The following is a 62,062-nucleotide window of genomic DNA, read 5'->3' as shown; positions in this document are numbered from 1 at the left end:
CAACTTAAAAACTGATTGAAATTCAATAACAAAAATATGACAATAAAATGAGTTCAACTTACGCCTAACACCTTTAACGAATCGTGCCCCAGTATCATAACAGTATACCTTGATACGAAATCTTCCATGTATTTTTATTATTGCAGCTATTAAGATATGGAATACAATTCGACGAAAAGACTTGGTCACTACCATAAATCCATATTCACACAGTGTATCATGTCATTAATTAATCATATCTGAACCCGCACTGGTAATATATAGCAAAATTACAAAACTATTACACTTAAAGGTTTTCAACTTACACCTAATATATTTATTGAAACGTGCCCAGTACCATAAGAACCCACCTCTATACGAAATCTTCCATGTATTTTTATTATTGCAGCTATTTTGGACACCCATGTACAATTCTGCCTTACTGGAGCAATGGCTGGTGCTGGTCAGAAAGAATGAATACCACGACGAAGATCATCAAAACCCCACTGAAAAGGCAAAGCGGTCAAAGATTTTTATTTGTACAACAATGTACAGAGAGGTAATGACATGAAAGTAGTTAATAAATCGCATTTAAATTGACCTTCATTTCGAAAAATGAGAGCGAAAAGGGTTTTATTGACGTCAATTAACGAAGTAAATATCACCTTCCACTCTTCGATTGGCTCTCATTTAAAATGTTGAAATTCTTAAATATTGTAACTCAATTAACCATTATTGTTTTTGTTCTTCTGTTGGACAAAGTTTATCAGCCATTCCTCTAATGCTTGAATACATTTCCGGAGAGAGATCTATTGCTAGCAAAGAAAACAACAACATCATAAGTGTAAAAACAGCTATTCCGGTTTGGTTGAGATGGCTCATTCAATTTACAAAATCATACTAATAAACATTTAAAACTGCAATGACTAACCCAGTAGCCTACAAAGATTATTGCATGTATGGCATGTTCTTGATATTTAAGATATGTAAGTAACACCGAATTATATGAACAGATAAAGAAGTTTAAATCCGAATTATTACTTTTACACCTAAATAATCAGGTTGTTTTGTTACATCTTATTATGCAGGCTGTTATTTTACACTCAAATATTAAGGTTACTCTTTCACACCGTAGTTTGCACGCTGCTCTTTTACACCTGAATATCCAGGCTGCTTTTTTACACCTAAATATTCAGGATACTCTTTTACACATAAATATCCGGGCTGCTGTTTCACATCTACATATTCAGCCTGTTCATTCACACCTAACTATCCAGGTTACACTTTTACACATAAATATCCAGGCTGCCGTTTTACACCGAACTATCCAGGTTTCTCTTTTACACCTTATTATGCGGACTGCTTTATTCACCTAAGTATTCAAGCTGCTCTTTTACACCTAAATATGCAGGCTGATTATGAGATGAAACAGCTCCTGGAGTCTATACAAGGACTTAATCTCGCCCAAGCAAAGGGCAACCGGCACTTTGAGGCCCACGTGTTCTTTGACGGAGCTGTGAAGGACAGAAACCCAACGGAGTTTGTACTACAGCTGGTTTCACTTGCTGAAACAGTGCTAGGTTAGTGGTTCTTTTTAATATTAATACAATGCGAACTTCAGGAACAAACGCAGTAGCCATAAATGAAAATGTGGAGTGTAAATTGTCAGTGTATTGATCTACTAATATTGCAATAAGTTACCTTGATTCTTATAGCAGTATTAATATGTTTTGCACATTTGATAATCTGAATGTTTTTCCAAATGTATGCTTAATACATGGCCGAATAGCATAATGTAGTACTGTGATCAATATTGTATGATTTTTTCATGAAACGAATTAATACCGTGATTGCTACAAGTTTGTTGTTCAATTAATTGTATGTAGCCTCAACGTTTGTTAGCCGAATATAAGATGGAGAGCTGTGACTAAATAAGAATTAATGCAAGGTTTTGAAGCAGATAGTAATATTTTGGTAAACGGAACTCATTTAAATACAAAAAGATGGCCTTTGGCTAATATCGTTGTGTTATTAAGGTGACCTCCCGCTCCTCAGAGTCAATAACTGTGATGGGAATGGGATATTCCGAATTGAAATGGATAAATTAATTCCTCGTGGTCCCCGGGGTATAAAGTGCGCGAATCAGAAGAATTTTTCATTTCTGTTGCTGATTTCAACGTGTGAACATCAGAAGAGAAGTAACAACGTTGATTGAACATTGTACTGGAATGTAGATCTGGTACATGAGTAGCCTCGGTGAATAAGCAGTACACTATTGTAGAAGCCTAATATTAGCAGCAGTGGTTCAAGCAGTATCGTCTCCAGACAATAGGTAGTTGCATATATTGTACTAGACCGCATACCGGATACATGAGTAGCCAAACGTGTGCATAAACATTGTATTGCAAACATTTCAGTCCTTTGTAGGAACAGTCTGCCGATAAATTTCATAAAAATAAATAAATACAATAAATAGAGATGTTTTATAACAACTTCCTTCCAATGATTAGTTTTGTCAATTGTGTACTGTAAAACCATGAAAAAATTAAAATAATCCCCTGGGGAAATTATTTTTTGCGTTTGTATTATATGAACTACAAACGTGGTCAAAGTTACCCTACATCCAGACTTTTATTTTTTTTTAAATTTACACCCGTGGGTATTTGCGTTTAAATGCACATATTATCCCCCGATGGTAAATCTCGTCATTTAAACGGCGTAAAAGTTGTATGATAGTGTATAAACATTAGCAGTATATGATCTTCGACACCACCGTTATCTCTAGATTGTCGACGTAAATAGTGTAATATTCTCCAGACATACTACCTGAGTAGCATCTGTTAAAATGTCTTGTCTCTGACCTGTTCAATAGTGTACCAGCATCTTCTTCAAGACCAGATTCATATGGTGATTAGCATTATTAAATAAGCATTGGTTTCAAAACATCGGGCAGAATAGTCCCAATGGTATTATATAAAACTCAATGAATTAGTGAGTAAAAGATTGTGCTATAGACACTTTACACATCGTCACCTTAGTGCAATAACTCAATATCTGCTTCTATATCTATATGCAGTTATTGAGTTATTGCACTAAGGTGACGACATGTAACGTGCTTTGATTTAAACCTTGTCGATTGTAGGTGTAGAAGCAGAATTCAGTACCAAAAACGCCACCCCGTACGGAATCTCATTTTCATGGAAACTAAAAGCTGCAGACAGCGGGAAAGGAATGGCGTTCCGAATCCACCTTAAAGATAATCTAAAGGTTAATGTTTTGTTTGTTAAGCTCTGATTATAGAATGCAGTAATCTTTACTTAAATATATTATTTGTAGTATAATTATATTCAATATATTGTTACAAATATGCTGTAAGAGGAAAAGTGTTTGGTGCTAAATAATGTAGTGGTGTTTATAAATTGGTAGTGGCAAATTCATACATACCCTATTACTTTCCATTTGCTGATATCGTTGTTAATGTTGTGTATTGTCTTGAATGCTTCTTAGTCTAAAAGTTACACTCCACCATTAAACTTTCCTATACATTTCTGTGTAATAAAAGACATATTTGACTAATTTTTAGGCTATTTTTGAATAAATGGAGACTACGATGACCATCAATTCAAAACATAACCTACATTTTAAGCCAATTAAAAGAGTGATCATATGACTCATGGGGAAAATAGCCTACTTAAAAATACACATTGTTCGACTTAAAACTATATCCGAAATAGCCTTCACTTTGGAAGAAGTCAATGTTTTCATCTCTTAAATTTCAAAGGTACATGAGGCAAGGATATAATGTTTAGACATTTGAAAAACACAGTTAATCCTTCATGTTAACATATGTAAACATTTGACATTGAACAACATTCTTTTTCTATAGATATATTTGGCCAATAGGAAAGTAGCTATGACGGTTTTCTACTGTCATTCTAGAATGCATGTCCATATTGTCTCTATAGCAATACATATGTATCAATATAAGAACTTTTCGAAAAAATGATGACTGATACATTGTTTATCATATAGTTTAGTTACTTATTGTTTATCATATAGTTTAGTTACTTATTGTTTATCATATAGTTTAGTTACTTATTGTTTATCATACAGTTTAGTTACTTATTGTTTATCATATAGTTTAGTTACTCATTGTTTATCATATAGTTTAGTTACTCATTGTTTATCATATAGTTTAGTTACTTATTGTTTATCATATAGTTTAGTTACTTATTGTTTATCATATAGTTTAGTTACTTATTGTTTATCATATAGTTTAGTTACTCATTGTTTATCATATAGTTTAGTTACTTATTGTTTATCATATAGTTTAGTTACTTATTGTTTATCATATAGTTTAGTTACTCATTGTTTATCATATAGTTTAGTTACTTATTGTTTATCATATAGTTTAGTTACTCATTATTTATCATATAGTTTGGTTACTTATTGTTTATCATATAGTTTAGTTACTTATTATTTATCATATAGTTTAGTTACTCATTGTTTATCATATAGTTTAGTTACTCATTATTTATCATATAGTTTAGTTACTTATTGTTTATCATATAGTTTATTACTTATTGTTTATCATATAGTTTAGTTACTTATTGTTTATCATATAGTTTAGTTACTTATTGTTTATCATATAGTTTAGTTACTCATTGTTTATCATATTGTTTAGTTACTCATTGTTTATCATATAGTTTAGTTACTTATTATTTATCATATAGTTTAGTTACTCATTGTTTATCATATAGTTTAGTTACTCATTGTTTATCATATAGTTTATTACTTATTGTTTATCATATAGTTTATTACTTATTGTTTATCATATAGTTTAGTTACTTATTGTTTATCATATAGTTTAGTTACTCATTGTTTATCATATTGTTTAGTTACTCATTGTTTATCATATAGTTTAGTTACTTATTGTTTATCATATAGTTTAGTTACTTATTGTTTATCATATAGTTTAGTTACTTATTGTTTATCATATAGTTTAGTTACTTATTGTTTATCATATAGTTTAGTTACTTATTGTTTATCATACAGTTTAGTTACTTATTGTTTATCATATAGTTTAGTTACTCATTGTTTATCATATAGTTTAGTTACTCATTGTTTATCATATAGTTTAGTTACTTATTGTTTATCATATAGTTTAGTTACTTATTGTTTATCATATAGTTTAGTTACTTATTGTTTATCATATAGTTTAGTTACTCATTGTTTATCATATAGTTTAGTTACTTATTGTTTATCATATAGTTTAGTTACTTATTGTTTATCATATAGTTTAGTTACTCATTGTTTATCATATAGTTTAGTTACTTATTGTTTATCATATAGTTTAGTTACTCATTATTTATCATATAGTTTGGTTACTTATTGTTTATCATATAGTTTAGTTACTTATTATTTATCATATAGTTTAGTTACTCATTGTTTATCATATAGTTTAGTTACTCATTGTTTATCATATAGTTTAGTTACTTATTGTTTATCATATAGTTTATTACTTATTGTTTATCATATAGTTTAGTTACTTATTGTTTATCATATAGTTTAGTTACTTATTGTTTATCATATAGTTTAGTTACTCATTGTTTATCATATTGTTTAGTTACTCATTGTTTATCATATAGTTTAGTTACTTATTATTTATCATATAGTTTAGTTACTCATTGTTTATCATATAGTTTAGTTACTCATTGTTTATCATATAGTTTATTACTTATTGTTTATCATATAGTTTATTACTTATTGTTTATCATATAGTTTAGTTACTTATTGTTTATCATATAGTTTAGTTACTCATTGTTTATCATATTGTTTAGTTACTCATTGTTTATCATATAGTTTAGTTACTTATTGTTTATCATATAGTTTAGTTACTTATTGTTTATCATATAGTTTAGTTACTTATTGTTTATCATATAGTTTTGTTACTTATTGTTTATCATATAGTTTTGTTACTTATTGTTTATCATATAGTTTAGTTACTTATTGTTTATCATATAGTTTTGTTACTTATTGTTTATCATATAGTTTAGTTACTTATTGTTTATCATATAGTTTAGTTACTTATTGTTTATCATATATTTTAGTTACTCATTGTTTATCATATAGTTTAGTTACTCATTGTTTATCATATAGTTTAGTTACTCATTGTTTATCATATAGTTTAGTTACTTATTGTTTATCATATAGTTTAGTTACTTATTGTTTATCATATAGTTTAGTTACTTATTGTTTATCATATAGTTTAGTTACTTATTGTTTATTATATAGTTAAGTTGCTCATTGTTTATCATATAGTTTAGTTACTCATTGTTTATCATATAGTTTAGTTACTTATTGTTTATCATATAGTTTAGTTACTTATTGTTTATCATATAGTTTAGTTACTTATTGTTTATCATATAGTTTAGTTACTCATTGTTTATCATATAGTTTAGCTACTTATTGTTTATCATATAGTTTAGTTACTTATTGTTTATCATATAGTTTAGTTACTCATTGTTTATCATATCGTTTAGTTACTCATTGTTTATCATATAGTTTAGTTACTTATTGTTTATCATATAGTTTAGTTACCTATTATTTATCATATCGTTTAGTTACTTATTGTTTATCATATAGTTTAGTTACTGATTGTTTATCATATAGTTTAGTTACTTATTGTTTATCATATAGTTTAGTTACTTATTGTTTATCATATAGTTTAGTTACTTATTGTTTATCATATAGTTTAGTTACTCATTGTTTATCATATAGTTTAGTTACTAATTGTTTATCATATAGTTTAGTTACTTATTGTTTATCATATAGTTTAGTTACTCATTGTTTATCATATAGTTTAGTTACTTATTGTTTATCATATAGTTTAGTTACTTATTGTTTATCATAAAGTTTAGTTACTTATTGTTTATCATATAGTTTAGTTACTTATTGTTTATCATATAGTTTAGTTACTTATTGTTTATCATATAGTTTAGTTACTTATTGTTTATCATATAGTTTAGTTACTCATTGTTTATCATATAGTTTAGTTACTAATTGTTTATCATATAGTTTAGTTACTTATTGTTTATCATATAGTTTAGTTACTCATTGTTTATCATATAGTTTAGTTACTTATTGTTTATCATATAGTTTAGTTACTTATTGTTTATCATAAAGTTTAGTTACTTATTGTTTATCATATAGTTTAGTTACTTACCCCTGTAGTTACTATTTAGCCATTATGCTTATCTCGTATCGCTACATTTTAAGGGGTGAAAGCCGAAAGGTTCTATGTGACATTACATTCAGAAGCAGATAGAATATCTTTACTTTAATCTTCAATTTTTTTCAAGGTCAAGAACAAGAAAAGGTGGAGTCAGGTGATGTACATGTCATATGTGCTCGACTTTCTCCTTAAACAAGACGAAAATGGTAAGCGGAAGGGTGAAAGTGGTCAAATGGTTAAGGTGTCCGTCTTTCACCCAAGAGTGTATGGGTTTGAACCCCACTAGTGGAATGTTCCTTTGGCCTTTAAAAATGAAATAATTTCTGATTTCTACCCAGACAGAGGATTCGAGAGTGATTCAAACCAGCTTATAAAATAGAAATGGTGAAACACATATGATATGGGAATAGCTTATTCACCAATAATACAAAACACTATCATATTTAATTCATAATTTGTATATTCTTATTAGTATAATCACTGTTTTCTGTCAATTGTCATGGTAATGCTTTACTTTTGTAAAGCATCGGAAGAAGACTGTTTTGTCCTCACAACTGATGCAGACGTGCGGTTCACACCTGACTCTGTTGAAGCCCTTCTTGACCTCATGACCCGAGATAACACAGTCGGGGCGGTGTGTGCCAGAACCCATCCCCTTGGGAGCGGTCCACTAGTGTGGTACCAAGTTTTCGAGTACGCGATCGGTCACTGGTTTCAGAAGGTAATTATAATTCACGTGTAGGGCAAACAATACACCCTTGGGAACGGTTGTCATGTCTGGTATCAATTTTTTCTTAGTACCGCTAATTGCTGGGTTTAAAGGCTGAGAATCCTACATATGCCCGTACGCACACCGGTACGAAGGGATTGAACTCAAGCTAAATTATGTAGTGCCGAATGACCAATATGATTTAATGACATGTGACATAAAATATATGCAAAACCTGCATTGTTTTCAGCTTTAGACAGGTCACTCCTAACAACGGTCTATCATCAAATGATTATGAAATATAGTATTTTAAGAATGTCAAAGCATCTCGAAAGGCTTAATCGAAATCGAAATCTGAACACAATGCAGGTTTCACATGAGTTCGGGGTCGCATGTCACCAAACCTTATATATCATACAACACTAAACGGAATAGCACGAGTTCAATCCCCTTTTGCACCTGTGCGTACATACAAAGTCAAATAGTGCTTACAAGAGCTTATCATTTCTCCGTCGGAAACGCCAACTCATGTGGTTCCAATTGTTTTAAAACGCAATAAACAACTGATTTCTAAAGACACTCGTTATACTTTGGTGTGCTGTTTTTCATATGTAGCCTATTTCTAGCTAGTCGATTTCTCAAAAATCATTTTGCAAAATTTGCGTTTTCACTTTAATATTGTTTCATATGAAAATTCTGCCTACTATTTTGTGACATACTGTATTATCTTACCTACGCTGGCCGTGATGATAAGAAGTATTTTGTTTATTTTGACACGAACTTACAAAATTTCTTCATCATTCAACACTATTTTTCAGGCGGCGGAACATGTTATTGGGTCAGTTCTCTGTTCACCAGGATGTTTCAGTGTGTACAGATGCCGAGCTATCAGGGATATCCTTCCTCAGTATGCAACGAATGTGGAACACGCATTCGACTTCCTCACCAAAGATATGGGGGAAGACAGATGGTTCTGTACCCTTCTGGTGAGTTAAGACATAGTGAGGTATACAGTATATAAATATTGACTGCCTTGAGGGTGACAGTGCATATTGTCAATATGAGGTAAATACTGTCGACCGATGCATTTTTAATTTAAAGACGTCAGAGGGTAACAGTGCGGCAAAGGGTGATAGTGCGGGGTGATAGTCAAAAATATTGCCCTGGCGTTTTCAATATATGTTCTTTAGAAGTGAGGTATAATAATTGAAGTTAACGTATATACAGTGCAATATGTGAAATTCGTATATGACCATAGGTGAATATTTCTTTTTTTAATTCTGTTCACGGGCAATAAAATTAGAATCCAAAAAAATATTTGGATTGGCCCCAAACTGTAACCAATAATTACTGTCTTTACCCATAACGCTATTAGGAATATGTCCAATTCAGGTCCAAAGTGGCTGGCGGATTGAATATTGCGCCGCTTCAGAGAACAGTACGCATTGTCCGGAAGACTTCGACGAGTTCTTCAAACAGAGGCGTCGCTGGGTTGCGTCCACATTAGCAAACCTGATGCTTCTAATCAAGGAATGGAGCATCAGTGAGTCAGATCGAGCGATTAAAACATTATGGCCAAGCATATTTTTGTGTTATATTTTAGGTTGTCCGATTATGGCAATGGTTTTTGCACACGCTTCCCGATTCCCGGGCTTATGTAAGTTTGGTTTGTGGTCACAAGTGGGTGTCTTCCGGGTACTCCGTTTTCCCCCAAAACACAAGATCACACTCTCGCGTTTGATCATGCCAACGAAAGAGATTATTATAATGTTGTTTTTCACAATCGTTGCAATATAAATAAGTTTAAACTAATGTTTTTTGAAAAGATTTAAATGCAATATGTCACATGTGCATTTTATGATATGAAATAAAACAACGTATTGAGTTGTTGTTTTAAACTAAATTACTGACAAATTAGCTTTAAAATAATATTTCCAGGTTACACATTATGTGTACCATACGATTTCATTTCTGAGGATAATAATCATGCGTAATAAGTTGAGATATAGATATGAGAAATTATTAAAAAAAGCTGAAAGCTTAACCCATTTATGTTTTCAGTCTCAAAGTTGAACCCCCGTGTGTCAATCATTTTCCTAGTGTATCAGATGATCATATTGAGTGCCACTCTTATTGGACCAAGCTCAGTTATCCTGGTAGTAACCGGTACGTTATATATGTGTGTGTGTGTGTGTGGTGTGTGTGTGCGTGCGTGCGTGCGTGCGTGCGTGCGTGCGTGCGTGCGTATGTGTGTCAGTAAACAGCTTGTAACATTACTAATTATACATGTTTCATTCCAAGGTCGTTTTTCGTCATGTGTGCCGTACATACACATTTTTGAAAATAAATTCGAACCCCGTTGGATCGAACTCGCTTGGCTCGATTTCCTCGTTGGCTCTAACTGGATGGCTCGAATTATTTCCGCCGGTCCCTCGGAGTTCGAGCCAACAGGGTTCGACTATATATTAGAACACGTGTGACGTTGAGTGATCATAAATTAGTTTAAGCCCAATGCACATCTGTTTCGGTGACCATTTCATGGTGGTCAACCACACATGTACTACTTAAGATATGCTTATGTATATTGAAGTGACACTCTTATTCAAAATCAATATATACACATGTATAACAAACATCGATTTTTACTGATAAACCTTTAACTACTTACTAAATAATGCATTAATGGAAAATATTAATTAACGATAACAAGATTGTAACCGTGTATTTAATAACAGAAAGCGCAAAAAATATTAAATGATTGGTGAATGCTAAAAGATTTACTGTGGTCTGCTATAGTCTCCTTAGGTAGAAATACCATGATTCCTGCCCATTTCTTTCAAATTAAACTCGGTATCCTTCATAAGAACCATTGTGTCCGACATTTATTCATTCTTTTTGGAATATTAAAACAATGTTATTAATTCTGGTAAATCTTATTTAGGAGTAAAAGTGCATCTTTAAGTATTGTGCAGTCGTGTGTCTCTCGTTTAGTGTCTGAACGGCCTTAACCTTAACAAGGGTTTCGTTAGTTAAGCTACCGGGATGTCACCGTAATTTAATCTATATTGTTAACAAATTTTGTGATGATGAACATGGGTCGGTATATATGGCTATAATTGCGCGAGATAGTTCGAAAATAACACTCTTGAATAATGGACCAAACAATTCAGTACAATCTGCATCAAACTTGCAAATGTATACACGTCGTTTTTGCAGTAACTGCTGTAATACTCTTGCACAAAATGTTGACCATTACCACATGTAAGCTTATTTTACAAGCACAACTCTTTATTTGTATACAGGTGGCCTCAAATACTCTTGGAATATCGGCGTTACGACCAGCGTTGTGCTACAAGTACTTGTTACCGTGGGATACGCAGCTACGTGCCTGTTGACGTCATCAAAGACGCAGCTAAACGTTAGTTAGATCATTTATGTTTGTATACATGACTCATTTAAATTGATTAAATAACAATAAGTTTAGAACGTTAGCCAGTATTCAACCGCGCCTATTCTGGATCCGATACAATTTGCTGAACCACCTTTGAATAAGAACTAATTTTGAATGACTTGATCGTACCTTTTAAGAGCTAGCACTGTTGCTCCGGCTTGATTCATTCGTTTGCAGGTGGTGTTTGTATCCGGTCCTTGAGTACTTGAAAATACTTTATAAGTGTATATGTTATTTTTCCTTTATTCTTCATTGTTTTCAAGTCGATACTGGCTCTGATGAGGCTTATATTTTTTTTAATTTTGTAATTTTTGATAAAAGTTGGGACAAGTGTGAGGTTATGGCCATACATACTAGTTTAAGCTCCAAGTATAATCGTGTTCCATTGATCTTGTGTGTCCCTGGGCGTTCCAAGGCGGTAATTCTATCATTTTTGGGTAAAGCTATTTTGATGCGTGGTTGGTTTGTTTGTATTTGTGCATGTGGTGTTTATACGTTTTTATCTGTATTTCATTGTCGTTTGGGCCAATGCTTTTTGTCTCTAAACAGGGTTTATTTAAGGAATGAATTGCGGGGTTGATGTCATTATCGGGGTATGAACGCAATTGGGCTGGTCAAAGTGTGTGGATTCCACGCGTACTTTGACCAGCCCAATTGCGTTCATATCCCGATAATGACATCACACCCGCAATTCATTCCATATATTTACACTAATAGTTCATTATTTCATTAAATAATTGTTAAACAAATACTTAATTTCATTTAAAAAAAACTTTCAGTAACCCTTTCCTACCCATTCTGTAAATAGAACGACCCGACTGTAACCGAAAGCATTTTTTCAAATGACGTCACAATATCGCGGGAAAAGATCAACCACTTGAAATCACTTTTAAACGTAAAATTCAAACAGTTATGGCAACTATACATTTAAAATTTAAAAAATTAACACTTTCTAAAATATTGATTTATACTTTACGGGTCCTTCTGACACAATACAAACAATAACAAGATAAATATTTTTCATGTAAATTGTTATGCAATGAACTGCGATCCGAACATATCCGAAGATGTTGCGTTCATCGATTGATGAACGCAATTGCCGAAAGGTAGTTCATTTAAGGAATGGAAGTTGAGGTGTAAATATTTTCAAATGTTCGACCACTGGGCTTGTCACTGTAGTTTTCGTTGAATTATTGATTCACAAACGCTGTTGCACTAACGCATAACCTATTGTACGATGCAATTGTCTCATATTTAGATGTCAGGGGCCGTATTCAATAAGCATCTTAGAAACATTTTTTATCTAAGTGAAAAATTGTCATTTTTTCTAATTTGGTTTTTTAGAAAATGGACAATGTTTATCCACCAAAAATATGGAAATAAGCAAGAAAATGGTTGTAACAATATATGCATATGAATAAATATGTTGAAAAGTAGAGGGTATTTAAAATAATTCTTGTCAAAAATTACAAAATTTTCACTAAGATGAAAATATTCACTAAGATACTTATTGAATACGGCCCCTGTTCTGCTTTTACAAAGGGCATTAGCAATTTTCGGTACACTCAAGACTTAAGGTGCACTCAATATATGTGTTAAGCACCGTTCATGTCATTTTCAGGTTGTTGTATAGCTGTTATCATTTATATACGCTGTGATAATGTCAGTCGTGATAGTCGGTACTTGTGGTCAAACGCCTAAATACTAAAGCAACTGCCAATTCCTATCTAGAACACGCATCATATATACCACGTTCCGGTCATGTCATTTTCAGGCTGTGAGGCTGTTAACATTTCTATACGCTGTGATCATGTCCGCTATGCATGTCGGTGGGTCAGATCCTACTGCATTTTAGGCAGGTCTTAGGCTCGGTAATGCAAACGGCGAAATACAAATCAGCAAAGGCCAACGTTATATCTATTACACACAGCATATAAGTATGTACAGTCTCATTACGTTATTTTCAGGTTGCAAAACTGTTAACATTCCTGTACGCTGTGATCATGTCGGCTGTAATGGTCGGTGCTGCAGTTCAGATTGCAAATGACTTCAGCAAAGACAGTGACACTGGTATTATATCATTTATTATTGACGTTTTATTTGTAAAATCTACATGTTAATGTTTTGTATATACGAAAATCACAACATGGGTGTGTCTGTAAAAAGGCTCAAAGATGACTCTGCGCAATTTAATATCGATAAACTTAATATATATCTGTATCTGCATGCTACCTCTGAGCTTACTGTTTTCTTTTTCAGTTATCAATAAAGCAAGCTTCCCCATATCAATTACAACTCTTTACCTCGGGATAATGGTTGGCATATTTTTCATCACTGGAATCTTACATCTTTGGGAGTTTGTCTATCTACTCCACGGCGTCTGGTTTTTCCTCTGTATCCCGGCTGGCTATCTCGTCTTAATGATCTACAGCATCAGTAACATCACCGATCGATCTTGGGGTACGTATATGTTATGTGCATGTTTAATACTTATACATGCAAACTGACCTGGATGTAAAGGACGACACTGACCTGGATGTAAAGGACGGATTTCTTTAAACTGAATGTAAGCACTCCCACTTGGCCCGAATTTTCCGAGGCTCTGGATGTTTCGCCGCTACCTGTGGGTTCGAGCCAACGGGGTTCGACTGTACAGTCAAACCTGGTTCAACGGTCACCTGCTTTAAAAGGCCACCTGCCTTATCGGGCCACTCCAAATTCCTCAAGTATGTCTTACTATATAAAGTACTTGCATTAAGGGGCCAACTGCCTAACTGTAGAAAACACCTTTATATGTACGGGTTGCGGGCTCACGTAAAACTCCAAGTGAACACCTGGTTCACTGATCATTCATAGACGGTACCCTATACATAAATAATATATTTTATTATTATACCTCACTTCTATGGAACATATAGTAAAAACGCCAGGGCAATATTTTCGTCTATCACCCCGCACTATCACCCTCTGCCGCACTGTTACCCTCTGACGTCATGAAATTGAAAAAAAGCTACAAATACGCCGCCATGTTGGATTTGTATGTGAAAAATTATGATTGATATAAAACTGGCATTGCAACCTTAAAAGGCACTTATTATAAAACCTCACTTCTATCGAACATATGAAATTGGCAATACGGTACGAATACGGGATTTATTGATAGTATTTTACTTAAAGTCTGTATTGTCTGAGCGCTTTGTGTTTACCAGCCGACAATTCTTGCCAATGGAAGCAAGATTCGCAGCTGTCAGTGAAAATGGTATTTTAGTCGCCTCGATCGACAGTATTTACCTCAGGTTGACAATATGCACTGTCACCCTCAAGGCAGTCAATATTTATATGATACGTCAGACATCTGTCTTTGTTGTATTGTGTGTTGTGTGTGTCTGTTAAATCTTGATCCTTGTGCATCTTAACTGGATTATAGGTAAAAATACGTCAACTGGGCATGCGCAAAGACTCCCATAAGAATATAAGTATCTATCATGTGTGTCCGGTACGGATCGAAAAATCCGACCCGAGGGCACGCGCGTAAGCCGGTAACGAGGCTTGCCGAGTTACCGGCCACGCAGCGTGCCCGAGGGTCGGATTTTATGATCCAGACCGGAAAACATGATTGATATTTTTTCTTGCATACCTAAATTATCAATTTGTGGAAAAATGACGTTGAAAACGAACTTTTGTACAATTACACCAAAAAGCGCGTGCGACGTTGTTTACCGACGTCATAGAGCGCAGTAATTTTGAATTACTAAAAATAGCGTTTTTGAACGATTATTTATGTTCAATTTTAATTAAAAGTCTTGCAAACATATATACTTGATTGCGCTTTATTAAAATGGCATAATACTTTGTTCATAAACCATACAAAAAATGAAATAAGAAGTGGCGCCTTGTTGCGCGTGACTCATCTTACATGGGGTTTGTAAGATGGTTTTTCCAGCACTGGTCACATGACCGGAAACACACGTCCGGTATGCAAGAAAATAATACGTCTACTGGGCTTACGCAAAAGACTCCCATAAGAAAGAGAACATACAACATATTATAAGAATGAAACAATCTTGTCAAAATCGGTCATGTTGCACATACGGATTAGGTAAAAACTGAAATTTAAGTATTAAATGTAACAAAAACGGCTAAGCTAGAATGTGTGGGCGAAATGATGAATTGGAAAATCACTAACTATATCCGTACAATACATCGCCCGCTAATGTTTTATTTTGCAATCAATATCAAGTTGTAAATAGTGAACTTACACATACTTATCTCAGACTATCTCTCGAGATTCAAGGTCCCGGGTTTCTTTGTTACATTAACAACTTCTTCATTCTTGGATCGCTTTATCACATAAGCATCATGTGATCCTTTTTAATATGTCGAACATCAGACAGTTGCATTTTGGTAATTATTTCTATACTTTCTACGTAAAATGATATATTTCTTTACAAATGAGAATTGTTTAAGAGACTAGCCACTAATTTTAAGCATTATCTTAAGTAATTGAAATTGAACTGATCTGTGCTATATTTTGTGCGTTAGCTGTCTTTTAATATTGTTTTATGTTTTAAAATATGTAGGTACTCGAGAGGTAAAAACACACTCGGTCCGGGAAGTTAACAAAAGCTGGCAAGATTCACTGACTAAGGCATTCAAATCCTTTTTCTTGTAAGTACACAAAATGAAAACAGAATGTGTTGCAATGCAGCACGTATATAAAAATGTATCCTTTTAACAACGCCATTTGCTGTTTTGATAGTTAAGAATTGTAATGAAAATTAAGCTCTGTAAAGGCAAACAGAAAACTATTTATTAGCTAGAATAGTATATAACATAAACGCTAAATTATCGACCTGGGACGTATAGAAAACTGGGATGGTTTTCAATATTTAACTGTAGTACATCATTGCCTTCATTCACTCTTTCGGTCAGTTATTAATAAAAAGTAATCCAATAAAAAATATCGTTCTCAGATCCAATTTAGACAAATATTGAATAGCAGCCCTGTTCTTAAGCTATCAAAGTACGTAAAGAATTCACAGGCCATTAGTATTTGAACCGCGAAAAACATAAATGGGTCTTCTATATACATGTAGTATGTAAGTCGTTTTTTATAAAAAGAACACTTTTTGTTTTTTTCGATTTAAGCTTCGACAGGCAGAAATAGGTATTTTGAAAAATTTGACGTCATCGGAAAAATGACGTCATAGTTTTCTGTTACTTAAATAAAATAGTGACGTGTTGTCAAGGTCAATGTTACTTCAATATAGTTAACGCTTTCTTTTATTGTGAATCGCAAGCATGTACTTGGTGGATTTCTAAAATCTGACCATTCAACCAGACCCATTGTTGCCTGTCGCAGTTCATTTAGTTTAGATTGTCGTGACAGCGCAGTGGTTAGCGCACTCGCTTCTCACCAAGACATCAGTCCCGGACTCAATTCCAGGCCTGGGTGCATTCGGGGTTGGTTTGTGGTCACCAAGCCCACAATGTTTAGAAGATTAAGCCCGCTCTCACATTCCAATCAAACGTCGGCGCGCACAGGGCTGATACCCAATTCTAACGACGTCATTTCCGAATTACAAAATGGCGCAATTTTCTGAAAATCTATAAATGTTATTTTACATCCTTTTAGGCATATACTATAAAGAGGAAAAAGATGTTTGTTTCAGTGTAAGATCGCAATATATTTCATCTCGTAAACACCGAAAGTAAATGTTTCACTCGTGGCTACGCAATTAGTAAAATATAGCTTTTGGTGCTCACTCGTTGAAATATATAGCGATCTTACACTAAAAAAAACAATGTTATATTTGGGGATTCAGAAATAACGCTATTCAAGAATGTATACAACAACCAATGTTCTTTTTTTGCAGCTGCTGCTTTAAAAAGCAATTAACTTCTGCAACATCAAGCACACAAACTGAGCTTCCACAAACAAAGACGACAACAATGCGAACAATGTCATTGGGTCGACAAACCACGACACAAGAATCCCAGTCAATGGTAGACGAAGAGCAGCCCACATCTCTCAAGATCTCTGATTTTAGGTACGAGGTATATACTAAGTTAATACTTAGACACGTTAAAAATGTATGGGAATGAAGATAAATTGAGTAATCACCTACTATTTGATACCCAAATCGATCTCGATGCTGCGCTGGATGTTCCTAGGCGGTATCTCATACATTTATTAATACAGATATTTGAATGCATAATGTTCTCTTCGTGTTTGTTTGTTTTGTGCCGTAGTGTGTATCTCGATCAGTAATTGCTTGGCATTCAATCTTGGGTCTATAAACATGGTTATCGTTGACGTTTTGGCTACTTGGCTTGTCTCGTAGTTCCTATTGTATTATGAGTAGTGTTTGAAAATCGGACTCCATTTGCTATCGATAATCGAATCGAATCGGACCAAGCATTCCGATTTACAATCGGACAATAATCGAAAGTTCATAATATCAGTAAGGAATACATTCTTTATACATAGTATAGTCATGATCATTGAAATGGTTAAACCTGGAATCAGTACGTGTGATGCTATAGTTATGCTTTTTGCAAACAATATGTACATTTCGGTCTTTAATAACTTAACTTAAGTTTTAAACTTCAAATGAATTCAACGAGAATTGACCGGAAAGAAAAATTGACATTTACTGGACTTTGATCAGAAACCAAAAAAAAACAATACGTAGTTACCGGAAGTAACATTAGCGACATCGATTTTGTACAACCACTATCGATTGTCGCCGACATAGCATTGTCAGCGACGATTTATCGACTGTACTCGATAATCGTTTCATCACTAATTGTGTACTTATTGGGTTTTTTGGTTAAAATCGTTCGTTATTCATGTTGTTGGATATTTTACAACACATTTTTATAGTTGTGACTTGTTAAGCGCTTTATCAGTATTAAAACATGGTAACTGCTAGTTACTTTTGTCATTTTAATTTGGAACTATTTATATGGCGCATCGTTGACATTCTACTCTGAGTACTTTGGCTGTCAAACAATCGGTTCAGAAAGTGGAACTAAATTGGTAATAAAAACACCGTTTTAAGCATGTGATAAAGATCTGACACTCGTTGTCATTTAATACAAGAATTTTACTAAACTCGTCCATGAAATTGAAATGCATCATGAGAGTTAAAATTACATATTGATCTATAAATGCGGTGAAAAGGCTATTTCTTATTTCAATAATCCCCAACTGGCTCGCTTACTAACAAATTTCATAAACTCGTTTAATAAAATCTTGTATTAAATGACAACTCGTGTCAGATCCTATATGTATTATGAGTGTGTTCTTGTTTTGATACAATGTTTGTTTAAACAGTGATTCTCTTTATCGTCTGCTCGGTGGTATCGGTGCATTGCAATAAATGCATGTACCGTAGCACGTATGGTGAAACACCTAGTATACAGATATATGAAGAGGGTGAGAGTGGTATAGTGGTATAGGTGTCCGCCTCTCTCCCGAGAGGTTATGGGTTGGATCCACAAGAGGGGTACCTTCTCATGACCTCTCTAAATAGACACCAGTACTTGTTTCTGCCCAGGCAACGTACTCGAGCGGGATTCTATAAGCTGCCAGTTTCCGTCACAAGCTAGCTAAAAAAATGAGTATAAACTTTACAGATGTTGTTGTTTTAAATTTGATTAGCTGTATATCCCCTTCTTGTGACTGCTCCACTGAAACATAACTCTTTGAAAACGTTTAGCTTACAAAACTACAACAGTTATTGACATACTTATAGGAAATCTGTGAGGTTTGATATGGGTATCGTTGGCGATTTGAACGAAGAAACGAACGTAGCCGGTAAGATTCAAAATATATTTTTTCGAGTTTAACGAGTGTAGCATAAACTATCGAGATGTTTATAAAACTAGTGTTATTGAATAGTTTTTCTATGAAATGTTTCATGCATATCAATAATTTACATTGTTTAGTACCAAGATTGGCTTTTCAATTATGTGAGCATTTGATATACGCTTCAAGGTTAAAAAGAAGTTAAGACAAGCTGCCATGTTTTAATCAACCTTTTCTTTTTTAAGTTTGTCAGTGGTTTCATCTTCCATTAAATGAGCTTTTTGTGATTATAAACGTCTGTTAGGAATATTTAAACGCAGGTTTTGAAAACTTTGAGGAGGAACGAAAGGTTTAGCCAGCAAGCCCTATTTTCGTATTTCAATGCAGTTTTTGACGACAACAGCGAAGACGAGGAAGATACTGAAAACAAAGTACGGACAGTCGAGGAATGGCTTCCCAAAGAATCAAGGGACACTCCAGTTAGTTGATATAATTAAGATTAACGTAACCTTAACATGTTTCATTTATATGATGTGTTTGGGGTAGTTTCGAAAAGGTACCCAAGAGTACAAGTGCGAAACCATGTAACAGGGCATGCCCAAAGGATATTATCTCAGAGATCGATATCAATAAAACACATCAGTGATCGTATTCATGCTCGTTTTAAACTCCTGTTCGGTATAAAGTATCCGATGTACTAATAAGCTTTTATTTCGTCAAGCCATTGGCAATAATGTTAAACGTTTAATCATGTTTAAAGTGACACTCGTATTCAAAATCAATACATATACCTGTATAACAAACATAAATTTTGAGTGATAAACCTTTAACTTTATACTAAATAATGCATTTATGGAATATATTATTAACTGATAACAAGATTGTAACCGTGTATTAAATAGCTGAAAACGCAAAAATATAAAAAGATTGGTGAATACTAAAAGATTTACTGTGGTCTAGTTTGATAAGGTAGAAATACTGTGTTTTCTGCACCGATCTTTCAAATTTAACTTGGTGTTCTTTATAAGAACCATTGTTTTCCATATCTATTCATCATTTTTCGTATTAAATAAAAATGTGGTAAATGTTATTTGGGAGTAAGAGTGCTTCTTTAATTTTGATGCAAGTCGACCCCATATAATTTTGCAATCATTGAAAGTGGGTTACTTACTGACTATTAGATATGTTAAATCAATGACCGATCAATCAAGAATTTGATACAGGCATACTAACAACCATATAAATATACATCGGATACATTAACTTGTCACTTGTTCTGTTTTAATTTGAGAGCTTTTTAATTCTTATATTGTTTGATTCAATTGCGAAATACTTTTTACATATTCAAATGTAAGAGGTCATTAACTTTTATAGGCGCAACATGAGTTGGTAAAGAGATTTAAGGAGCATGGATTCGAAAATACTATTTTCATCAGCAGAATGACTGAAAAGGAATTAAAAGATGTAGGTGTGAAAAGTAAGTATTGCTTTCTAAGTTGTAACTACTAGTGTTCTAATTATGATAAACCATTTCTTTCTGATGTAGTTCAGTTTCAGTTTTATTTTACACTCAACACATACAATATGTGAAAAGAGGTAAATACTTGTAAAACACATAACATTTGTAATACAAATCAGATATATAATGTTCAAACAGGCTGTAACATTTCTGATTACTACTAACACATTTAAAAAGTACAGATTGAAAATTGATTAACAAGTTATAGAAGTAAATAATTTCTGGTCCCCCTAATTATTTATCCCATAAATGCGTACAAACTCACACAGAACAGAACAGAACAGAACATTTATTTCCAAGAAGGTCATAGACCCATCTGACAAAACATGTACATATACAATGGCGACAAAAGCAGCAATATACAATAAACACAAATTTATGGAATAGAATTGATATAAATAAATAATATAAATAAATACATAATTATACACGTATAGAGAGGTACACTAACACTGTGTACTTCTTAACAAACAAATTAACGACGATTGGAACAAACCTATACACATTACATGGAATACAACGTAGTATTTCTTAATTCAAATGCTTTAAAAATATAAACACTTACATTTTTCAAAATAGCTTCATTTTCGATATTAAAGAGTTCCATTAATTTATACATACTGGGACGTGACACATAACACGTACACACCTATTGTCCATTATATAAAACAATAATATGGTTTTGTTCGACAAAATGTGTATTGATATTATAATTACTGTTAACCATTCAAATTATTTAAATGTGCAATTCAGCGAACTCATAACCTGGCCCAAAATTCTCGAAATTTCTTTAGTCTAACATGTTTCATGTAGGCAAATTACTTATTAGACTTGTTCGTATCAACCAAAACATTGTGTTTTATGATTAACCGTTAAAATGCTCTCAATTGTGTTTTTTAATATACATTTTTCTTAGTATCTCATTATTGCCAAAAAAAGATGAATACTTTTTAAAAATATTTTCATTATAAAATTTAAACATATTTTAACTTAAGTGAATAATTTGGAATTGTTATATTTCTTGAAAAAACTAATTCTCTGAAATGTTGTTTTCATTTTTCAAAAAGTTTCAATATTTTTATTGCAGAATATACACTTAATATAACACTTTCTACCAGTGGAATAAAACAGTTAAGGAAATTGTTGAATTTAAGGAAAAGGTACAATTTTAACTTAAGATGCTGTAATTTTGCCCCCTCTTGAATAAACTGGTCAAGAAATCTACATTTAAACGTAGGAAGATTACTCATAATAACATTTACATTATTATTTTTACCCAACATGAGCTATTCACTTTAATTAATAAATCGTGGTATAATATGTCTTTGGTGAATTAACATTTTTAGTGATTTTAACCACAATTTGACAGACTTTTCCTTAATGAAATATGCCGTGTTCACCATACACAGCTAACACAGTTAATAACACAATCCCTTTTTCCAGGTGCTGGCTTGAAAAGTTTTTTTATGGAAAATATCAAGCGCCTTCCAGATTATGAAATTCAAGCCTTTGTACCGGTGAGTTATTTTTCTTGTACATGTGACCACTTTTAACCAATCGGACAGCGTCATTTATGGGGGCAGTGAAGTATTTAGACAATATCTTCTTAATACAAAAGATCTACACGCATAGATGTAAAGGTACAAATATATTTTGATTGTCTAAATAAATTAAAAAAAAAAAAAAAAAAAAAAAAAAAAAAAAAAAAAAAAAAAAAAAAAAAAAAAAAACAAGAGCAATAAAACATCCTTAAACATAATAGCAATAAATAATTTTTCATAAAATCATATTGCGATTTGGGTGATAGATTGTAAATGATAGCAACATATATTAAACCTAATTCGACATTTTGCATTTCTTTCATTTCCTTCGGACTCCACCCATTTTGAACAGCCCCATTGCATACCATACCCCAATAAAATGCAAAACGTCGAATTTCAATCCTTAATTAAATTGCATTTTAGAAAACGGTTGATGAGTGGCTGGACAACATAGGCTTGGGGATATACAAGGAGAACTTCAAGAAGGAACAGATTAGAATTGCAAAAGATATGGAGGTATTGAAGTCCTTCTCAAGGAGCGATATCGAGCGCGACCTTAATATAAAAAAGATTGGTAGGATGTTTCTTTATTCCATACCCGTTAAATTTCCGTCTAAACTAGTACATGATATAAACATATGATATGGACACCGGACCGAATTTTCGTATAATACGCTGTGTTTTCAGAGTCCGTAATATGCTGAAGCCTAGTGCGCATTGGCAAATCGACTTGCGCAATATAACGCGAAAAAAATAGATAGTTTGTAGCCGAATGTTAACGTTCGTTTTAAAGATAACTATTCTAATATTTAAAAAAAAAATACATTAATGATATGACATAAAGGAAATACTATGATAGTCGGTTGAAATGTAGGGTTTCCGCAAACTCAGACCCAAATCGTTAGTGATTCTGGCCCCTGGACATGTTCTTTGTTTTCAAATTCCTGATTAAGTTGCTGTAACTAATATCGTTCAGTTGCATCAGCCTATGTTATTCTCTGGAAAAAAAATCGTCGTTACCCACTGCTGACCAATTCCGTTGTTGTGCATTTATCACACATGGTTATATCGCTCACATTTCGTCTGTTTAGGGTGTGTCAAATCCAGCCATTTCATTGGTGCGTCATGATTTGATGGGGATATTTTGGCCAATGATATCGCTCGTTTGAAAACGCTTCGGCATATTTGCCAAAATAGAGAATTATTTAATTAAGCTCGTGTAAAGTAAGTAGCATTGATAAATATTGATGTTACATCCCCATTTAAGGCAGAAACAAGTAGCTTTTTGCAAGTGTTGTTTGGATCTCAAAGTATCCAAATGAATGTTGACTACGAAAAAAAAGGTCCTGATCAAACGTTATCATTGTTAATATGCTGAGAAAAAGTCGTCTCAAAATGTAACACTATTTTGAAGTATTCATTAGTCTAAATGATTTGAATCATTGATAAATGATTGGTTTGATTATAGTGACTTACTCGCTGGTAGAGTGGCATTTACAACGGTTCTTGCTCTGTATTATATAGAAAAATGTAACCTTCATAATTATAAAACATGTATTTTTAGATAGTTTTAAGTTGTTTATTCTACAACGAACGTAAAACAAGCTGTTGCGATATTATATTAAAACTCTCGTTGAGCCATTGCTATTTTTTTCTCGGATTGTCTCATGCGATCAATACATTTCATCATACTAGGCCAAATTAGTATTTTCTTTTTAAATTAGTTTTGTGTAATCGCCATACATATTACAGACACAAACAAAGCGAAATTCATCTTCTTAATCATCATAAAACGATTATCTGGACTTTCACTGGTCGATGATGAAGGCTAAAACGACGGAATGTAGTGGATTTAATCCACTGGTGATAAATGCATTGAGTTATGAAATTAATCAGCCGTGGGTATCTGAAGATGTGATATTTCTCTTAACTTACCAAAACGTTGCATTACACGGTCAAAATTCTTCAGAATCTAAATTCAATGGACAGAATTTTCAGTACTATATTTTAAGACGTATATTTGCATTGCATGTAAAGAGATGTTGCATAACGCGTCGTTTGTGATTTGTTTTCTTTAAATGTGTTCTTGAAGGTTGGCTTACCCTCGCCTAAACCAATATTCTCGTGTTACCGTACATGCCATTCTGAACTTGGAACATTATACACGTTCCTGAATAACGTAGTGCACAAAAAGAAGTCTACACGCACACGACCCCGTACAAGGAGGGTTTCGCAGCATCTCTGTGGTTACGTTCAACATATACTTATGACATAATGGTGTTTTCTTTAGGTCACATCAAAAGACTGCTGTACGCGATAAGCAAGCTGAGAAATCCAACAGAGGGTAAGATCCATAAATGTGCTATTTTTATCATCGAGGGTTGTTACAAAATAGTAGTGCTTAATTAACGCGGTGTTTGACTTAACGCAACCTATCATGTTTTACAAAAGGTTTAAATTCGTTTGTCTTTTTATTCGGTCTTCAGATATAAAACGTATACGCTACATTGTGTACTATAGAAATAATTTTTCGTGAATGACCCGCACTTCATATCGATCTGTGCCAGATTACACTATTTTTAAAGCTTCATGTTTTCATAGCAGTATTTATAATGAACAATGCATGTATAATTATCTGTTGTTGTTGTGTTTTTAATAAGACAACTATTTACTTGCTGAAAAACAACAACAACTAATACCATAACTATTCTACATTTCCTCTCCAAAGTATTTTACTTCAAAATGTTAAGACGAATTGTTTAACTAACTTTACCCATGACATTGAACCCGCAAATACGTTTATAAAGCTTTATTTTAGTTACATCTTAACATTATTATATTTCGTAATAATTTCACTTCGATACCATCTTGTTTACCGATGCTTTATTGATTTTTTTAGTCTGTTGTAACAAATGTTACTATGACAAATAAAGGTAATTTTGTTGTTGTTGTATATTGGGGCGGACCTCTTAAATAATTATTTTCATCCTTAAAAATCATTAGACGGGATATTACCTTTGTGTATCCTGTATCCTAATAACCTTTAACAGATGCTTATCTGATTAGTCAATAATGACTCCTAATCTAATTATCCTATTGGTATTAACACATGTTTATGGCCAATTAACATGTGAAATACCCGGACTCTACTGGCTAGTTGGAGGGCTTTTATACGATGTAGTTAAGCTTAAATATATAAAAAAAACAAGTTCTTTTGGCTTTCAAAGATTGCGAAATATGTCATTTTCGTCCGATTTCAGTTAAAATTGAGAACACAAATACAAGCTGCAATGACTTAATGTACAACGTAATTTCGTTCATTCATTTGATATTGGTTAATTGTAGAATACGTGTACGGTTTGCATAATCCCATGAGTACAAAATACTTAGAGCTTTCAGAGAACTACCTTATTTGAGGGCGGGATTCCTTAAATTTATTTAGTGTTTGTACATTTATTTCCAGTACATGAATGTCTTCCAAACAGCAATAAAATGGGGTCACCAGGCATCCCAAGGTCTCATATTTGGGTATCGCATACCTTAAATATAAGTTTTTATATTACAGCCGAGATGAAACTAATTGAAGTTGGTGAAAGATTGAACAAACCGGTCCAAGTCAAACTCTCTAACAAGGATGGATTTGAGTTTTGGGACAATCTGAGAAACTTTTGTCTGATTCCACAGTCCACAGCGTATGGATTGGAAAAGGACCTTAAAGGTAAACATCATTTCTGTCCTTAATGCAATTATAATACAAGTATACTCCCTAATCGTCAGAGTATTATGTTAACATTCGAGCTACGACAAGCGAAAATGAGTTTTATGCTTAATATGAAGTAAACAAACAATATTATGTCACAGTTTTTCTTCGCCCTATAGGCGGTCTGAATTTACTCTGACTTCCTGCGAAATTAACATAAATTAACAAAAAATAAATAAAGAGTTCCATTGGTCATTATAAACCTAAACTAGAAATCCCATTGGTCGTTAAAATATTAGTCAAATACAATAAAGGAGTATCGGAAACGAGCTCTTTGGATCTCTTTAAAAATATAATAATTTTATTTCCCCGCAAACGATTTTTCCAGAAAAGTAAGACAGATTATCTTTTAAAGGTAAACACAACGGGTAAAACGCTAAAATTAGTATACACATTGTTTTCGGATTTGATTGTTTTTGGTGTAAGACGGTCATGCTTTGATTTTTCTTCTTTGAGTTGAGACTAACTTAACAAAAACGTCATTTCGGGTCGTGCTAAAGTGCTGACCAATAATGTGACGATTTAGAAATAGAGGGATACTGCTGACCAATTGATGACCATACAGATACAGATGGAAATTTTTACTAGTGAAATGAAAGTAGTATGAATAGTTATTTCATGTTTCATTATGAATAATTAGTTTGTTTAATATTTATTTTATAATTTTATTTTGTTAAAGTTGATATTTTTCTATTTCATAAGAGCGTTAAATTGCAAGCTACAAGCAAATTTGCTTACTATCTTCAATTGCGATCATTATAAATCAAACGTTTACTGTAAGACCCATTTCCACTTCACGCGGTAATTCAAACGTTTACTGTGAGACCCATTTCCACTTCACGCGGTAATTCAAACGTTTACTGTGAGACCCATTTCCACTTCACGCGGTAATTCAAACGTTTACTGTGAGACCCATTTCCACTTCACGTGGTAATTCAAGCGTTTACTGTGAGACCCATTTCCACTTCACGTGGTAATTCAAGCGTTTACTGTGAGACCCATTTCCCCTTCACGTGGTAATTCAAGCGTTTACTGTGAGACCCATTTCCACTTCACGTGTGAGACCCATTTCCACTTCACGCGGTAATTCAAGCGTTTACTGTGAGACCCATTTCCACTTCACTAGGTTATTCAAACGTTTACTGTGAGACCCATTTCCACTTCACGCGGTAATTCAAACGTTTACTGTGAGACCCATTTCCACTTCACGCGGTAATTCAAGCGTTTACTGTGAGACCCATTTCCACTTCACGTGGTAATTCAAGCGTTTACTGTGAGACCCATTTCCACTTCACGTGGTAATTCAAACGTTTACTGTGAGACCCATTTCCACTTCACGCGGTAATTCAAACGTTTACTGTGAGACCCATTTCCATTTCACGTGGTAATTCAAACGGTTACTGTGAGACCTATTTCCACTTCACGCGGTAATTCAAACGTTTACTGTGAGACCCATTTCCACTTCACGTGGTAATTCAAACGTTTACTGTGAGACCCATTTCCACAGCAAGCAGTAATTCAAACGTTTACTAAACAACCCATTTCAATTTCACACAGTTATTCAATCGTTATCTGTAAGACCGAATACAAAATCATGCCGTAATTCAAACGTTGACAGTTAACCCACTTACATTTCACTCGGTAATTCAAACTTTAACTGTGGGACCCATTTCTACTTCATGCGGTAGTTAAACCGTTTACTGTAAGACCCATTTCCACTACACTCGGCAATTCAAACGTTTACTTTACGACCTATTTCAATTTCAATCAGTTATTCGTATTCAATCGTTATCTGAAATACCCATTTCCATTTCACGCCGTAATTCAATCTTTAACTGTGGGACCCATTTCCATTTCATAGAGTAATTCAATCGTTTACTATACGACCGATTTATAGTTCATGCCGTAATTCAAACGTTGGCTGTTTGACCCATTTCCATTTCACTCGGAATTTCAAACGTTTACTGTGAGACCCCTTTCCACTTCACGCGGTAATCTAAACGTTTACTATACGACCCTTTTTCTATTTCACTCCGTAAAGTTAAACATTTCTTGAAAGACTCATTTCGACGTCACTCGGTAATTCACACGCTTACTTTACGACACCCATTTCCATTTCAAGCCGTTATTCCATCGTTATCGGTAAGATCCATTTCCATTTCACGCGATAATTTAATCGTTAACTTTACGACCCATTTCCATTTCTCGCCGTAATTCAATCGTTAACTGTGAAACTAATTTCAACCTCACTTGGTTATTTAATAGTACACTTTAAGATCAATTTCAATCACTAGTTGTAATTACAAATACTGTAAGACCCATTTCCATTTTATTCGGTAATTCAAACCTTTTCTTTACGATCCATTTCCACTACACGCGGTAATTCAATCGTTTGCTGTGAGACCCATTTCCACTTCACGCCGTATTCAAACGTTAGCTGAAAGACCCATTTCCACTTCACGCGGTAATTCAAACGTTTACTGTGAGACCCATTTCCACTTCACGCGGGTAATTCAAACGTTTATTGTGAGACCCATTTCCACTTCACTCGGTAATTCAAACGTTTACTGTGAGACCAATTTCCACTTCAATCGGTAATTCAAACGTTTACTGTGAGACCCATTTCCACTTCACGCGGTAATTCAAACGTTTACTGTGAGACCCATTTCCACTTCACGTGGTAATTAAAACGTTTACTGTGAGACCAATTTCCACTTCAATCGGTAATTCAAACGTTCACTGTAGGAACTATTTTAACTTCACGCGGTACTTCAAACGTTTACTGTGAGACTCACTGCCTCTTCACGCGGTAATTCAAGCGTTTACTTTGCGACCCATATCCTTTTCAGTGGGTTTATCAGTTGTTTATTGTAAGACCTATTTCCTATTGACTCGGTAATTCAAAATTTTACTGTGAGAACCATTTTCTCTTCATTGGGTACTTCTAACGTCTACTGTGAACGCCCATTTCCGCGCTAATTCAGGCAATTACTATAAAACCCATTCCGACTTCACGTGGTTTTTCAAACGTTTACTGTGAGACCCATCTCTTCTTCACGCGATAATTTAAGCGTTTACCGGAGACCCATTTCCATTTTATGCAGTAATTCAAACGTGAGACCATATTCATCTTCACGCGGTAGTTCAAGCTTTAACTGTGAGACCCATTTCCAGTTAACTCTGTAATTCAAACGTTTACTGTGAGGACAATTTCCACTCGGTAATTCAAACGTTTCCTGTGAGACCCATTTCCACTTCACTTGGTAATTCAAGCGTTTACTGTGAGACCCATTTCCATTTCACGCGGTAATTCAAACGTTTCCTGTGAGACCCATTTCCACTTCACTTGGTAATTCAAGCGTTTACTTTAAGACAACTTTCCATTTCATTCGTTAATTAAAACTTTTACTGTGAGACCAATTTCCACCTCACTCGGTATGGCGATCTGTTACTGTCAGATCGATTTCCCCTTCACTTGACAGACGTTTACTGTAAGATTCATTTCCACTTCTCGCGGGTCATTTGTTATATACACATCATTAATTTACAGGCAATACATATCACAAAATACGATTGTTTTTATTTCACAATGTTTCAAGACGGCCGTAGTCCACAGTAAATAATTTTGGGCTTTACTAGGGTATACGGATCAAATACCATCACACCTTAAACGTTAAATACACCGCCTCAAGACAAAATTCACACATTCCACACATTACACGTGTTGCATAAATATCAATGTATTGCTATCAATAACAATTAAGATAATAGCCTGGGTTCTGTCTATGAAATCAATGTGAATTGATATGGTGCCTGGAAATATCACTATACTCTTATCAATAATTCGTACGTTTTCAAATTATAAATGTTTATAGAATGATTTTAAAGAGGTTACGTGTTCTTTTAGTTGTGACTAATATATACACGTTCAATTTGAAGTTGAGTTTAAAAGTTGTTTGCGAAATTTCCCTTTTTAACGTGTTCTTGTAGACTCCAAGATACTCTCATCGATCCTTTCTCTCGTGCCTGTGTGCATGCCATTTTTACACTGTACACATACGTAGTTCGCTGAAAGTAATACACGTGCCTGTACCAGAAGCTTTTCGCAACCTCTTAAATTTCTGTTTATAGAAAAGCTGGGTGACCTACGTAATGCTTGGTTGATGGTGTTTGCTGTCTCGAACGCTTTATGGATGGTCCTTATATTCACGTTGGCAAACCAAGGGCAGCTACTCAGTGTTGCGGGGAGTAACCCTGCTGGTGAGTAAGGGTTCATTACCAAGGGCAGACTCTAAGTGTGGCGGAAAGTAACCTTGTTGGTTAGTATGGGTTCATTATCAAGTGCAGATACTTAGTGTGGCGGGGAGTAACCCAGTTGGTAAGTTAGTGTTCATAACCAAGGGAAGATACTTAGTGTGGCGGGGAGTAACCCTGTTCGTGAGTGAGGGTTAATAACCAAGGGCAGATACTTAGTGTGATGGGGGTAATCCTGTTGGTTAGTAAGGGATCATAACCAAGGGCAGATACTTAGTGTGGTGGGGAGTAATCCTGTTGGTAAGTAAGGGTTCATAACCAAGGGCAGATACTTAGTGTGGCTGGAAATAACCCTGTTGTGAGTAAAGGTCCATAACCATGAGCAGATACTTAATTTGGCAAGCGATATCATCCAGTATAACGGGGCTTTTTTTACTCTTAGACATGTATATTTGCAGGGTTGGTGGTTTTGGTGCTGTTTTCGTTCGTACTCCTCATACAGTTTCTGGCAATGATACTGCACCGTATAGGCACACTGACACATTTCCTTGGTCGAGCGCCCTACCGAATGAGCGGTGAATTCAACATGTCCTGGGCATTTAATGATAGGTAGGATTCTAGAGTAATGGTATGAGACCACAAATAAGTTAGATCTCTGCAGCCGATTGTATAGAACTTGAATAAGTTGTCCACAGGTTATCTTCCAGTTAGTTTGAACATTTAAATGATTTGATTGGTTAATAGAAATTATTGGATAAACGTTGACCAATCCAAAGAAAAATCCAGCTTGATACAAATGGCTCCTGGTAGCTCCATTAACCATTATGTTAAGTATTGACTGGTGAAACCATATAATTATGATATGATTTGGAAGGTTTTGCCTGCTGATTTCTTATATTTAAAAGAGCTGGCCAAATGTACGTCATACATGAAGTTACTACAGGTTGTATATTTGCTCCTTATTTAAACTGAAATCGAACGTAAAAATACCAATTTTGCAATTTTTGAAAGTAGAAAAACTGTTTTGTTATACAATTTTGTTTATTGTTTTCACATTTTATTTCTCTGCATACAAAACCCTTTCAAATGGTGCCAAAATAATAAGGGGTCGCAAGGTATTAGAAATTCACATGCTTGTGGGAAGGATACCTTAAAAGCGATAAAGTTGTAATTGACATTTAAAGTAGTTCACGTAAAACAATTTTGCGTCCATAGCCCTACAAAAAACGATTAAGTTGCTCCTTTAACCAATGTTTATACTTGTTTCTTTTATATCGATTGTAACTCAATTTCAAAGCTTATAATATTCACCTTTGAGTCCGTTTTCTGGGTTGAAACCAGTACGTACGTTAATTTTTGAGAGGCCACGAGAAAGTGTCCGTGGTTTGGATCAAACCCACAACTTCGTAGATACGAAGTGGGTATGATCCCGACAATACCAGAAAACGAATTGATGCGTTTAAGTGTTACATGCGTTCATCACATGATGTTACGTGAGAGCGTAGCATAGGCAGTTACATGTTGCTAAGTTTGCCACCTAGTCCACTGCAAACATACAACCACTGTCCAGTTTGAATCATTTCGCAAGCAATTCTGGGGCGTTATTCATAAAGCATGTTTGTTACAAATTTAAACTAAGTGGACAAAATACGGCAATAAAAAATAACATGGACTATATAACAATTGCATATAAATAAATTTGATAAAAATAGGGGGTATTAAATAATCGTTGTCAAAAACTAAGAAATTTGCTTCATCAATATGGCCCCAGGACGTATATTTGTCCTTAACTTTAGGCACTTCTTTAACAAATCTGATTCTTTAATAATGAGCTTTTTTGTTAAATTAAGAGCTATACTTAACTACCCAAGTCAAATGCAATAATCCAAACAAAACGAGCTTTGTTTCAAACTTAGTTTCAAACTATTTTCTGTCGTGTTCAAAATTTTGTTATCAAAGTATCAACATTTTCAGTGACATAAAGGTACACAAGGATGAGACAACCACCGTGTAGAGGGCAGAAACTGATCCTGTAGAAGAGGTGAAGACGAATACACTAGGCAAAATTAACTTTACAACCTTTATAAGTTGATTTGATAATGTGGTGCATTATTTTGTCCTGTGGAAGAGGTGTAAACGAATGCACTAGGGAAAATGAACTAAATAAACCATATAAATTGATTTGATAATGTGTGCATTATTTTGTAAATAACCCTTGCTGACTACCAAATGTGTAAATGAGAGACTTGCCATGTTAAATTTGGAGACTGGACCAGAAGGGAGAAAATGTAGACAGTATCATGAATAGAGAACAATTAAGTACGAAGATTGTGTAAAAATATTTTTTTTTATATTTTTATTGTTTGTGTTATATTGATGTATTAGACAGCGATAAAGTAACATATTATCATCAAGACTATCCTCAATAACTTTTACTATAGTTGAACATTGTGCCTCCGAGTAAACCTCAGTCTATTCCGGGTGCAAATTGAAGATACCCAGGAGAGCTTTCAATACTTTGTTTCATAATACTGTTTAAGCTCATAACTTCGGACAAAGTGTAAATATTCGGACAAATAAAAACAGCATTTTGGGGGTACCGATGTTCCTTTCGTTAAGTCATATGCATTGTTGTTTTTTCAGATTCATTTCAAAATTCATAGATTCTTTTCTTTTACTGCTAAATAACTCTCAGGATAGCAAAAAGACTTTAATTTAAAAAGGAAAGCTTAATTTCTAGTGTGATATGTTTGACTCGTATTGGAGATGGAATTGGGTTAGTTGTGGGTTAGTTGTGGTTAGTTGTGGGTTAGTTGTGGGTTAGTTGTGGGTTAGTTGTGGGTTAGTTGTCTCCATAACCCATGTCGCGCTCGAAATGTATTGTCAATACTACTTTTTGTAGATTTTACATTTTGATTTTGATATTTTGTTCCTTTTCATCACCTTTGCTGAATATGTATTTAACCATAACATGTAATTATGTGTTTCATACAAGTGTAATACTGAACAGCAAATATCATTTGGATACAATATGTATTAATATATTTTTCAAGATGAAAGTCACCATTTCATTTATATGTTACGAAGTGTTTACTTTGAATTTGATAAATAATAATATGACGAGATGAATAATGTGAACCGTAGCAATGAAATGGTACTATCTTTTTATTGACGGTATTCAATTAAAAGCCCCAAAAGCCTTATAGCAGTTGATTCTTACTTTGTTTAGCTCGATTGAGAGGACAGCTGAAAGCATATAGAATAACTATCAAGTCCATGTTCTGCTTCGAGTCCGTTTTCTGGTTAGAAACCAGTCCTGGTGTCCATTTTGAGAGACCATGAGAAAGATACCCTTACCCTGGTTGAGCTTCCGCCTTGGGAATGTGAGGTTACGTCTCTTTTAAGAAGAAATAAAATTGGTTGAACGTAACCACTGTATATTCCATCAAGTGACCAAATCCGGTGTAAACAATGCGGAAAAATGTGAATAAAGCAAATTAAGTAGATCCAGCATGATCAGCATGTTTTTGAAATCATGAATCATTCAGCTTCAAAACCTACAAATATGGAAGGTAGCCAATAGTCTGAGATGAGATCCACTGTCATTTGTCAATTAAAAGAAATAAAGAATGTAACAATGAGAAGGCCACATTGGTGTAATTTGCCCTATAGTTATTGTTTAAGTCATAACTTAATCCGCGCTGTGAGGTTATTGTTTGTGTCAGTCGTAAACTGCACTATATGATTCGATTTGATGTTATGTCGCTGTGTTCAGGTGATAATTTCAGTCTGAGATGGTGAACATTTCTCGCGGATATAATCGTATATATTATAAGAAGGTCTCCAAGGCGTGGTACACCCCATGCCCAATAAACTTATTTTTTGCCCAAATCGTCTTTAACAGTTTTTAACAATATTTGAGAAATCAAACCTTTTATCCCATTTTATTGTGATATTTATATAACATATATACTCATATGAGAACAAACGTTTCACCATCTCTGACTGATACTGCCATCTGTGGTTTTGTCAACTTGCTGTTACTACATATGATACTGGGACTTCGTTAAAAGGCGTTTTGCGTTTATGTATGAAACTTTAAATCATTTGTACGGTACCATTATAGTGTATATGCGCCCATGTACTCAATGACACATTCTGTTTATTCATCGTAATTTAAAGGCAACCAAGCGCAAATACTTCTTTAAACGTAATGAAATTAGTGATAATCTTATTGAAATGTACATTGATAAAAAATCAGGGCTAAGGTCGAAATAAATATTGCAAAATAAAGCGACAAGAATGAAACACATATTGAAAGGTTTAACTCCATATTTGATACATGTGCATTGTATGCCTATATATATATATATATATATATATATATATATATATATCTACTACAGATATTAAGGTGACCATATATATATTAATCTAGGCATTATGGGGACCGCTGGATTAAGGCGACAAAAATTGGTCTCCTTAATATTTTCAGTTCAGATTTGATGTATCAAATGTCAATAAAAATGTCCACTAACAGTAAGTTGATAAGCTTGAATGTTTATTTACGAGATCATTTCATTGTTTTAAATCTTATTCTCTTTTAATATTAAAAAAAATATTCTTAAACTTTTGTGTGCGTATATTTGTGTATCCATAAAAATAGCTATTAAGGCGACCAGGGAAAAAATCATAATTTTGGTCAAAAATAGCTATATACTAAGCATTTTTTATTTGTTTTACTTTATTTAAAGCCTATTGTATATTATCCCGAAGTTTCATTCCATAAAAAACAGAAATAAGGAAATTCGATATTTCGTGTACCATCAGCATCCAAATTTTTAAGTATACAGAAATTTAACTTTCCGGAATATAACGGAAATTTTCGGGTATCTCCGTGGTACCATCGTGCAATTATGCAGTATGGCGTTCATCTCTTACGGAAAGAGAATGGTAAGTTGATAAGTGTTTAAAATACATATTCAACTTTTTTTCGTTTATTTTTTATGACTTTTGTGCAGTAGTATAAATCGTCCACCCTTTGGATGAAAAGCAAATGATTTATCCGGATTTTGTTCATCCGAAACTAAATCACTAGTATCAACATCCGGTGTAATTTTTGCTTGTATTTTGGAGAAACTCGATTGATTTCTAGCAAACTTGGTTTAACACTACATCGTCGCTTATTATTATTTGGTATGTTCCAATCTAAAAATGGATTTGCTCCCTTCACATCTCAGATTTTAATAAATAAAAGACGAAAGGATACAAATGCCTTACATTTTGTTTGTCATTGTCATGTCATTAGTCATTCTAATCACCTTTGAATAGCAGAACAGAACAAACACTATCACCAATTCGTATTGTGGCTTTTTGCATGTGTCTTAAATTATCATATTTGATAATAAATGCAACAATAAAATATTTCCCTTATTTGCCACAGTTATGCACCAGTCAATTGTAACCATGGCCCCCAGGTATTGTCTATACCGGGGATAGCACGGGAAATGGGCCATGTTTTTACCTTCCAGGTGGACCGGCAGTGCTGAGTGAATGCGGTGTTATTGGTTTTTGCGCTGAAAACAGGGAATGGGCCTAACCTAGGATGTCCCCAGGGGCATTTGACGGGGATCTGGTCATTTCGTAACCTTACCATTTCGTAACTGCTGAATCTTGGTTATTTCGTAACCATTCTGTTAGTCAATTCGTAACCGTCCAGAAATCAATTGCTCATATGGTAACCACCATTTAACAACGTGATAAATAGTACACTTAGCACCTCGTTAAGTGTATTGTTCGAACCTGGATGTATATGGCACAGCAACCAAGACACCAATTGGGAGACATTACTCAAATTCTCACTAGTAGCAAGCCAATAATTTGTGTTACTCAATAGTTATTAGATATATATATATATATATATATATATATATATATCATGCTAAATCAGACATGATTTGTTATACTACCAAAATATGTTAATTATTTTCTCACATTTTGCTTACTTATAAACAATAATTTAAGACCGATTGCGATGTATTTTTACTCAAATTACGTTTATATCAATGATCATTCTTGACCTATTTCATTGACTATATTTGTTTGAATTGTTTAAAACGAACAAAATTTTGTTCTGTTCTTTTCTCAATTGATCCATATTCTGCATACTTTATATCAGAAACCGACAAAAAACAGCCTAAAATTATTAGTTATGGTATTAATTACCAATAACAAGATACAAAATTAAACATATCAGCACATTTTTAATACAATAAGCATATAAAAAGCGCATACTCTCATTCGGCAAGCTCACTACATTTTACAATACTTCTATGCAATTTAAAAAAAATGAAATTCTAAAGTTATATGGTCTATATATTTAAAAAGTATTGGCTTAAGGTCACAATTCCTCTCAATGGTAGAACATCTATGAATTAAAAAACTATTACATTTAATATTCAGCCTACTTATAATATTTCCTTCGCAACATAAAAAATAGCTAGTGTGAATGTTTCTATTTGTCATAGTTTCAGAGTTTATTGGCAAATCGCACTACACTATTAGGAATAAAGAAGGAATACAACTACTAGATTTAACTTTGTTTATGTTGTTATTTTTATGTTTTATACTTACAGTAAACTTATTTTGTAAATTCAAATGGTATTAAATTAATTCTTCATAATTATAGGAGTCAACGGTTAAGATATGACCATTCGATTTCTTAACGGTTACGAATTGACTAACACAATGGTTACGAAATGACCAACAATGAGCGGTTACGAAATGACCATAATTCATTTGAGAGGGCTTTTACCAGCTGTTTGTCTGTGCAGAGCGGGAATTTTACCTGGGATTGGCTGGACCGAAAGTCAAAGTCCCCGCTATTAGCAGGACCTTGGGGGCCCATGCTGCAGTTGACTGTTGCATTATTTGGATTTTTCTTAACTTTACGACACGCCCCCCCTACAGTATTTTATAGTCAAGTTAAGTAATATTTATTTACAGAAATTGGATAACTTAACAAGTAAATTAAACTGTACTGAGCTTTTGAACAAACCTTCATACTTAAAAATCAAAATTGATATTTTAGGGTCTACACTGAATAAACCCAAAATGTTAGTTTTGATTTGCTAACTTCGAACAGTATTTAGTCTATCCACACAAAATTTACAGGATCATCAGGTAACAAATTTTCTAAATTCTGTGACCAAAAAAATACTGTTCAAAATTGTGAGTATTCATTTATCTTTCGTTCAGTAAAGAGCATGCAATGGCATAGTGGCTGGATTAGATAATCTGACAGCGGTGCTGGACGTCAGGAGTTCAAATATTGTTGTGAGTTCAATGTACCAAAAGAATACCTTTGGAATACACAATTATCTATAAAAATGGCAGAGCAAATTGCCCATATTGTAGTAATGTCTTAGATCCAGCTTGGATAACTTGGACACAGTAAGCGGTTCACACCCAGGGAAATTCTCAGATAAAACAGTGCCTATAAACTTGAACATTGCATTTTTCATTGAGACAATTAAAGAAAATACATTATTGCTGATCTTCTGAAAACAAATCTTCTAACATTCAAATATTTAATTTGTTGGATGAACTAAGATTTATATTGATAAGAGATCGCTTCAGTTGGATTTAAACTAATCACCAACAAAAATATATGCATTTAAATCACACAATGTAAACAACTGCGCCACATATCTTATCTGTATGTTTTGGGTTTTTAAAATTTAGCAGTTAAATATAGATAAGCATACTGGTAGGTCTGGTTGGTCTGTTGCTTTAGTTGCTAAGTAAACATAATGTCAGTGATTTCATCACTATTTCTATTAAAATATCAGTTTTCTTCTTCAGGGCTTCTCACATTTGCACCATTTTTTTACCAATTGAATCATAAAAAGATAACAAACACAAGAACTTAACACTTTGTGAATATTTAAGGAATGTAAGGGGTCAGATTTCAGATTGCTCATTATTTCTGGAACACTAAATACTTTATTTGATTGTGTACACTGCACTTTCTTGTTAAGCATTCATCCAAATCATTTGGGTACATTTTGGCAGAAAAACTGCTTTTGGATTTATACTGGTCATCAAAACCGGCACTGACGAAACATAAGACGTGTTTAATTAATGTGCGGGAAAGAGGTTTAAAGGTGTCGGCCGACAACGAAAGGCTTGCAGGTTGCAGTACCCCTTCAAGTAGTTCTTGAAAAAAATGATTCTCTCAGGTAGCATTTGATTATGTGTACATTGTATTCTTGTATGTATTTTCAAGTTTACACATGATTTATATAAGGTTTGTATAATTTTAGTTTTATTTAAGTTTTAAAATTTTGACATTTTTTTAAGATTTGCCTGCCCCTATCTGAACACTTAAATTCTTGGCCTTTGGACTATTGTCTGCAACTTCAAAACACACTTTTTGGAACAGGACACATTTTCCTGATATTTTATCCAGTTTGACTGCAACATAAGTTGTATTTAACATTAATTTAAGTAAAAAATGACATTTATATTTCCATAATTACCTGGTAGTTATTTGTTAATTTGTTTTAATTCATGGATAGTTTTATTGCGAGTGTCATGGAAAGCTGGAACTTTTCAGTACACAACATGCAAACTGAGAATGAACTGTGTGTGCCGGCTTTGTGAACAAAAACGCAAGGCGGCTATGGTAAGTTGCGTCAAGATATCCTTGGGACCCCCCCCCTCTGCCATGAATGTGAGGGAGTTTAAAGCTATTTCTTATTTTCCTGTGTAACTATATTGATGTTTGATTAAATTTACGCCGTCGTGTTACTGAGTAACCATTTGAAATTGGGCCAAAATCATCAAGCTAGAGCTTTGCATAATCTTTTTCAAACTTCTGGGAGATTTCTGCTCTTGAAAGTATTTGCTCGCAGACCGCCTCAAAGTTACACTTTGTTCAGTATTTAAAGCTTTCAGATACACTTTTTGTTAATTGAGATCTTAATGACGCTACATTGTACTTCTAAGTAAATAGATGCTCAAAGTAACAAGATGCTCTGGGTGTTCACTGGGTGACAAAGGCTACCCTGTATTGGTTGTTTCTTTTTTCTGAAAAGATGTTTCTAGTGAATTGCCAAGTTGCAGTGGTTTTGACGCCACAGAACCAGCACAGCTCCATGACAGATATATATATGTTTTCGTCATTGATGTCGGTACTGCTGTATTGGTGGCCTCACAATTTCTGTGTGGAAATGTCATCTGATACACTCATAACTGCGTATTTCTAGCATAGCTTTCATAAGTGCATGGCCATTCTCTGTCATTTTCAGATACACTGTGTTGTGTGTGGATAAGAAATGCAGAGTGGTACCACCAATCACCTAAGCCACCATTCCCCTTACAGACAAAAGGCTCATGGGGACAGTCCCTGCAGTTTACAGCAAAGCTCTCAATTGTAGCCCTACAAACTTCAGGTAAGTGATAAATCTGGGCTTCAAGATATCTCTGTACTCACTTTAAGTTTATACTTCATTTGAACAAAACTTACAATTTCAGCATCAAAATCCAGGTTTAGATCCCAGACCGAACCTTGTCTCCTTTATTAAACTTCATTTCAGATGATCTATAAGCCACATACATGTTCACTACTTATGGCGGATAAGAACTTTCGCAAATTGATTATAAATGCGTTTTCCCAGATATACAACCTCCTCTTGCAGATACTGCCCATGGTGAAGATTGGGTGCACTGGGCCGGTTATCCAGCCGTGTGGAATCAACATCTCCAGCTGAACTTGGGCCGGGAATTATATAAGAATCCTTAGCAGCATGGTGAGCTTTTGTGTATTTATTTCCAGGCTCGTATACCCGTCCAGACTTCTGCGTTTAAGCTTTCCTTTCGTCATTTTTTTTAAATAAGGTATCTCAAGTCTTTCAATGAAATCACAACTTTGGAGGCTAGATTTAAATTAAGGAACCATTATGTGTAGAAAGCCTTTTGGGTGATTTAAAATCAAATTAGTATAATTATAATTGGCCTTGTGGACCTTTCATTCTTTACTTTGGTAAGAGCCGCTTAAGTATGTAAGAAGGGGGAAGGGGGGGGGGGGCACAGATGTGATAGTAAACAGTGTTTAATAAGGTATATTTGTTTTTATTTTATCACCATTTTGAAGGTAATGATTGTGTTAAATCAGGGATAAGTAACAAGTTTAACACAAACACTGTAACATGTTCTTTATTTCAAATAAAGCTATAAATTATCTTTGGAGAATTTAGTCTGATCTCCATTTCTCAAAAAATGTAGCTGTCTAAGTGCCTATTCCATCAATGAGTATCACTGTCTTTAAATTGCTGTTGTGGTACAGTTTAAATAGCAAAAGTTTTATGGCCCTGCTTGTTTGCAACTCCTCATTCATTTTTGTACAGCGAGAAAAGTAAGGGAATTCTAGAGATTTACTAGTATTATGGATTGTTTTTCTTGAGTTGCACAGTACATAAGGAGGAATTAGTGTGTACACAACTCGTCATTTTATTCCTGTTTATTATTTATATCTGTAACATAGATGTGTACAAGACCTACGGTACTGTAGAAACATAACATATAAGAGCTCACTTTGATTAATTTTCTCAAAAAAAGATATCTTTACTGTTAAAGTAAGAACTTTTACTGCATAGTAAGTAATGTCTTCTGCTCATCTTTATGACATCATTACATGGAATGATGTCAACTTCCCAAGACACATTTCCACATGGCGCAGCTCATTTATATATATTGCTGATGGATTGTTTAGAATGGGACAGTTTTAATTGGACATAATGTTTAAATCGCCATTTTACAGAGTGCCAGCCAGTCATTGCTGTTCTTTGCATTGCTTAGGAGGACAGTCCTGCCAACATAACAGTTTGTTCAATAACAGGTAAAAAACTGGTCTCACTTTACATTTTCAACCACTGTTCGATCGTAACAATTATCAAAGAACCGGCTAGTCTCAATCATGCAGCCCCTCTAGTTAGAGTCAAAGAACGATATAGATCCGGATACAAGCGTCTAGATGATCGAGACTAAATTGGCAACATGAGAACATTTAATTCACTTCCTGATTCTTGAAAATTACGTGAACAAATCCCATTTAAAGTTTGATTAATTTTCGGACAAATGTGTTTGTTTTAATTTGCCTTCCACTTAAAGTAAACGTATATATACTGGGCAAGAAGTGCTGAATTTCATCGTGAATGACAGTGATTACCCAAAGTTTGAATTTGGTTTGGACATGTTTGATGTGAATTCAAAGACATTTTTTGTCAGCAGTCTTATATCACAGGTTTCCATGCATTTTCGCATAAATTGGTTCATTCCAAGATAAAAATTATAACTTTTTTCAAAACGTTCAATATGTGAGAGTGCAGCTTTAATAGACCTGTAAAGACTTGTCGATGTGAAACTTAACTCTCAATCAAACTATGGTAAAAGATCAAATGTGGGGCTCTGTGTGCGTCATAGACTGTGTTAATTTTTATTTAATATGATGAAGAGGTAGTTAAGTTATCTTTGTTAAAAGTCTTCATTTGAAGCAAAAAATGTTTCAATACCCTGTATGAATTTTCTTCACCGGATATTGATTCATAAAAAACATTGCTCCAGGGTGCGGAGCTATTTTTTCCTATATGTCTATATGGAAAAATCTTCTCCTCAGAAGTCAACTTTGTTCCCCAATGTGCAAGGCACAATCTGTGAAAATAATTTCAATAAAAGTCACTGATTATTATTATTGTTATTATTATAAATAAACTTTTACTATTTCAGGAGACAAACAGAAACACAGAGGTGCTATACATTTCAATGGAAAAACCAAAGCATCTCCCATCATTTTGGCGTGGCTCAGATCAAGAGGAGAATTTCAAGAAAGGTAATAACTGAGCAACTAAGAACATGCAGGTTGCACCGGTTACAGTGTAAGACCCATCTCGCTTCATAAAAATTGATAATCATCAATGTATTAAATCAATAAATTGAAAGCAAGTGTCTTGTCTTTTGCAGTGTTTTTGAAATAGAATATAATTTTTTTAAAAAGACTAAATAATTTTTTAATATGATTGTGAATATGTGATGTTTTCTTCTGATCATTCTCTCTCAAAAACCAGATACAAAAAACATGTTTGCAATTTTTTTTGTTTTACTTGTAAATATAGTTTTAAGGTTGTATTTTAGGAAAAGCTTTTTATTCTGCTAAATACAAACTTAAATATTGTAAGAGTTATGGCCCTTTGTTATTTTTAAACAAATACATTTTTTTCTTCATGTTTTTGTAAGCCCATTATACAGGGACTTTTAATATTTTCACAGTCAGACCAAAAGTGTTCAGTAAGTGTCCAAACAATAACTAAGTTAGAATCCTTTCTCAAATCAAGTGAGCGATATAGGGCCATCTCTGTGTTTGTCTGACTAAAAAACAATAATCAATCTTTGAGGTAAATTGACAAATATTGTTGTAGAATGTTTTGTGAAGACATACAATTGGATTACTTTTGTGTCAATAGGATTTAGGTTTCTGCACATAAAAAATATTTAAAATAGCATTTGGGTCAGTCGGTTCACGTTCAATATTACTGATAGTATAAGTGGAAGCAGTGACTTAAAATTAATTACCAAACAGTTTCTGCTCAATTGCTTTGAGTTAATTAACATACGAGTTATGAAACTTGGAATACTAGTTCTTGGTGGCATAAATGAAAGACCTTGTTTTGTCACATTGACTTGTAATCAAGCACTAACTTCCTCTAAAAAAATTTCAGGTGATGGTTGGCACACACAAGAAGACATAGATCACAGGTGTCCAGGCATATGAGTAGACAGGAGTTTCACACTCTGCCAAACTTACTTCATCAGAGGAGCAGAAGGCTTCTCAAGATCCCTCACTGCACACTTAGATATAGTCTTTGACTACAACAAGGGGATGAAAGTACAGAAAGGTCCAATTGAAATCAATTCTGTGCTGCGTCATTTCTTCATTCTGGAAGTAGATGGACATGATTTATCATGGCATCAAGTGTGCAGTTTGCCGACTATCAGCAGTCTTGTTCACCAGCTGTGCAACTTGAGCTGGTAGCTTTATTGCTTGAAGCCACTGCATAAGAGGGGGAAGGTGCAGGCTCATCAAAAAGTCTCAAAAGTTGAAACTAGGAAAAGAAGTTTGTGAAAACAATCGTTAAAATGATTTGGTTTCCTTTGAAACTTAATACATACTATGTGTATGTTGAATGAATTGAGATGCTTAAATAAAGAACCGCTATTCAAATATCAGGAAACTGCATTTTTCATACTAATGGGTAAATGATGTCGCCATTTCCTGTATGTATTTAAATAAGATATGTTTCCACAATTAATATTTTTAGGGAATTGTTCTCAACCTAATGAATGAGATTAAATTGTACAGCGTTATATGAGCTTAATATGTGTTTTCTGTTTCTTTAAAATTGGTGAAAAATTGTCAGAAGATAATTAGACCAGTATCCATTACTGCAATCATACAATAAAATATACAGGGACAAACCCACTGGGCATATAATATAATTAAACCCTGTTTAGGGGCACGAGGCAAACAGAGTTACTTTCAAACGTTAAAGCTGCACTCTCACATTTTGGACGTTTTGACAACTTTTCTCATTTTATGTCTTGGATTGGAACCATCCAATTTTTGCGAAAAATTAAATGGTAGATTTTTCTATTTAAGTTAAAAAATTGATGTTTTATGCACTTTTCTTAAACCGTTAGTTTCGAACGGAAATCTGAAATCTGTGATCTGATCTTTTGTCAGCAATCTTTTATCATTGGTTTGCAGATAATTACGCCAAAAAATGCTCATTCCAAAACAAAAAAGGTGTGAAAACGGTATAACTGTGGGAGTGCAGCTCTAAATGTTTAATTTCTTGATTTTACTACTGTATTAGAAATTACAGGGGTTGGAGCATATTTTTAGTGTTTTTATTCCTTTTTTAGCTCACCTGTCACATAGTGACAAGGTGAGCTTTTGTGATCACAATTTGTCCGACGCCGTCGTCCGTCCGTCGTCCGTCCGTAAACTTTTACTTTAAACGACATCTCTTCATAAACCGCTTAGCCAATTTCATCCAAACTTCACAGGAATGTTCCTTGGGTGGTCCCCTTTGAAAATTGTTCAAAGAATTGAATTCCATGCAGAACTCTGGTTGCCATGGCAATGGAAAGGAAAAACTTTAAAAATCTTCTTCTCCCAAACCACAAGGCTTAGGCCGTTGATATATGGTTGGTAGGATCACCAAATGGTCCTCTACCAAGATTGTTCAAATTATGGCCCTTGGGTCAAAATTGGCCCCGCCCCGGGGGGTCATGGGTTTTCTCTATATGTTTATAGTGAAAACTTAAAAAATCTTCTCCTCTGAACTTACTTGGCCTAGAGCTTAGATATTTGTCATGATTCATCGTCTAGTAGACCTCTACAAAGTTTGTTCAAATTATGGCCCTGGGGTCAAAATTGGCCCCGCCCCGGGGGGTCATGGGTATGCTCTATATGTTTATAGTTAAAACTTCAAAAATCTTCTCCTCTGAACTTACTTGGACTAGAGCTTAGATATTTGGCATGATTCATCGTCTAGTGGACCTTTACAAAGATTGTTCAAATTATGGCCTTGGGGTCAAAATTGGCCCCGCCCAGGGGGGTTAGGGTATTCTCTATATGTTTATAGTTAAAACTTCAAAAATCTTCTCCTCTGAACTTACTTGGACTAGAGCTTAGATATTTGGCATGATTCATCGTCTAGTGGACCTCTACAAAGATTGTTCAAATTATGGCCTTTGGGTCAAAATTGGCCCCACCCCCTTCGGGGGTCATGGGTTTTCTCTATATGTTTATAGTGAAAACTTCAAAAATCATCTCCTCTGAACTTACGTGGCTTAGAGCTTAGACATTGGCATGATTCATCGTCTAGTGGACCTCTACAAAGTTTGTTCAAATTATGGCCCTGGGGTCAAAATTGGCCACACCCCGGGGCTGATGGGTTTTCTCTATATGTGTTATAGTGAAAACTTAAAAAATCTTCTCCGAACTCACAAAGACAAGTAACGTCTTAATTTAAACTAGATAACATATTTAGTACACATACCAATTTTCAATATGGGCCACATACAACAATTAATAACAAATATACATATATAGATACACACATAAAATCAAGTAGTGACAAGAGCTTAGATATTTGGCATGATATATCATCTAGTTGACTTGTACCAATATTGTTCAATCTTTGGCCCTGGGGTCAAAAAATGGCCCCACCCGGGCGGTCATGGGTTTCCTTATATATGTATATGATAAAATCTTCTTCTCCGAAACCAAAAGGCGAAGGCCTTAGATATTTGGTATGAAGCATCGTTTATCGGACCACTATTAAGATTGTTCAAACTTTAGCCCTGGGGTCAAAATTGGCCATGCCCCGTGTTCATAGGCTTAGGTTTTCAATATTTTTATATAGTCTTATATAATAAAACTTTAAAAATCCTCTTCTCCAAAATATAAGACCTAGAGCTTTCATATTTGGTATATAGTGTTACCTAATGGACCTACACCAAAGGTATTCAAATTATTGTCCCGGGGTCAAATTGGCCTTGCTCAGGGGTCATTTGTTTTTACATTGTCTTGTCACTTAAACATCTTTTCCTCTGAAAGTAAAGGTCAGAATGACTCCATACTTGATATGTAGCATCCTTACATGGTCCTCTCTCAACTTTGTTCAAATGGTTTTGTTTGGCCCCTTTTAGGGGTCACCAGAGCAAAAAATAGAAAAACCTTTAAACAACTTGATCTTATTAGCTGCTTGATGAATCTTCAAGTTTGAAGCATCCTAGCATGGGCCTCTGTCAGGTCTTTTCAAATAATTTTGTTTGGCCCCTTTTAAGGGCCACCAGAGCTAAAATTAGTAAAAAAAACTTAACATTTTCTTCGCATGAACCCCTTGATAGATCTTCAGCAAATTTGGTTTGAAGTGTCCTTGCATGGACCTCTCTTAAATTTGTTCACATAATTTTGTTTGGCCCGGTTGCCATGGCAACCTAAAGGAAAATGTCAACAATTGGTTATAATCATCTTCTTTTCCTAAACCGCTTTGACAATTTTGATGAAACTTCATAGGAATGATCCTTGGTTGGTGCTTTTTCAAAATTGTTCAAAGAAATTAATTCCATGTAGAACTCTGGTTGACATGGCAACCTGAAGGAAAAGTGTCAACAATTGGTTACAATCATCTTCTTCTCCTAAACCGCTTGGACAATTTTGATGAAACTTCATAGGAATGATCCTTGGTTGGTGCTATTTCAAAATTGTTCAAAAAAATTAATTCCATGCAGAACTCTGGTTGCCATGGCAACCTGAAGGAAAATATAGGCTGTCGTGTCCGCGCTGTGACTTACTCTTATATGGACAGATTTTAAAATGACTTGCCATATGTTTTCGACATACCAAGACAACGTGTCGTGTGCAAGACCCATGTCCCTACCTCTAAGGTGAAAGATACACTAAGTGTTTATTCACAATGGAATGCTGAATATGAGGACATAAAGAGTGTTGGCTGTCATTTAGTATGATTGGGTTTTTTTCTATGCTCAGAGGCAATTTAATATAACTTGCAATATGTATTTGACACATAAAGGCAAGATCAACTTTTTATGTACTTGTTCATAGATCAATGTCACATTGGGGGGCATTTGTCACATACTTTGACAGCTCTTGTTCAATATTCTTTGAGAAACAAGCTATATTAATAACAAAGGTTAAACTCTTTTAATCAGGTGAGCGATTTAGGGCCATCATGGCCCTCTTGTTATGATTCATACAGTCATACTTTATTCCTCAGGGCATAACTTACAAATAGACAAAACTGGAAAATGGTCATTTCAAAAGGTCAAAGATAATGCAAGTTGAACAATCATATTGTTCATGGATTGTATTTTTGGTATATTTTGTTGCATATGCTATAGAAAAGTTGAAAGTTAAAAATAAATTCATAGTTGAAATGATGGCTTTGAATGGTATTGTCAGATGAGAAACGGCACTATTAAGAAATAGGTACAATGGTACTTTATTTATTTTGATCAATTTTAAATATTGTATGAAAATTATTATCTTATTTAGTACATGAGACCTTTTAAACAGTTATTGACAATATAACAATGTGTATATGAAGCTTTAGATCAACACTTAAAGCTGCACTCTTATAGATTGTCAGTTAAGACACAAAATTGTCTCAAAATCTGCTGATTAGGTTATCATTCCTTTAATTCAGTCATATTAGATAATAGACAATAGAACCAATCAGAAATGTTTGGTAAAACTGCCGAAAATTTCATTTACATTAAATTGTTCGTAATGCTTTTAGCCATAAAACATAATTTTTTAACATAAATATGATAAACTGCAATCTGATCTTTTTTCAGCAGTCTTATATCACTTAAAATTGGGTCTAGACATTTATGCAAAAAAATTGTCCATTTATAGACAAATAATAAAAGAGTACCGGTAGTCAAAACGATCAATCGGTGAGATTGCAGCTTTAAATACACCTTTTAAGACCGCTGTAAAATTCCAATGGTTTGCCTAAATTTTTAAAGCTAGCATACTGTTTAATTGACAACCATACTTATTGTTTAAAAGTGTCATGATATCTTTGTACAATGTTTTTATATAATTCATTAAAGAAGTCAAAACAAATTTAGTTTGTTTATCTTGTAAATTGTTTGCTATTATTTAAATGACCCAGACAAAAATGGGAACGTCAGTGCTAGTTCTTTTACTATTAACATCCCATGAAGTTTCTATTGGTGTAGTAGCAAGGAGGTGTTATATTAAGGATGCATCATTTAAACCAAATTATACATTCATATGCACAACATACAGGCGTGTAGCCGCCTATACGTGAATACGCGGCTGAATCCACATGATTCTGACAAAAAAATCAACCAAAGTTGCAGTATGCGAACTTGACTACATGAATCTAAAACTGGTTATTTTCCAGTACTAAATAATGCACATCGGAACGCCCAGAATGCACTAGATTGCACCATGGTTTTCAAATTTTTCAAGTTTGCCCCGAACCCCCAGCACATTTATGAATCCACATGAATAGAGGGGTAGCTACGCCTCTGACATAATTGAAACCACAGTGTGGCTAAACAACACTTGTATGTTTATCCTACGCAGTGATCTCCCATGGAAATGCAATCGTCAAAAAATCTGAAGGGGATGTTTATATGGACTACATTTGAAATGCATCAAGTGTTTAAAAAAGTTGATTTCAGTCACGAAGAGAGTCAACCATACCCCACACTTGTTGGAATAAGATGAAATGTCCACTTTCCGCGAGAAAGAAAGTACATTGAAAATGTTCATTTGATTCAAGTGACTATTTTTTTTATAAATATGTTGCAATACATAAAATACGTTATTTTTTATAATTGTTTACACATGTTGAATTTTATTTGGCAAATTTATAAGAGATTTATATACGAGGGCATAGCCAGAATTTCGTGGAAAAGCTTGATAAAATGAAAACAATATGCAGCATATCTTTTAAACTTTCATACAATAATAATCAGGTAATTTGAAATTAAGAATGCGAGTTTCATCGTAAAGCATGTTATAACGACAACGTAGTGATCACTATGGAAACAGGTGGTCGCGCATTCCTCCGCAGTTGCTAAAATAACCCATGACAATATCTTGTTTTGTTGACCACTCACATTGAAAGCAATTAAACGGCGCGAAGGTTTGCACAATTGATGTGACGTTAATAACGTGTGATGAAGTGAAGTTTTAAGTCAGTGCGTTTGTTTGTTTATTTCAAAGGAAACATTTTAGCTTGAACGGTATAGTTAAATTTTGTTTGATAAAACGGGCAGTGATACAGTTCTGTGTGAACCAAGGGAAAACTCCATCGCAAACACTTAAACTGATGAATGAAGCATCGAGTGAAACTCAAGTGAAGCGAATGCTCGTTTACAAGTGGCACAAGCGGTTCAGTGAGGGGTGGCAAAGCATTTGTGACGACGTGAGGTCTGGGCGACCGGTTTCACAAACTACAGAGTGTGACGTCGAGGCCGTGAAAAACATCGTTGACGCTGATCGTCGAGTCACTCTTTATGAAATATGCAAGATGTTGGACATGAGTTATGGGTCGGTACGGAGGATAATGAAAGACAGTTTGAAAATGAGTCGAGCGAGTGCGCGTTGGGTTCCACGGCTGCTGACAGAAGATGAGATGAGCAAAAGAGTACGGGAATCATGCCGATTCTTAGCTCGGTACTAAAAGGAAGGAATCCGTTTTCTTGAGAAGATAGTCACTTGCGATGAAACCTGACTGTTTTATTACGACCCTGAGACAAAACAGCAAAGTAGTCAATGGAAGACTACCGGTTCCCCGCCTCCGAAGAAGGCACGACCATCCTGCTCGATAGGAAAGTATATGTACATTGTCTTCTTTGATGTGCAAGGTGTTATCCTACTCCATGCAGTTCCGCAGAGCCAATCTGTGACGGATGCTTCCTACTCGAAGGTAAAGTGATATATAACAAAATTCATTTTTATCAATATTTAGGACTGCATTAATCTGCATTAAACAATGTTTTAAAAAGTTTATGATTAAAATATGGGATTGAATAAGTGTTAGTTTTAATTATAATATTTGATGAAGTACGCAATACACGACAAATGTTATAAGCCTCAGTTATGTTCTCCATTTAAGGTTTTGAAGTGTGACTTGTAGAGGGCGATGGCATTTAAGAGACCACAGGCGTTGCATGATTGGTGGATTCTTCACCAGGAAAATGCATCAGCGCATAGATCGGAGGAGGCACAGACTACCGCGACAATCCAGCTTGAAGCGGAGATCCTTCCCCAGCCCCTTATTCGCCAGACCTACCACCATGCGATTTTGCCCTATTTCCGAAACTTAGATATGAACTAAAGGTAAACGCTTCAATGACTTTCAGGCACTACAGAGTGAAGCTCAGACACGCCTGTATTCTTACAAGTCAGAGTGGTTCAGTGACATTTACCGGCAGTGGGTAGCGAGACATCGACGTTGTATTGCGGCGAACGGCTCTTACTTTGATAAGTTATGACGTTGACGTCAGATTCTGACGTTTGAACTGATACTGATCTCATGTTAATGAAAAAGCTGTAGTTTCCTTTATATTTTATGTATCAGTTTGAAGTTTTATATGTCAATTACAGCTGAAATAGATTTTATAGCGAGCTGACGTTCGTTGAAAAATATTAAAATGAGTTTATTGTATTAAGCAATTCCACGAACTTCTGGCTATACCCTCGTATTAAGAAACTCGGAAAGTATGTGAATGGTTTGGACCGGCTTCCTCAGCCGCTAAAGAGGATATGATTATGACATACTTTTTTTAAATCTTTCGAACATGAGTTTTTGAGTTAATATAAGCGAGGCGTTAAGGGTTTTAAAAATGCATCTTTTACTTGGATTTTATAGATTGTTATTACGAAATAAGGTATGGCGTATCAAACGAAGTGTTAAAACTAAGCTATTGATGGCTGAAACCCTTCAATAAATGTTGATATGTGCTAACATATAGTCTTTGAAGTCCAATATTTGGAAATGCGTTACTAACCCGATTCAACAAAAGGCTATTGCACAATCAGTTGATTGACATAATCACGTGATAAACCAATAACTTCCATTAAGGTTAAAATATTCAACACCTTAGTATGAGTCCCTGTGGGCGAGTGGATAAGCGATCCGTTTTTTTTATTCTATGTGTTATCTGCACCCCTATGTGCTTGCTCCCAACTTGAACAAGATTATTTTTAAATATTTCAATCGTTTTTTAAAAATGCAATTGAAGTATAAAAGAAAATCAACCTGGTTACTATTATTTCTGAAATTTCAGTACCAAGGAGTAAAATAAATATGCATGTAAGTGTTTTCAGATGCATTACGAGAAAAAATATGTTTGGTGCCAAAACATGAGAGAGTCTCTTTAAACGGAAAAGTTTTGGCAGTTTGTCAGTCAGTCAGATGGTGATAAATATAATGCATAGCATCATTGCTCTGGAGTACGAGAACGTTGTATACAGAGTATTTTTTTACTGAACATGCGTCTGTTTATGTTGATGTCATAACAGGTTTAAACTGTTTAAAAGAACTATAACATTATGAAACAACAAATCTGATTACAGATATCAGTGGCAGATCCAGGAATTGACTTAAGAAGGGGTACGTGAAACTCATGGGCTTAATCTTTCCACATCCGTCCCTCCCTCAGAACAGTCCCGCTGGGACCGACCCCCCAACCCCCTGAATCTGCAATTGAGTACATGCATTAAAACCGTCTCCGTAGCCGATTGGTTAAGGCATTCTATACCCTTCATTCAATTGACTTTATAATTCACACAATTGTTCAGGACCATCAGCCAATGAGGTTACATAACTCCATATCCTTAATACAAGTTATGGCCCCTGATTGACTTAGGTTAAAGTTTTAGGCAAGTAAAATTTCAGGGGAAGTTGGACTTTAATAAAAAACTTCCATGGGTCACAATGAACCCAATGAACAATGTTCTTTAATCATGAGCTAACTATTCAAGCGTTAACAGACACATTCGTATTCAGACGAAGCTTGTATTGTTTTTACAAGCACAGAACTTGTATTTAGCATTTCCAGTTTCTATATAATTCAACTGAAAGTTCTATTTAACCATAATATATCAAGTATTAAGTCACCAATCACTAGCGGATTGAGAAGAGGGTGCAGTTGGCGTGCGCTCCCTCTAAAATCGTCCAAGTTTACTTTTTGTGTCAATATATGAGAAGAAAATAATAAAATATACACATAATGCATCATTTCCGACTACAAATTGTTAAAAATTTCTTGATTGAGTAACACTCAATCCTCCTGCAAACGCACCTAAGTAACGCCCCCTTCTAACGAGAATTCCTGGATCCGCCACTGGTCATAATATATTTTGTTTATCAAACGGTACAGAGACCAAGTGACTGAATCTGACTTGCATTTAATGAATGAGATGGTCTGTAAAAGATTTCTGATGAATATCCTATGAAATTTGCAGTCCTCCCGTTCGACTGGTCATTGTTTGTGGATTTATTATACACAATTATAAAAAATACTATTACCAAGTTGTCTCTTAAGGTTACGGGAGCCTTCACTGTCAAAAGTAAGATATATATAATTTGTCCCCCTAATGCCATAAAATATGGATGGTCCCCTTAATGCCTCAAAAATAATATTATATATACACTGGTCTCCATAAACCCTTCTACATATATACCGGTCCCCTTAAAACCTGCAATATACTTACAAATTATTAAGGAGACCGCAAATTACGTATATTTTTTGTTAATTAATTTAAGAAGCCTAAATTTTGTACTCATAATAAATGATCATTTTAATACTAAATTATTAACAAAAAAGCAAAATAAAGTATAAAACAAAAAATATACAAATTGTCTCCTTAATGCCGTAAAAAATATACGGTCTCCTTAATGCCCTAAGTAGATATATATATATATATATATATATATATATATATATATATATATATATATATATATATATATACATATATATCCATTTGCCGTCTGTATGTCTGTCCGTCTGTCCGTCTGCCTGTCTGTAAGCCAAGTTATATTCTTCGCTTAGATTGAGAATGTTTTTAATAAACATTATTGCTGTGTTCAACAGAGTCATTCTCCCGACATATTTTTACAACAGTATTCGCCTTTCTGGAGGTAGTAGTTTTTGTTTTCAAAAAGTTTATTGTGTAGCAATTCATGCCGACCTTCACCAGGTTATGTGTATGCACAAGACAGAATTACATTTTTCCAAAGTGGACGTCCTGTAAGAAATCCTTTTGATGGGTACGTTCGAACTCCACTGTCACACAATGTGCCAAGTAAATTCAAGTTAAGTGCATACACTTAATTTCATATCTGGGTGAATTAAAAAAAATGAAGCCAAGACTTGACATAGGTGTCAAGATTGAACATCGAATGTCCAAAGTGATTTTAGTCCATTTTGTATCCAATATATTCAAATTTATTTTCTTAAATTCTCAAATGGATAAGTTAACAATGAATGTGATGTTTTTAGTATTTAATTATAATTTTAATAAACTTTTTATGAACTTGATAACACATTTTAAAGGAACATATAATCTCAAACAACAAAATTATACTGTTTTTTTTCTATTAAAGTAATATCAAGTACATATTTAACTAACAATATGACCGAACATTGATGACACAATCACCAAAACCTGCAAAATATAATATTTTAAACAATTTGCTGTCCTGTTATTTCATAACAACACTCGAAAAAGTTTGTATAACTTTACAAAGTATTGTGGGATATACATTAAAAGACATGTTTAGAAAAATGTAAGTCAAAATGAAGGTTATTGCATAAATTCATCAAGCCTGAATTGAAATTGACTTTGATACAGCTAATTCAATACATAGCACTTTTTGGACTGTTTTTTGTACACTCAGGACATTAAGTAAATTTGTAACATTATCAAACGTCATGACCAACAACATTATGCAACAGTCAATATGTGTCATCAAATCTTCAAAGAATACCCATAACTGTATTTTTCAGTACTTTTGATAATTATTTTTTCATAAATGCATTGCTATTCAAGAGTTACACTATTAAAAACTCTCTTGCAAGATATGGAAACAATAAAGTGAAGTAATTCTGCAAATTTGATTATAATTAGTTACTTTTGCTTAATTTAAATGATAAGTCAAATATAAGTACAGCTAGATTGCTTATTATCTAGTTTACTCAATCTTTTGGTTTGAAAAAGTATGGGTAAAATCGTATCTAGGACAACAAATAGTTATCAAGATTTCAAGCTTTTCGGTTGACAAGTATCTCTAAGAAATAAAATATTCTATCGATTTGCACACAATTAATTCTCTGTTATTCATTAGCAACATTGTTTTATGAAATTTGCCTTTAATCTTTTCTTTAGATAGTGAAGTCCATTGTATACATAAGTAAATGAGTTCTCAGTAGACATTCAAAATTTTGCTTTAATAATTTGATATACAATAGTGACAAACTAGTAACATCTCTTAGTATCCAGTTGAGAAAAACAAACATAAAATACTTTCAAAACATTGCTCCTGTCATAGGCACCTGCATTTTCTTTTGATTTCTTTCTCATCAGTGGGGACAATTACTTTTTATTGTTCTGTTGTTTATTTGCTATTTCCTGTTTCTTCATATTTCTGTATTTCCTTTTTTGGATTCTCTCCTTACTTCTAATCAGCTCATCATATTTCTTATAAAGCATTCTCCTTCCTCTTACCTTTTCCCTGTAATTGTTGTTCTCAACCTTGAACATTTACTGGCTCTTAATTCGGCAATCTTTATAGGGTCTGATATTAACCTCAACCTATATTCCCTTAATCTTCTCCTCTCAGACTCTTTTGACACATTCTTGGTATTACACCCCCCACTCTTAGTTAATTCAACATTTCTGCTCCTTAATCTATATTTAAAGGGGAATTATACAATTAGCCTATCCATACATTCACATGAAATTCCATCTGCATGTGATTGGTTCAGTGGTATGTGAAAGAAGCTTATCGGGTATTTTTATGTCCTGAGTGTACTACTGGTCTGTTATTCAAATGTATACGGTAATTTCTTACAAAAAAATAACATCTTAAATATAATAACATATTTTAAAGATAGGTATGTGTCTGTTTTTACATTTCATTATGGTCAACGAAAATATATATCATCAAGAGAAAATAAAAATCATTCCTTCATGCATTTATTTTGTATATTTATAAAAAATCTTACCTGTAATTCTTAATACAGATTGATAACCACTTTTCTGTGGTAAGGAAAACTTCAGGGTAGCTAACTTTCAAATACAAGAAGTGCCATGTTTATATCATGGCATGATGGCACCTATGTCAATCAATTGTGTCAAAAAGGTCGTACACTCAGGACAGCATATAAGTTCAAGAAAAAATCAATACACATCACTGTGTCACCAGATAGGGGATAAATAAATCAGTATGGTTATATGCTATTTGGAAAATAAGTCTGGTGTAACTAATAACTAAAAAAATAATGATCATTGTGTTCCAAATCGTACACTCAGGACAATGCTGATTCAAGTAATACATTTGGCTGTAGCTAATTCATAAAACAAAAATGATGCCTAATTGTTGTTTTATTTCAAAGTTCAAATATTACATTGATGAAAGAAAATACATTTATACATAGAATTATTCTCAATAATTGTAATAATAGACCTGTAAAAGTCAGGTTAGTGCATATTTGCACCTTGAAAATTATTTTACGGTCATGTTCATTTCAAGACTCCCTTACATTGTTTAATCCAAGATGGCTGATAATATACAAATGTATTGATGGCAGACATGCTAATAAATAAATAGCAGTAAACAATTTGGTTATATACCATATATCTTAAGTATTATTCAAATTTTAAAATGGCCAAGAAGTTGATATGACACTCGAAAATCAGTACATTCAGGACATTTTGACGACTTTTTTCTTCGGCATTTTTGAACAAGTGAAGCTACCAGAATAAAACTTTCCAGCAGCAACACTTTCAATAAAACACCCTTGATGAGCTTAAAGATGAGCTCATGGACCTCTGTTATAAAAGGTTATGAACAAAATGGAATAGGCTTCATTTTTTTTTAATTCACCCATGCCATCTTAGGAATTATTCTTAACAGAGCAATGTAAAATACAATATAGTTATTACCATATCCACATGATATTCGAATAGCATTGTTCAATAAATAGAGAAAACTAGGTTAGTGCCGTGGATGGAGGAAGTTTATCTGGCAAGGCGAAGGAATTTATCTGGTGAGCCGAAGGCGAACTCGATAAAATCCGTAGCAGAGCCAGATAAACTTTCTCCATCAACGGCACTTACCTAGTATTCTATTTATCCTGTTACTTTGTGTTATTAATTAATTATTATCTTTAAAAGTAAGGGGAGCAACTGTGTTTTCCCTGTTGACGTCACCACACTCGGTATCCATGCTTAAATCGCCCCTAAAATAGTTCTCAAAACTGTTCAACTTTTTCAAAACGTTTATATTCAAAGTCATTGCATTTTAATACGACAATATCAATTCAAACCATAAAAAAACTTTGAAAGGGAATAAACATGGATCAGTCTCAAAACATAATCTGATGATGTAACAATATTCCGCAAGTCACAGAGTACAGTACACGGGTCATATTCAAGATCGTGAGTGTTTACAAACAACGCCATTGTTCAATGGATTTAATTCATATTGATAGTGTTGGATGTTCGGAACTGCACCGGCAAAGAGATCATTCATTTCTGTTGTAAGTGAGATTTTGGCATACACCACAGAAATGGAATAAACAATCGACGAGTATCGATGAATGCTGTTTCACAGTTTCAAGCATTTGCGGGTGGGGTAAGATTTTCACATCACATGTAGATTTTCAGGTCGATTGTTTTGCAAGTGTCATTTTTATGCAGATTGGTGGGAGTTTATGGGCGAGTGATTGTTGTGTTCGATTGGTGGCAATCTATTGATAAGATACTAAAACAGTATTTGTGCTTTTCCTCTGACATTGCAGAATATTGAAAAGAAGTTCGTTTTTGCGGTCACATGACCACCTGACTAGATAAACATCACGTGGTCTACTATCCTAATAAACTAAAGTTTACACGGTACCTTGTTATTGGACCGATTTGTATGCAAGTGACAGGATAAACATTGTTTCTTATATTATTAGAGTAACACATTGAATATCATTTGTAGTATTGACCAAAGCAATTGTCTATTTTTAAAAAAAAAGTGATAATAAGAAATAATTTGATTTAAATATAAGTTTATTGTTTAGCCAGCATTTTGACCTTCAGAAGGAAATATGAGCACGTGACATATCGTATTTATAACCAGCTTGTACTATATACAATACAACAACGATAGAGATGTTTCGATTAAGATAGACTTATCGTGTATATTACAGTATCTCAAAACACAAACTTGTCAATGCTTAAATTTGTCAAAGATCTTGTACCAAAACATGACGAAACATAATCTTTGTTTCATGAAGTGTTATGCGCTCTGGATAGTTGTAGCTAAAGTCGAAAACAGACTGCTGACTTGAGTTGGAAGTGAATGGTCCGTTTAGATTTTTCCTTGCACAGTTATTGTACCGCCAGCCTCCATGGTACCATGTTGCTTACGATTTTACATCATTATCCATGTCCTTGTCTTTCGCACTAAATGACATACCATTTTCGCCATACATTATGTCGTCCATGGTCAAGTTTCCAGGCTCTACACAATTATTTTACATTCATATAATAACCGGTGATGTAAAATCAGAACAAAGTTCTACTGTTGTTGTAATACATGTACATATAATATATGCATGATACTTATTTTAGGAACAATATACACGATTTGAACAAATTTCGCATTCAACGCAGATGTAATGTATCCATATATAGAGTTAAATTTGAAGGACCACTCTATCAATTATATCCACTGCATTGCACATTTTGCTTATTAGTTATGGACTATGTATCAAGTAAACTGAAACGTATCTAAAACAACAAAACACACACAATAAAAATACATACTCACTTGCATTATATTGCGTACTAGCTCCAAGATGCAGTGTATAGTTTAAACACTGTCCAACTAGAAAATCGGAATAAACTTCAAAAGCCTTCGTGCCATTGACATCCATAACGTCTATTTGGAGTTCATTCGTCGTTCCAACGGCTGGCAATTCATAAATGTTCCGTAAACCTACAAGTATTATATAGAGAGAATGTGCGACGAACTCTGTAACGTAAAACAGTTGGTAGTATACATTCTAGCTCATCTTTAAGTCTTTAGATCACTGTGCGTTTTAAGCGACTTCGGATGTAATTTAATTTACACTAAATGATCACTAGAAACACCGCAATGCGACGAAATCATGTTTTCAATTTGGGCGATCCGAAATTTATGGCAAGTTTTGGGGATCTAAATACAAGCAACGTCCTTGACCTTTACTATGTTCGTACTAAACCATATGTGACCTCGAAGTATATCTCCGCATGACATCATTAAATCACTGATTGTTTCATGTTGAATAATTTCCCTGCGAATTTTGTTTTCTATAAAGTTAAGACAGCTCATCTGTAAAGGGTAAACATAACGAGTTAAACGCTAAAAATAGTATACACATTGTTTTCGGAAATGTATTTGGTGTAATAGGGTCATGCTTTGTTTTCGTTCCTTGTGGTTACTTTACGGTCATGGGACTACTTAACAAAAACAGATGACTGCTAAAGTGCTGACCAATCAGTTAACGATATAGAAATAGAGGAAAACTGCTGACCAATTGCTGACCATATAGATAAATAACAAAATTCTTACTAGTTTAGTGTGATGAGTTACTTTATGTTCATTATGTTCTATCTGTTTTTAATATTTTATTTATAATGCTATTTTATTGAAGTCGAACCTTAAATTTTATAAAATAGTTTAGCTGCAAGCCACTATCAAACTGGCTTACTACATTCAAGGTCGATCAAAATAGTCTAAACAAATAGTTTCAGGAACTGAGTTCCATTTTGTCATAAATATTGACGCCCTACAATAGATATATAATACAGCATATTGCGTTTCGTGACATTTGAGTGGTGAAAACATTTCTGTATTGAAAAATTTGCACAAGTTAAGTCATTCCTTGCACTACCAGGGGCGGAGCCAGTAATCTACGTTATACGGTGCCTAACTTTTGACCTGCACCCCAAATGTTTGCATGGGGAGCTGTGGTTACTCAATAAACTTTTAACAATTTGTAGTCGGAAATGGTTCATTTTAAGCGTATTTTATTACTTGTATTCTCCAAAACTGATATATAAAGTGAACTTGGACATTTACAAGGGGGTGCATTTTTTAATATTTGGTCTTCACCACGCACTGTTACTTTGTTATAGACCCTTATATGAGGCGCGTTTTTGCACTGTGGAAGACCCTTATATGAGGCACGTTTTTGCACAGTTGAAGACCCTTATATGAGGCATGTTTTTGCACTGTTGAAGACCCTTATATGAGGCACGTTTTTGCGCTGTTGAAGACCCTCATATGAGGCACACTTTTGCGCTGTTGAAGACCCTTATATGAGGCACTTTTTGCGCTGTTGAAGACTCTTATATGAGGCACGTTTTTGCATTGTTGATGACCCTTATAAAAGGCACGTTTTTGAACTTTTGAAGACCCTTAAATGAGGCACGTTTTTGCATTGTTGAACACCCTTATATGAGGCACGTTTTTGAACTGTTGAAGACCCTTATATGAGGCACTTTTTTGCACTGTTGAAGACCCTTATATGAAGCACGTTTTTGAACTGTTGAAGACCCTTATATGAGGCACGTTTTTGCACTGTTGAAGACCTTTATATGATGCACGTTTTTGCACTGTTGAAGACCATTTTACGAGGCACGTTTTTGCAATGTTGAAGACCCGTATATGAGGCACACGTTTGCGCTGTCGAATACCGTTATATGAGGCACGTTATTGCACTGTTGAAGACCCTTATATAAGGCACACGTTTGCGCTGCCGAATACCCTTATATGAGACACGTTTTTGCACTGTTGAAGACCCTTACATGAGGCAGACGTTGTTTGTGAGTAAAACAAGAAAAACAAGTATAATCAGTGTATTTACTTATTGCATAAAGGAACACACTACTAGTTACACATTAGGTTACTACACATTCAACGATACGAGTATTAAGCATTAATCTAACCTTATATATATATATATATATATATTATGTTTTCGTTCGTCTGTAGAACTGATGTTTAATGACTAAGATTCGATAATGAATACTTATGTGAAAAACTATAGAAACAAACTCAGTAGCAAAAGGTTTAAACATAAACACGGTTTCATGGCACTGGAAAAAACTCTCAGAATATCTAGATTGTCTCGTAGATCCACTTCGACGAATAAAATATTGTTTCTCCACGAGTCTTGAGTCCTTGTTTGAAATTCATTTGAGGAAATCACGCAAATCCGTGCTCACAACCGGTATTGTACTTTACTTAGTTCTTGCGTCTGTAGGAAATCACGCAAATCCGTGCTCACAAACCGTATTGCACTTAACTTAGTTCTTGCGTCTGTAGGAAATCACGCAAATCCGTGCTCACAAACCGTATTGCACTTAACTTAGTTGTTGCGTCTGTAGGAAATCACGCAAATCCGTGCTCACAACCCGTATTTTACTCTACTTAGTTCTTGCGTCTGTAGGAAATCATGCAAATCCGTGCTCACAAACCGTATTGTACTTAACTTAGTTCTTGCGTCTGTAGTAAATCACGCAAATCCGTGCTCACAAACCGTATTTTACTCTACTTAGTACATGGGTATGTAGTAAATCACACAAATCCGTGCTCACAAACCGGTATTGTACTCTACTTAGTTCTTGCGTATGTATGAAATCACGCAAATCCGTGCTCACAAACCGTATTGTACTTAACTTAGTTCTTGCGTCTGTAGGAAATCATGCAAATCCGTGCTCACAAACCGTATTGTACTCTAGTTAGTTCTTGCGTATGTATGAAATCACGCAAATCCGTGCTCACAAACCGTATTGTACTTAACTTAGTTCTTGCGTCTGTAGGAAATCATGCAAATCCGTGCTCACAAACCGTATTGTACTCTACTTAGTTCTTGCGTCTGTATGAAATCACGCAAATCCGTGCTCACAAACCGTATTGTACTTAACTTAGTTCTTGCGTCTGTAGGAAATCATGCAAATCCGTGCTCACAAACCGTATTGTACTCTAGTTAGTTCTTGCGTATGTATGAAATCACGCAAATCCGTGCTCACAAACCGTATTGTACTCTAGTTAGTTCTTGCGTCTGTAGGAAATGATGCAAATCCGTGCTCACAACCCGTATTGTACTCTAGTTAGTTCTTGCGTCTGTAGGAAATCATGCAAATCCGTGCTCACAACCCGTATTGTACTCTAGTTAGTTCTTGCGTATGTATGAAATCACGCAAATCCGTGCTCACAAACCGTATTGTACTTAACTTAGTTCTTGCTGTAGGAAATCATGCAAATCCGTGCTCACAAACCGTATTGTACTCTAGTTAGTTCTTGCGTATGTATGAAATCACGCAAATCCGTGCTCACAAACCGTATTGTACTCTAGTTAGTTCTTGCGTCTGTAGGAAATCACGCAAATCCGTGCTCACAACCCGTATTGTACTCTAGTTAGTCCTTGCGTGTGTAGGAAATCATGCAAATCCGTGCTCACAACCCGTATTGTACTCTACTTAGTTCTTGCGTCTGTAGGAAATCATGCCAATCCGTGCTCACAAACAGTATTGTACTCTACTTAGTTCTTGTGTCTGTAGGAAATCACACAAATCCGTGCTCACAACCCGTATTGTACTCTCATTAGTTCTTGAGTCTGTAGGAAATCATGCCAATCCGTGCTCACAAACAGTATTGTACTCTACTTAGTTCTTGTGTCTGTAGGAAATCATGCAAATCCGTGCTCACAACCCGTATTGTACTCTACTTAGTTCTTGCGTCTGTAGGAAATCATGCCAATCCGTGCTCACAAACAGTATTGTACTCTACTTAGTTATTGCGTCTGTAGGAAATCACGCAAATCCGTGCTCACAAACCGTATTGTACTCTACTTAGTTCTTGCGTCTGTAGGAAATCACGCAAATCCGTGCTCACAACCTG

At 34.3% G+C, this 62,062-nt stretch overlaps 1 protein-coding gene across 1 annotated transcript; it reads left to right on the top strand.

Moving 5' to 3' along the window:
* Positions 1–1,384: 1,384 nt before the first annotated feature.
* On the top strand, positions 1,385–30,873 carry LOC128221733 (chitin synthase chs-1-like). The gene is made up of 20 exons (XM_052930333.1): positions 1,385–1,559; positions 3,122–3,246; positions 7,341–7,419; positions 7,738–7,934; positions 8,741–8,908; positions 9,315–9,465; positions 9,984–10,088; positions 11,225–11,340; positions 13,341–13,443; positions 13,633–13,833; positions 15,954–16,041; positions 17,250–17,430; positions 19,507–19,665; positions 20,561–20,663; positions 22,149–22,222; positions 22,670–22,820; positions 24,537–24,590; positions 25,812–25,964; positions 30,138–30,266; positions 30,719–30,873. The coding sequence occupies exons 1-20, from the start codon at positions 1,385–1,387 to the stop codon at positions 30,871–30,873; spliced, it is 2,667 nt and encodes an 888-aa protein (XP_052786293.1).
* The last annotated feature ends 31,189 nt before the right edge of the window (positions 30,874–62,062 follow it).

This window comes from Mya arenaria, chromosome 16 (genome assembly GCF_026914265.1).
Source record: "Mya arenaria isolate MELC-2E11 chromosome 16, ASM2691426v1".
NCBI classification, from domain to species: Eukaryota; Metazoa; Mollusca; class Bivalvia; order Myida; family Myidae; genus Mya; species Mya arenaria.
Note: the sequence above shows the minus strand (reverse complement) of the source record. Positions and strands in the feature narration are given on the sequence as shown.

Excerpts from the sequence above, each read along its gene's own strand:
- LOC128221733 (XM_052930333.1), top strand. The coding sequence starts at position 1,385 with ATGCAGGCTGATTATGAGATGAAACAGCTCCTGGAGTCTATACAAGGA. Across the intron at positions 9,466-9,983 it reads AATCAAGGAATGGAGCATCA|TCTCAAAGTTGAACCCCCGT; the intron begins GTGAGTCAGATC and ends TTATGTTTTCAG. Across the intron at positions 11,341-13,340 it reads CATCAAAGACGCAGCTAAAC|GTTGCAAAACTGTTAACATT; the intron begins GTTAGTTAGATC and ends CGTTATTTTCAG.